This window comes from Bombina bombina, chromosome 6 (assembly GCF_027579735.1).
Source record: "Bombina bombina isolate aBomBom1 chromosome 6, aBomBom1.pri, whole genome shotgun sequence".
Lineage (NCBI taxonomy): Eukaryota > Metazoa > Chordata > Amphibia > Anura > Bombinatoridae > Bombina > Bombina bombina.
Window position 1 is genome coordinate 564,179,662 of NC_069504.1, and position 72,089 is coordinate 564,251,750.

The following is a 72,089-nucleotide window of genomic DNA, read 5'->3' on the forward strand; positions in this document are numbered from 1 at the left end:
TTAAGATGGAAAATGTATTGATAAAACCCTGGACATTAGAAATGATACCACACATGACCCACACAGAAGCGACCAAGTACCTAAATGACATTGACTTATTGAACCAACCGGCGCAAGCTTGGAGGCTGACTTGTAAAAACCTGGGAGGAAATAATAGAATACTAGCTTATTTACCATGGAAGGGAAACCCTGAATTCCCTGCGGGTTTTACATCTGAGGCCTTTATCCACTGGGGAGAACTAGGTTTACTCACGGTGGGACAGACACTGATACCAGGGGGGAACCTCATGCAAACATTCACAGACCTGAGACAGATCTATGGGTTACCTAGAACACACCACTATGCCTATTTACAGGCAAGACACTACTACACAACTTTACTCAGAGAGGAGAAGGAAGGTGATCAGTCACAGATTGTGCAAAGTGTGAAGTTAATAGAGCAGGGCAACACCTCTATATCACCACTATACAAGAGGTTGAATAGAGCTGCAAACACATCATGCCTAAGCAGAATTGTTGAGGTCTGGAGTTCCCTATTAGGTGAGGAAGTTACTGGTAAAGAGATAGAAGATAGCATACAAAAAGTTAAGCGAGCCACCCTCTCGTCAGAAGTGAGGGAGTCACACTTTAAACTCTTGCACGACAGTTACGTAACACCTAAAAAGTTCAAAAAATGGAGAACGGACAGAGAAAATAAATTCCCGAAATGTGGGAAGGAAGAGGCAGACATTAAACACATGTTGTGGAGCTGCCCCAAGATAGTTAAATTTTGGAAGATGACTACTTACTGGGCGAACTTAAGCATGCATACACACTTTAGGGAACTTACCCTTAGAAATATCACACTGCTAGACCTTGGGGGGATACCAAGAAATTCTAAACTATTCATGTCCAACATAGTCCTAGTAGCCAGGCGACTTATATTCCAAAACTGGCTCAAGCGCAACCCACCTACTGTGACCCAGTTAAAGCAGACACTACTCAATCAAATGCTCATTGAACAGTCAGACGGATTAGGGGACATGACTAAGAGAGTTAAGTCTTTTGTTACAAAATGGGAACCATTTATCTATATGCTCCCAATCACAACACATAAGATGGTCATAGCACCTTTTAAGGACACAGAATATGTACTCGAAGCTAATTTAAGAGGTGAGTGGGAGTTTGATTAAAAGAGATCCAGGAGGGGAGGGAGAGGAGGTGGAGCATTCCGAGTTGGCAAAGGTAGACTAAAAGTTGATATGGTTTGTTTTGTCTGTAAGTTAAAATGTGCCTTACGGGAGGACTACTTCAATATTCACAGGCCAAGGGAGTGTTCTTCAGTGGAATTATACTCCCTATATATGTATATGTATATGTTCATGTTTCCTTTTTGCCTTTTTTACAGTTGCCTTCATGAAGCATTAGTGATGTTGTAATCTGGTAATTCGTTGCTCGTGTTACCATAAGATGTTTTTGTCTTCCTGTATGTAGCACACAAAAATAAAGATATTTAAAAAAAAATTATAAAATTATAAAATAGCCATATGCTTAAAGGGACAGTCTAGTCCAAAATAAACTTTCATGATTCAGATACCGCATGTAATTTTTAACATCTTTCCAATTTACTTTAATCACCAATTTTGCTTTGTTCTTTTGGTATACTTAGTTGAAAGCTAAACATAGGAGGTTTATATGCTAATTTCTTAGACTTTGAAGGCCGCCTCTAATCTGACAGTTTTTCACCACTAAAGGGTGCTAGTTCATGTTTGTTATATAGATAACACTGTGCTCACGCACGTGGAGTTACCTAGGTGTTAGCGCTAATTGGCTAAAATTTGCAGAGGCTTAGATACAAAATAATCACAAAGGTAAAAAGTGTATTAATATAACTGTGTTTGTTATGCAAAACTAGGGAATGGGTAAAAAGGGATTATCTATCTTTTAAAACAATAACAATTCTGGTGTAGACTGTCCCATTAACACAGGGAAGTCCTGTTTTAATTAATCACAATAATTACTTTTATGAGAAATAGATCATGCTAAACTAATCTAATTAGATTATATGAGGACCTAAGTAAGAATATAGATGAAGGGGAATTAGGTGATGTGATATACTTAAACAAGCAGTCAAGTCCAATTTTGATTTGTTGTCTTGGTATTCTTAGTTGAAAGCTAAACCTAGGAGGTTCATATGCTAATTTCTTAGACCTTGAAGGCCACCTCTAATCTGAATTCATTTTGACAGTTTTTCACCACTAGAGGGTGTTAGTTCATGTGTTTCATATAGATAACATTGAGCTCACGCATGTGAAGTTACCTAGGAGTGAGCACTGATTGGCTAAAATGCAAGTCTGTCAAAAGAACTTAAATAAGGCGGCAGTTTGCAGAGGCATAGATACAAGGTAATTACAGAGGTAAAACGTTTATTATTATAACTGTGCTGGTTATGCAAAACTGGGGAATGAGTAATAAAGGGATTTATCTATCTTTTTAAACAACAAAAATTCTGGTGTTGACTGTCCTTTAAAATTGAATACAGTGCCACATGAAAGATTATTGTACGAAATTAAGGGCCTGGGAATAGTTTATATTGGGCCAGATTACGAGTGGAGTGCAACATAGGTGCACTGGTATTACAAGTTAGGTGCATTGCATTGCAGGGAAGCATTGAGCTCACAAGAACGCGTTTCCATAGGCTCCAATGGAGGCCTTGAGACACAGCAAAGAACCTCGCTCAGCGAAGGGGGTAAGTAGCGAAGCAATGGGCAGCAAATTTAAATATATATGAATATATAAATATATATTTATGTGTTTATATGTGTATATACACATATGCATATATATTTATAGCAGTGATGTGCAGTCACTAGAGGCAGGTGAGGCAGTGCTTCACCTCTCATATGGGCAAAAATATATTTTTTTTATTGGCTTTAAAAAAACAAAATTGTAATTTTTTTTCCCCAGCATTTTTTTTTCTCACAGCTATATGTTGTGCAATGGAGAGGCACAATCAGGTCTGCCCACCATTACACAACATGCTGCGCCATCTACTGGATGAAAGTGGTTAAGATCATTGCATGGCCCATAAGTGCTTTATTTGAGGCAGTCCTATTTGGGCTGAACCAATCCAGCGAGAGGCATTAGTAAGTGGAACATAGGGTTGGGGCTGGATGTTAAATCATATAAAACAAAACAAAAATGGAAAAAAACAACTTTCATATATTTTGTTGCTGTCCTGTGAACCTGCTAGCTTTGCTAAAGTGAAAAAGAGAGTTCTGTTCTTCCCCTCTAAGTGCAGTGGAATGTGCCGCTGTCACTTCCTGAATCCTTACAGAGCAGGAAAAGAGGCACAGAGAGCAGTGTTTCAGCCCACATCTTATTAAAGTAAGATTTTACTGAAAGGGATTCTGTTAGTGAAAGTGATAATTTAATGAATGTGGTTTAGTGTTTTTTTACTCTTTTACAGCAGGGTCGTTTTTGTATTTTGTTTACTCAAACTTTACACCCACTAACTTAGCAGCTTGCCTCTGTACTTCACACTAAATTATAGACTAATTTTCTGAACTCTCTGTAGCTCTGCTGTTTTATTACTTTAAAATGCAGTGGTCCCCCCCCCCCCTTGTGTGTGTGTGTGTGTGTCTCTCTCTATCTATCCATCTCTCTCCTTATGTGTTGTTCTCCCCCATGGTCTCTTTCTCTCTCTCTGTCTCTCTTCCTCCCCCTCTGACTCTCATCCCTTATGTAATGAAAGAATCTATAAGCATAATTTGCAGCATTAAAGTAAAAAGTATGTTTTAAACATATTTTAATGGGCATGGATTTCTAGATCTCATAATCAGAGCAAGCATTGTGTTATCTGGCAAGAGTTTCTGTTACAATTCTTTTAGACTAAAATCAGATGTTTACTAAGTTGACCAGTTTTCCAAGACACCATTTAAAGGGACATGAAACCCATATGAAACCCATATGCAAATTTAAATAACTTTCCAATTTACATCTAATATCTAATTTTCTTCATTCTTTTGATGTCCTTTGTTGAAAATTATATCTAAATATGCTCAGTAGCTGCTGATTGGTGGCTGCACATAGATACCTCATGTGATTGGCTCACCCATGTGCATTGCTATTTCTTCAACAAAGGATATCTAAAGAATGAAGGCGTATCCTAGCCACTGCCTCACCAGCCTCTGACGTCACTGCACGTCACTGATTTATAGAGAACACGCAGTTCCCCATGGACCACAATGTAAAGGCACAACCCAAACCTGCCAACTTTAACCCCTCATAGCTGCTTCATGCAGTTATTATTTTAAAAAATAAAACTGGTACTCTTTTTTCATTTTAACAGACTACGCTACACTGTATTTTGGGGCAATTGGGGGACATTTAGAAAATTAACCAGAGATCTGATATCAGAGCTCGCGGTAGCAATAACCAGCCACTTGTAATGGCTGGTTATTTATCCTGTGCCCGTAAACTAGCACATTTGCCCGCTTATAGGAGCACAATAAATTAGCGCTCCACTTGAAATCTATCCCAATCTTAGCTCATGGTTATATAACTGGTTAAAAGACGGGAAGCAACATATTCTAGTAAATGGATCATACTCAAATTAAACAAAGGTAACTAGTGGAGTCTCCAAGGATCAGTACTGGGTCCTATTCTTTTTAATATTTACAAAATTTTTAATAATGGGCTGGTAATTGACAAATTATATTAAATACTGGTAAATGTAAGGTACAAGGGAGGAAAGCTATATATATATCCCTGGTAAGAGTATGGAGTGCAGTTCTAGGGACCAATTTAAAAAAAGGGACATTGCAGAATTACAAAAAGCTCAGAGAAGGGCAACAATACTAATAAGTGGGATAGAGGATTTAGATTATGAGGAGAGGTTAGCGAAACTGGATCTGTTTTCTCTAGAAAAATGCAGTTGAGAGGTGATATGATCACTTTATATAAATATATTCAAGTCCTATATACGGAGTTGGCGGAAGCAAGGCAATTTTTTTCACAAGAGGTCACAATTTAAAACTAGAGGAAAGGAAGTTTAATCAGCAGCAATATAAACTTGTTTTACTGTAAGAGCAACAAAATTGTGGAACTCATTGCCTGAGGAGGTAGCAAATGCCAATACCTTAGATACATTTAAAAATGTCTTAGATACATTTCTGTCTAGAAACAGAATTCAGGGATTTGATGGCTTGTGATGAATGGGTAAGCTCTTCAGAGGTATTAATGTAAGTTCAATTGGAGCTTTTTTATTGCAAATCAGGTAGAATATTTATAGGTTTAACTCAATTGACTGTCTTCTTTCAACTTTATCTACTATCCTCTTATGAAAAAATTGTTGATACACTTTTTAAATTCAACAGCTAAGGGTAGTTGATAAGGCCATAAGGCCAGTGGACATATTTCCATCTACTACCTGATTAATAAATTATATTAAAAATATTCATAAGCACTTTTTCACTTACAAACGTAGAACAAAGAATAATTTAACAAACACACGTGCCCATTGTATGCATAATTTCCCTGTTCTAATCCTTTAGAGAGACATATTTCTTGTAACATAAGCTAATATCACACGTCTCTACACACTATTAAAAAAGGATAATTCAACATAAACGTTGTTTAGCTAAATAAATAAATATGTGTGGTAAATTGTAATTTTATAGTCTTTTATCAGTTGGTTGATATTTTTCTAAATCGAATTCAACAGATTAACAATTACAAGGTGATTTAAAAATGTTTTGAGGAGTTCTTTTAAAGTGAATGTAAAGTTTAATGAATAAGGGGGCGGGGCTAACTCTGGTGCTCAACGGACGCACATTATATCAGCTCCAGCTAGATTTATATTAAAAGTACCTTTTGCGTTCGTTCAAGCCCGAATATTACACCATTATTGAGACATTGGTTAGCTCAGGAGTTCTGAACACCTAAACGTCAAGAGGGGAACAACAGACATATGGCACTTCAATATATACGGAGCCTTTTAACTATTGGGAACTTTTGAGAGCGGCCATTTTCAGACCCACGCTATCACTGAGACCCGGGAACGACAAGTTTGCTGCTTTTGCCAGAGGTACCAGCTGCATAAGTTCAATATGGATGTAGCAGCATATATTATACAAGAGATTAGCAAACTTTTTGAAGATTGCTGTGTTAAGGTGGAGCGCACTCTCACAACGTCCTTCCACAGAGCTGAAATAATACCTACAGAGCAAGATACCCCTCAGTCTATCTACATAGTTACTGCAGCAGCGGTGGCGCTCTGGGGCCCCAGCGTTCACTGCATGCTCAACATGACATGGAGAAGGCCGTAGGGATAAGGGGTATAAAGATCCGAGTCATGTCATCTGGTACCCCATGCGCTGCAGACAAAGCGACAACAGAAATGCCCCAAACCGCTCATGCTGAAGACTTAAAATTTAGATCATCCACAACACTGACGCATTATCAGTCATTGGTACTGGAGTCTTTCAAGAGCTGCCATTTGTCTGTACCTTATAGATGGCTACGAGACCGATCTGGAGAATTACCTCACAATGACCAAATTTGGGTACCGAGTGACAAGGTCTCTGCAACATCGATTGGGACACAGTGCTCAGGAAAGATAAAAAAAAGTGTAGAGGTCCTATACGCCACTTGGAGTCGGTACATCAAACTACAGCTCTTACTAAACCAGATGGAACTATTAGGCGGTCAGCCCTGTCACAGAGATGGGGTCGGCTGATACTGATTGCAACTATGATTATTACATGGACTCAAGGGGTATAACCTTTCCTTTTACGAGACTTGTATATGATGATTTTTTGTATACCCTTGAAGCTCTGTTTTATATGCATGTGTGTATCTGGGGACTTACACTGTTTGTATTGTGGTGGTTTCAATGCATTCTAAAAGCCAATTAAGTTTAGAAATGACGTTGCTGCACCCAGAGTTTAATGTTTCCTTATCCTACCTCTCAAGTTTCCTATGCGGGTACTATAGATAGCCAAAGAAGTATTTTTTATTTTTAAGGTATTACCCAGTGATATTCAATATGGCTAACATGTTCAACACTTCCTTTCAAAGAAAAGACTCTCAGAGATACAGATATTCCTATATGCAAATGGTTTTTGCTTGCTATAGCAAGATTAAAATAGGCTAAGTGTATCACAATGTTGGCATAGGACTCTATGTTAGGCTCCTAACTTACTCTCTTTGTCTGACATAGCATTAAGTTACCTAATTTTTCTTATAGCCTTACATGTTGGTTATCTCATATAGTTCTATATCTAATATGACTATCATACATAGGTGGTTAAATATGGACCGAGTTCTTATGAGGTCATGGTGTTTACACCCAGATAGTTACAGATACATGCAAATTGAGCGGTTATTTAGACCTACAACACCCCTATTACAGATAAAACCTTGACTTATGAATCTCTGTTGACACTTAAGTGTAGCTTACAGGTTTCTGTTTACGTGAAGCTGATTGACACCGCTACTCTACACAACGCATAGCTTACTATCTTTTTAGAAAATGGTGGTTCGCTAGGGAAACTTCACATATCTGATATCTATATACCCACATTACCTCTTGTATATACTAAGACTACATGGGATGATAGTGGGTTTGCTTAAGATAGTACCTTTCTTCTAGATATATAGGGTAAACTAGTTCTTATTTAACTTGGGTTAAATTTACATGTTTCAGGGTACTCCATAGTTGGGAATTACTTTTTAAATATGCCACTCTCCATACCAGCACCAGGAAATAGTTTTTAAGCCCTGTTAGCCTCCAGCTATTTTGATTTAGCTGCGACTTTGGCAGTATATTAATATGATATTCAGAGGTGTTGTAAACCTTTAGCATACCCATAGTGTAAACCAATACCACATAATCCCTGAGACTAGTGATTGCCATTGTACTTATATGCTAGTATCTGAAAAACATATGGTTGTATACCAACTCCAGTATTAGCTTAAAGCAATATAAGGTGATAATTGAGCCCAAAATGTCAGCTTTGTGGTACCCAGTAGTCATGCTAGTTGGTAGTGTACCTTATTATTCTCACCACTCAGAACATATCAATTTCCTAACGTCATCTGTGCTCCCCCTCCTACTTCCATCGGCTTATTGGATAAGCATAAGAAAATACATCTTATGGAAATTCTATTTTATTGTTTCTCTATCCCCCTTAAATCCCTCCCTTGACAAAGGCATTATTTTGAGGGCCCATAGGTGACCCTAGCTTATTACAAGAGGGTAAAGGTTTGTGAGCGGATTTATTATGATTCAAAGGCGAAATATGATCATATTTGAAAAATGGATAAATAAGAGGTTTACTTTTTATATTATATGTTAATTACTTACAAGTGTTATTAGTTACTATGTCTCGTTGAAACTCTATACCAACTTCCCAATTAAGGTCAAACCTTTAATATATGTTGAACTTTAAATGTATCAGTGAGACCTCTATAATACCGCCAACACTGGATTTGTAAGTGGTATAACCTTTTTTTTTTCCTGTATATTGCATAACCTCAATAAAAACTAATATTAAAAAAAAAAAAAGTTTAATGAAACTTATTCATTAAACTTTTTTTTTTTATTATTAGTTTTTATTGAGGTTATGCAATATACAGGAAAAACAAGGTTATACCACTTACAAATCCAGTGTTGGCGGTATCTAAAAATGCTCGATCATTGATGAATCCGGCTTCATCCAATCGTTGAGTTGCCCCAAGAGCTGGACACCAATGGGGGCACGCAACGATTGGAGGAAGCCGGATTCGTCATCGCTGTGCTAACTACAGCAGGAGCTGTGGGCGGGGGGATCGCCGGTCTGCTTTCCATAAAGAAAAGGTAAGTATTTTTTAAAAAGAAGCTTCAATGTAAAGTTTAATGAATGAAAGGGCTCCTGTTTTTAAGAGTATTTTTTAGATAACTTCCAATATTGGCAGATTTATGATTGTGATCACTTGAAAAGCATGCTAACTATTTCTACTAATGTTTAAAAATCTATTTCTGGCAGAAATATCAACAAGATTGTGATCAATCCTTTAATTCTGTAATTGATTGTGAAGTGCAATATAGTATGATTATATTTTTGGGCTGTCCATTTCTGTTACAGTGAATTATTATTTCACTGTCTTCTATACTGTTTACATACAGTCAGACAAACTGCAATTGTTTTGGAATTAAGCAGTTTATAGAAATAGTGAAAAGTGTCCTTGTAGGATGTTTGGATAAACTGCTATTATCCCAGCTATGGCTGTTTGCCTACATCTGTGTGAGGTTTTTCAGCAGGACCTTAACACTTACAAACAGATGTTTGAAAAATGACTTTTAGAAACCTAATATGTGTAGGTCTCAACATTTTTTTGCTACAGATGTCAAATATATCAACATGTAAATAGGGAAGGTGATGCAACATTATTCTTTTTCTCAAAACCAGCTAGAAAATTAATTTAGAACTTGTGGCCTATGCACATTTCTACTAGTAGTTTGTAAATCTTTTGGGACCATCCATGTTTCTGCAAGGATAGCAGATGGATGCATAATCACCAGGCTGTATCTCCTACAATCAAATAGAGACCATTTTATTAAAACACACTCTGGACAAAATAAAATCTTCTAATAAGCTGAATGGTTATGTGATTATAAATAACATGCATAGGAAGTGACACACAGGGACACTGAAAAAATAACTCATGTTACTATTTTGGAAGACATTACAAGAACAGTGTCATGAGGCTTTATGTTACACCCCATTTGGTAAATAAATCTGATGGGTTTTTGTGGTGCAAATTGAAAAAAAACAAAACCATGTGAAAACTTTTTTTATGTATTGGAATGGCCTCAAAGGAGAAAACTACTTTTCTAATTGCTTGGAATAGACACACCTGTATTGAATCTCTGCTAAATTTGCTAATATATAAAAGGGTCATGTTACCAATTTGTTGTAGTATAAATATGTGTGTGTGTATATATATATACTGTATATACACACACACACTAAAATGTCCCTCGTAACAACATCCCATTGCAGAAGTACTTAAAGCATCAAATCCAGTCAATTGTCCTGAGACTATCAAGGGAGCGTACACCTGGACAGGCATAGTCACTTTCTTTTCCGCCAAGAAAGTTTACCAGTAAATTCCCAGGGAATTAACAAAGCATTTTATGTATCATATATTTATTTTTCCTAAATTATATTCCATATTTTATATTACTAGTTTCTATAAATGTCTTTTTGATGTAAGTTTGGATCTTTTTTTTTTCTTTTTCTAGAGACTTACTTATACTAGGCAATAGGGTCAAAAACAGAAATAATTTCTGAGAAATTGTTGTGCTGTTTTCCCTTATTTTGTCGTCTTCTAGGACAAAACATTTATTTAGTATACTTCTTACACACTGGCCTCTAGTTATCAAGGTCTGTCAGACCTGATCCGACAGTGCGGATCAGGTCCGACAGACCTCGCTGAATACGGCGAGCAATACGCTCGCCGTATTCAGCATTGCACCAGCAGCTCACAAGAGCTGCTGGTGCAACGCCGCCCCCTGTAGACTCGTGGCCAATAGAACGCCAGCAGGGGTGTCAATCAACCCAATCGTACTGGATCGGGTTGATTTCCGGCGATGTCTATCCGCCTGCTCAGAGCAGGCGGACAGGTTATGGAGCAGCGGTCTTTGTGACCGCTGCTTCATAACTGCTGTTATGAAGCTCCATTCGGAGCTTGATACGTATGCCCCACTGGCTTATAAGAGTATTCTGAAAATGTTCTATGATTTAAAAAAAAAATCCAGATATAAATTGAAGAAAAACTATGGCAGCTATAATCTGTTTCATTATATTTTCATGTTGTGTTCGTGGACAGTAAGATCTTTAAAAATTAACAACAGCTGTTACACCAGATAATATTGTTGGAAGCCAACTGTATAGTACTCCCTATTATCTTATATATTAAATAGGTGTAATATTATAATGTAGTTCTATCTGTATGGAATTTTTTAATGCTGCTATCATTTGGTATTTCTTTTTTTAATCTCGTTTCTTATATTTCACCATACGCATGAGCATAAAAAAAACTGTTAAGCATTATGTCCTATTAAGACCTTCACTTTGACAGATACTGGTTTAAGTTTAGTTTCAGGCTGCCCCCTGGAAGACAAAACTTTACTTCAATTACTACTTTTAGCATATATTTCAATCAGCTTTAAAAGTTTCCTAACCATCTTACAAATTTCATTCATAATTGTTGTGGGAGAAGCAGAAGTGGAGTATGTTGGTTGAAAAAATAAGTAAATAAGATTTTATATCTATCTATCTATCTCTCTCTCTCTCTCTCTCTCTATATATATATATATATATATATATATATATATACATACATATATACATGCATATCCCTTCCCCACACACAACTATAGGGCTGAATTACAAGTGGAGCATTAACTGTAGCACGGAAGCTATATTGGCTTTTTCAGCTTTTTTTTGAAAGTAAAGGCAAACACGTCGTCAGGTTAGTGTGACACTCGTGTAAGGATAGGGGAAGAAAAAAGTTGCATTAAACACAACATACTGTAAAAACATGTAAAAGTACGGTTACACTCATATAGACACTGTCTGATTAAAAATTATTTAAAAATGATAATAAAAAAGTTATAAGGCTCAAAGATATATGGTACTATGTGTTTGACAAAAAAAGGACTGTAGAGGGCTTTAAGATGTACTGTATATATATGCATACATACACATGTCTAAATACAGATGTATTTATGTGTGTATATATGTATCTACATACATATATACACATATAAACACATAAATACATACAGTTAGGTCCGGAAATAATTGGACACTGACACAATTTTCATAATTCTGGCTCTGTACGTCACCACAATGAATTTGAAATGAAATAACAGAAATGTAATTGAAGTGCAGTCTTTCATTATTAATTCAAGTGGTTTAATAAAAATATTGTATGAAAAGTTTAGGAATTGCAACCATTTTCATACACAGTTCCCTTATTTCAGGGGCTCAAATGTAATTGGACAAATTAACACAATCATAAATAAAATGTTCGTTTTTAATACTTTGTCGAGAATCCTTTGCAGGCAATGACTGCTTGAAGTCTGGAACATATGGACATCACCAAATGCTGGGTATCCTCCTTTGTGATGCAGGTGAAATGCATGCTCGATCGGGTCGAGATCAGGTGATTGACTCGGCCATTTCAGAATATTCCACTTCATTGTCTTAAAACACTCCTGGGTTGCTTTCGCAGTATGTTTTGGGTCATTGTTAATCTGTAAAGTGAAGTGCCATCCAATCAACTTCACTGAATTTGGCTGAATCTGAGTAGACAATATATCACTATACACTTCAGAATTAATCTGGCTAGTGACCCAATGCCATCGGAAGCGCATGCCATCACACTGCCTCCACTGTGTTTTACAGATGTGGTATGCTTCGGATCATGAGCCATTCCAAGCTTTCTCCATACTTTTTTCTTCCCATCATTCTGGTATAGGTTGATCTTATTTTCATCTGTCCAAAGAATGCTGTTCCAGAACTGGGCTGGATTTTTAAGATATTTTTTGGCAAAGTCTAATCTGGCCTTTCTATTCCTGAGGATTATGAATGGTTTGCACACTGTAGTGAACCCTCTTGTATTTGCTCTTGTGTAGTCTTCTCTTTATGGTAGACTTGGATAATGATATGCCTACCTCCTGGAGAGTGTTCTTTGCAGCCTAAGGATGCCTGTTTCACTTGCATTGAGAGCTCCTTTGAACGCATGTTGTGAGTTCAGAGCAACAGGTTCCAATTGTGAATGCCACACCTGGGATCAACTCCAGACCTTTTACCTTCTTAACTGATGATGAAATAATGAAGGAATAGCCCACACCTGTCCATGAAACAGCTTTTGAGTAAATTGTCCAATTACTTTTGATCCCTTGAAAAACAGAGGGCTACATATTAAAGAGCTGTAATTCCTAAACCCTTCTTCCAATTTGGATGTGAATACCCTCAAATTAAAGCCTTAGAGACTGCATAGCGTATATTCATTATTTAACTGTAGCTTGAATACAGTATACAGTATATATAGGTATAGATATATATTTTACCACAAAATCTTCAGCTATATATAGAATTATTTATTTAAGAATAAATATAACATATTCTTCTATGTGAAGAACATTGGAATGTAAAATATTCATAATTCATGCCGGGTTTAGCACTCTTGAAATAATGCAGTCGGTTTAGCACGTGAGTATGGGTGTTTTCAGTTTGCATGCTCCATTGAAGTCTATGGCAAAATATGTTAACATGGCCATGATATTTGAAGTTCAACGTTTTGCATGCGTTGGGTTTACAGGCTGATATATTTACTGATATTTAAAGGCAAGAATATTATTTACCCCTGTAGTGCTGAGTGGTTTGATGTGTGTTTGGGTGGTATGGAGGCATGGCAAGGCAGACTAAACAGTGGCAAGAAGGGGCTATTTTCTTTCTTCTTTCTTCTCCTTGACACAATAAGGGTCAGATTGAAAAGAGTTTCACCACCTTGTGCCCCGGTAGAATCACCATTAGGAAAATATTAATTTTAACAATATTTAGATAGGGCATATTTTTAAATACTGGGCTCTTTCAGGAGATATTAATGTAAATTGATGATGGTTATTAATACATGAAATGCAAGAAGATCCGACTACGTCAAAACAATCTTCATTTCATGTTAAAGCATTTGATCCAAAAATCAGAAAAGGACAATGTTTTGCTTTTTCTGCTTTTTGCTCCCTAAATACATTTTAATGAATAAGGTTGTACTTGTGTCTGATTTATTCATAGAAACATAGATTTTGACGGCAGATAAAAACCGTAGGCCCAGCAAGTCTCCCTGATATTTCCTAAAAGTATAAACTTACCTAGCTTGTAGGATAGCTTTGGAGGCTTGAGCAGGGGAGGAACGGCCCACCCGACACGGAACGGAGGTTAAGGGCATCCCCTAGGACCGAGCCCCGGGGGATCCATGCAACACATACATATGTGAGTAATCACGCTAGTGTGTATGAATTTTCTCAGAGGTGAATATTTACAGAGGTGATTTGATAAATTAATGTGAACGGCAAGTGTGGTACCACCCCCTAAACCCTAAATTGTGATCTGTTAGACACTTGACTTTACATTATAAGGCTAGACATTGCATGTATTTTAGCTTGTAGGATAGCCTCATGCTTATACCAGGCATTCTTAAAGTACCTCACAGTTTTTGCCATTACCACCAGTTGTGGAAGTTTATGCCATGAATCAATCACCCATTCTGTAAAGAAGTGCTTCTTCAAATTACTTCTCTATCTATTACCCTTCAGCTTGAGATCATGACTCCTTGTTCTTGAATTTTTCTTTTTATGAAAAATACTCATAGCCTCAGCTTTACTAAGCCATTTAATATACGTGAAAGTTGCTATCATATCACCTCTTTTCCTTCTCTTCTCTAAGCTTTACATATTTAGGTCATTGAGCCTCTCCTGGTATGTTTTTTTTTAGACCATGTGCCATTTTGGTATCCCTCCTTTGCACAGATTCTAGTTTATTTATGTCCTTCTGGAGGTATGGCCTCCATAACTGCAAACAATACTCAAGATGAGGCCTAACTAATGATCTACTATTTATGCTACAAATACTTCTACCAATACATTCAAGCATTCTACTGGCCTTACTCGTTGCATTCTACTGGCCTTACTCGTTGCAATACTACATTGTTTACTAAACTTTAAATAATGTGAAATAATAATTCCCAAGTACCGTTCATCATTTGTAACAGTCAGTAAATTGTCATTGAATCTGTAATTAACGTTTGAATTTTTCTTCCCTAAATGCATCATTTTACCTTTTTGCAGTGTTAAACTTTAGATCCCAATAATTTGGCCACGCCTCAAATTGTTATATATCACTTCTCATTTTGTCTACTCCCTGGTATACTCTATTACAAAAAATGTTATCATCTGTAAACAGACATACTTTCACCTTTGCTGATATTTATGATAAATATGTTAAACAAAACAGGCCCCAGAACTGACCCCTGAGGAACTCCACTAGTAACAGAATGAATGTTCTCCATTCACTAAGACACTCTATTTTTCATCCTTAAGCCAGCATTCTACCCAGTTCACAATTTTTGAGTTTAGACCAAGGAGATATAGTTTGTGAATTAGTGTGGGATGGTGTCAAATGCTTTCCTGAAATCTAGATATGCTATATCAACTGCTCCACCCTGATCTAATACTTGTGTTACATAATCAAAGAAGTCAATTAGATTAGCCTGACATTATCTCCCTAAAGTAAAAGTTTGGTCCTCTAAATTTTTTGTCTTTATGCAATTCATAATTCTTTCTTTTAAGAGACTTTCCATTAATTTTCCCTACTACGGAAGTTAAACTAACTGGCCTGTAGTTACCAGATTCTTCCCTAGTGCCCTTTTTAGGAAGAGGTACTACTATTCTCCAATCGTCTGGAACAAATCCTGTCAATAGTGACTGATTAAACAGATCAGTTGATGGGGCAGTTAGCACTGATTGAAGTTCAATTCAAAATTAAACTTTCAAGATTCAGATAAAGCATGCAATTTTAAACAACTTTCAAATTTACTTCCAATAACAAAATGTGCACAGTCTTTTTTTATTTACACTTTTTGAGTCACCCGCTCCTACTGAGCATGCGCAAGAATTCACAGAATATACGTATATGCATTTGTCATTGGCTGATGGCTGTCACATGATGGAAATAGAGATAACTTTGAAAATTTTCAGAAAAAAATCTACAACTCATTTGAAGTTCAGACTAAGTGCTATTGTATTGTCTTGTTATCATGCATTTGTTGATTATGCAAATCTGCTGTATTTACTGGTCCTTTAAAACCCTTGGATGAATATTATCAGGACCCACTAAATTTTTTTACATTTATTTTTGATAATGCCAATAAAACCTAATGCCCTTTTAAGGGCAATGCCCATACAAATGCCCCTTTAGGGGCAATGGGTAGTTTAGGATTTTTAGTGTTAGTTTTTTTTATTTTGGGGGGTTTGGTGGGTGGGGGTTTTTACTGTTATGGGGAACTTACGCCTAGATCACGAGTTTGGCGTTAGCCTTAAAAAGCAGCGTTGAGAGGTCCCAATGCTGCCTTTTAACGCCCGCTGGTATTATGAGTCTGGCAGGTACAGGTGTACCGCTCACTTTTCTTCCGCGACTCAAGGCTACCGCAAATCCCCTTACGTCAATTGCGTATCCTATCTTTTCCATGGGATTTTCCTGACGCCAGTATTACGAGTCTTGGAAGAAGTGAGCGGTAGACCCTCTCCTGTCCAGACTCCTACCGCATTTAAAAGTCAGTAGTTAAGAGTTTTATGGGCTAACGCCGGAACATAAAGCTCTTAACTAAAGTGCTAAAAAGTACACTAACACCCATTAACTACCTATTAACCCCTAAACCGAGGCCCCCCCCCACATTGCAAACACTAAAATAAAAATTTTTAACCCCTAATCTGCCGACCGGGCATCGCCTCCACCTACGTTATACCTATGACCCCTAATCTGCTGCCCCTAACATCGCCGACACCTACATTATATTTATTAACCCCTAATCTGCCGCCCCCAACGTCGCCACCACCTACCTACAATTATTAACATCTAATCTGCCGAACGGACATCGCCGCCACTTTAATAAATGTATTAACCCCTAAACCACCGCACTTCCGCCTCGCAAACACTAGTTACATTTTATTAACCCCTAATCTGCACCCCAACGTCGCCGCCAACTACCTACATTAATTAACCCCTAATCTTCCGACCCCAACGTCGTCGCTACTATAATACATTTATTAACCCCTAAACCTAAGTCTTTCAGAAAAAAATCTACAACTCATTTGAAGTTCAGACTAAGTGCTATTGTATTGTCTTGTTATCATGCATTTGTTGATTATGCAAATCTGCTGTATTTACTGGTCCTTTAAAACCCTTGGATGAATATTATCAGGACCCACTAAATTTTTTTACATTTATTTTTGATAATGCCAATAAAACCTAATGCCCTTTTAAGGGCAATGCCCATACAAATGCCCCTTTAGGGGCAATGGGTAGTTTAGGATTTTTAGTGTTAGTTTTTTTTATTTTGGGGGGTTTGGTGGGTGGGGGGTTTTACTGTTATGGGGAACTTACGCCTAGATCATGAGTTTGGCGTTAGCCTTAAAAAGCAGCGTTGAGAGGTCCCAATGCTGCCTTTTAACGCCCGCTGGTATTATGAGTCTGGCAGGTACAGGTGTACCGCTCACTTTTCTTCCGCGACTCAAGGCTACCGCAAATCCCCTTACGTCAATTGCGTATCCTATCTTTTCCATAGGATTTTCCTGACGCCAGTATTACGAGTCTTGGAAGAAGTGAGCGGTAGACCCTCTCCTGTCCAGACTCCTACCGCATTTAAAAGTCAGTAGTTAAGAGTTTTATGGGCTAACGCCGGAACATAAAGCTCTTAACTAAAGTGCTAAAAAGTACACTAACACCCATTAACTACCTATTAACCCCTAAACCGAGGCCCCCCCCCACATTGCAAACACTAAAATAAAAAAATTTAACCCCTAATCTGCCGACCGGGCATCGCCTCCACCTACGTTATACCTATGACCCCTAATCTGCTGCCCCTAACATCGCCGACACCTACATTATATTTATTAACCCCTAATCTGCCGCCCCCAACGTCGCCACCACCTACCTACAATTATTAACATCTAATCTGCCGAACGGACATTGCCGCCACTTTAATAAATGTATTAACCCCTAAACCACCGCACTTCCGCCTCGCAAACACTAGTTACATTTTATTAACCCCTAATCTGCACCCCAACGTCGCCGCCACCTACCTACATTAATTAACCCCTAATCTTCCGACCCCAACGTCGTCGCTACTATAATACATTTATTAACCCCTAAACCTAAGTCTAACCCTAACCCCCCCTAATTTAAACATATTTTAAATTATACAAAATTAATTTAACATAATTAAATAAATTAATCCTATTTAAAACTAAATACTTACCGATAAAATAAACCCTTAGCTAGCTACAATATAACTAATAGTTACATTGTAGCTAGCTTAGGATTTATATTTATTTAACAGGCAACTTTGTGTTTATTTTAACTAGGTAGAATAGTTATTAAATAGTTATTAACTACCTAGCTAAAATAAGTAAAAAATTACCTGTAAAATAAACCCTAACCTAAGTTACAATTACACCTAACACTACACTATCATTAAACTAATTACCTAAACTACCTACATTTAATTACAATTAAATTAAATAAACTAAATTACGAAAAAAAAAACCACTAAATTACAGAAAATAAAAAAAGAATTACAAGAATTTTAAGCTAATTACACCTAATCTAATCCCCCTAATAAAATAAAAAAGCCCCCCAAAATAATACAATTTTCCTACCCTATGCTAAATTACAAATAGCCCTTAAAAGGGCCTTTTGCGGGACATTGCCCCAAAGTAATCAGCTCTTTTACCTGTAAAAAAAAAAACAATATCCCCCCAACATTACAACCCACCACCCACACACCCCTACTCTAAAACCCACCCAATCCCCCCTTAAAAAACCTAACACTAACCCCATGAATATCACCCTACCTTGAGCCGTCTTCACCCAGCCGGGCACAAGTGGTCCTCCAGAGGGTCCGAAGTCTTCATCCGATCGGGGCAGAAGAGGTCCTCCAAATGGCAGAAGGCTTCATCCAGGCTGCATCTTCTATCTTTATCCTTCCGGAGCGGAGCGGGTCCATCTTCAATCCATCCGACGTGGAGCATCCTCTTCAAACGAAGTCCTAACGAAGAATGAAGGTTCCTTTAAATGACGTCATCCAAGATGGCATCCCTTGAATTCCAATTGGCTGATAGAATCCTATCAGCCAATCGGAATTAACGTAGGAAAAATCCTATTGGCTGATGTAATCAGCCAATCGGATTGAAGTTCAATCCGATTGGCTGATCCAATCAGCCAATAGGATTGACCTCGCATTCTATTGGCTGTTCCAATCAGCCAATAGAATGCGAGGTCAATCCTATTGGCTGATAGCATCAGCCAATAGGATTTTTCCTACATTAATTCCGATTGGTTGATAGGATTCTATCAGCCAATCGGAATTCAAGGAACACCATCTTGGATAACGTAATTTAAAGGAACCTTCATTCTTCGTTAGGACTTCGTTTGAAGAGGATGCTCCACGTCGGATGGATTGAAGATGGACCCGCTCCGGAAGGATGAAGATAGAAGATGCAGCCTGGATGAAGCCTTCTGCCATCTGGAGGACCTCTTCTGCCCCGATCGGATGAAGACTTCGGACCCTCTGGAGGACCACTTGTGCCCAGCTGGGTGAAGACGGCTCAAGGTAGGGTGATCTTCAGGGGTTAGTGTTAGGTTTTTTTAAGGGGGGATTGGGTGGGTTTTAGAGTAGGGGTGTGTGGGTGGTGGGTTGTAATGTTGGGGGGTATTGTATTTTTTTTTTACAGGTAAAAGAGCTGATTACTTTGGGGCAATGCCCCGCAAAAGGCCCTATTAAGGGCTTTTTGTAATTTAGTATAGGGTAGGGAAATTTTATTATTTTGGGGGGCTTTTTTATTATATTAGGGGGATTAGATTAGGTTTAATTAGTTTAAAATTCTTGTAATTCTTTTTTTATTTTCTGTAATTTAGTGTTTTTTTTTTTTCATAATTTAGTTTATTTAATTTAATTTAATTGTAATTAATTGTAGGTAGTTTAGGTAATTAGTTTAATGATAGTGTAGTGTTAGGTGTAATTGTAACTTAGGTTAGGGTTTATTTTACAGGTAATTTTTTACTTATTTTAGCTAGGTAGTTATTAAATAGTTAATAACTATTTAATAACTATTCTACCTAGTTAAAATAAATGCAAAGTTGCCTGTAAAATAAATATAAATCCTAAGCTAGCTACAATGTAACTATTAGTTATATTGTAGGTAGCTTATGGTTTATTTTATCGGTAAGTATTTAGTTTTAAATAGGATTAATTTATTTCATTATGTTAAATTAATTTCATTTAATTTAAATTATATTTAAGTTAGGGGGGTTAGGGTTAGACTTAGGTTTAGGGGTTAATAACTTTATTATAGTGGCGGCGACGTTGGCTGCGGCAGATTGGGGGTTAATAAATAAAATGTAGGGTTCAGCGATGTTAGGGGCAGTAGATTAGGGGTTCATAAGTATAATGTAGGTGGCGGCGGAGTCCGGAGCGTCAGATTAGGGGTTAATAGTATAATGCAGGTGGCGACGATGTCGGGGGTGGCAGATTAGGGGTTAATAAGTGTAAGATTAGGGGTGTTTAGACTCGGGGTTCATGTTAGGTGCAGACATAACTTTTATTTTCCCATAGGAAACAATGGGGCTGCGTTAGGAGCTGAACGCTGCTTTTTTTGCAGGTGTTAGGTTTTTTTCACCCAGCTCAGCCCCATTGTTTCCTATGGGGAAATCGTGCACCAGCACTTTTAGCCAGCTTACCGCTGACTTAAGCAACGCTGGTATCGAGGTGAGGTGTGGAGCTAAATTTTTCTCAACGCTCACTTTTCAGAGGCTAACGTCGGCTTAAAGAATACTCGTAATACCAGCGTTGGCTTAAGGGAGCGGTAAGAAAAAAAAGAGCGTTAGCACCGCACAGCCTTACCGACAAAACTCGTGATCTAGCCGTTTGTTTTTTTTAAAAATAGAAGAGCTTTTTAACTTAGGGCAATGTCCTACAAATGGCCCTTTTAAGGGCTATTGGTAGTTTAGTATTAGATTAGGGGGTGTTTTTATTTTGGGGGGCTTTTTTATTTTCATAGGGATTAGGTTTAATTTTTTTATTTTTGATATTATTGTTTATTTTATGTAATGTTAGACTTTTTATTTTCTGTAATTTTAGCTTTATTTAAACTTAATTTTTTTATTTTTAAAGTAATGTTAGGTTTTTTATTTTAATTGTAATTTAGAAAAATTTTAATTTATGTAATGGGGTTAATTTAGGGGGTGTTAGGTTAGGGGGCTTAGTGATTAGTTATTTACGTTGTGAGGTTTGGCGGTTTAGGGGTTAATATACTTATTAGGTTAATTGCGGTGTGTTATTGGCGGTTTATGGGTTAATAGTTTAAATAGATAGTTTACGATGTGGGGCATTGCGGATTAGGGGTTAATAGTTTAAATAGATTGCGTTGTGGGGGGATGGCGGTTTAGGGGTTACGGTTGAGAGGTAGATATCGTGCATGCGTTAGGTGTTTGATTTTTTTCTAACAGCGAGTGACGGGTAAAATATACGGCGCTGCACTTTATGCAGCACTATATATGCGATCGAGTGTAGTGTAAGTTCGGGTTACCATAGTAACCTATTAATGTTTTAGAAATCCGGCATCGGGTGGAAGCGTTGACACAACGCTAACTTACACCTACACAAAAAGAGAGACCGCTCGCAAAGCGGCAACCTTTTCAATGGAAACCTGGTTCTAAAATGGAGCCGTAAATTACTTTTAGCTGTCGGCCGCTTCGGTAGCTTACGGCTCCATTTTTAACGGCTCAATGAAAACGAGCCCTTAGTCTTTTTTTTTTTGTTCTAGTCTCCATATTTGCATTTGCTCTTCTGACTGTATGTGTCTGTAATTTGTATAATGTCTTTTTTGTCTTTACAGCATGTGCTACTTATTTAGAAAAATGTTTTACAGACATGTTTACTACAGTGTGCGGTTGCATCTAACATGGCACCCTTCAAAAAATCTGACAGTTCTTGAGCCCCCCCGTAATAAGACTTTGCCCTTTTAGTTGTTTAGGTAATCTCCCATGTATGACAAATCAGTCTTCCTAAAGTCTAAAACATTTGTTTTACTCTGGGTGGACAGTGCCTGCACATGAATACTAAACCAAATAGATTGATGATCCCTGGATGCAAAGTTCCCACCCACAGACACATCTGATACTGTATAACTGTTTGTAATTATTAAATCTAATAGCTTCCTTTCAAGTTGGTTCCTTAACTAATTGCTCAAGTTATTCCCCTTGCAAAGATTCAAGAATTCACCTGCTTCTAGCTGATCTAGCAGAGGGAATCTTCCAGCCTATATCTGGCAAATTAATGTCCCCATTACTATAACTTTACACTTAATGGTCATTTTGGTTATTTCTTCTAATTACAGATTGTCCAGTCTTTCATTCTGCAATGGAGGCCTATAGACAGCCCCTATTCTAAACATGTTTTTATATCCAGTTTCCGCAATCACCCAAATACTTTCCACATTATCATTAGCTTCTACAATTTCAGTAACCTTTATATTTTATTTTACTACAGAGCAACTCCTCCACATTTTTTTCCTACTCTGTTCTTTCTAAATAACTTGTATCCAGGTATGACTATATCCATGTTATGAGAATCATTGTACCAGGATTCTGTTATAGCTACTAAATCCAATCTATACGAAAGTCTGGCAAAACTAAATAGTGCCTGTATATATTACAAGAAGGGTGCACAATGATCAGTAAAATTACTAGGCAAGGTAAGCAAGATATTTTTTTATATAATATCCCAATATTAAAAGCATACCACAACAATGTGTTGAATATTTTGTCAGCTACAAGGTAACATCAGATTTAAAGGGACAGTGTACCCTAAATTTTACTCTCATTTAATGTGTTCCCAATGATCAATTTTACCAGCTGGAGTGTAATTAATTTGTTTACAAATTGCTCCTCTACCTTTATATCAGCATTTGAAATAGCTGATTTTCCCAGTGGTATCCCTACCTATACTGAAAGTTTCTATACTTTAAGTTGTGTAAATATAGCCAGCAGAAAAAAATACACTCCCAGTGGAGGTTAGGAGAGATAAGTAATGAAATGTAGAGGTTTTTTTTTAAATTTCCTCTCTACGTTTGTGGGCTTTGGCATACAGATAGAGACAATATAAAGAAGCATTAATGTGTTAAGAAAGTGATAAAATAAGATCTGATTTCCCCGCAAGCTCAGCCTATTTTAATAGTTTGTGGCTTCAAACAACAATATCAGCTATTTTATATACAAAAATAAACAAAAAAGTAACAAATTTCTTATACATTTTATACTTCTGCAGCTGGTATAACAAGACAGTGGAAACACATTAAGTGAAGACAATTGTACAGTACACTTTCCCGTTAAGACAAAACTGATGCCTCAGCAGTCTCACTAATGCCAGATGCATGCCCCCTTCAGGCTCCATTACAGTACTGAAGTCCAAAAGAACAAATCAGGAGTTCCACTGTGACCAATAAAATGAGGAAGTGTGGTGGCATACAAGATCAATCTCCCCCTCTGTAACAGCATAGGTCTGTAAGTCTTGTAAATCCTAGTTGCAGTCTGGATTCTGTTCTGTGAGCCATATATACAAGAATCCTTTAGGACTATGTTCCTGCTGTTGCAGTAGCTTGGGAGACCCTTGTTGTTGACTAGTTGGGCTTGATTTCTGCTGAAATTACAAGTGAGAAGCTGATTGGTGGTCCCAGTTCTTCTGAATTAGCTCTACTGCCTATTGGGAATGCTGTACTTGCCAGTGACAGCAGAACCCATTGGGTCTCCAAGCTGTTGTGTGAATATGGTCTCTTCCTTGGGATGCACTTGTGCCTCCTTCACTATTTTATAAATAGTGAGCAGAGAAATGCTGCTCACACTACTTTAATACTGCATAATAGTTCTGATTATATGTTTAGAGATTGCAGGCTATCCCCTCAACCAATGTATCTTCCCCTGTGCCTTCTAAGAAGCTGAAGAATTAATTTATGTGGCTGTTTCTCATAGTATCTAAAATTAGTCCTCTTACTTTCAAACTCCATCTACTTCACTCCCTCGCCAATGACGCTTACACTTTATTTTTACAGTGATATTTGGGTATATGTTATTTTTAAGGCTGAGGACCAGGTCTCATGTACTCTGCTTCTGAGTCTACTATTAGTTTAATCTACTGTGTGTTTAGCTTTACTTGCAGAGAGCAGGAACATAAAGCAATGTTCTCCTCCGTCACAATATCTGACTTGAGGAGTGCCAGGTTTAGATAATCCACATCAAGCTTGAGCTGAGTTGTTGCTCTCATTTTTGATGACCATGATAAGAGAGAAGCAAAGTCAGTTTACAAGATACATTTGAATTGATTATTTCGCTAAAATGATTCCAAATTATAATAAAATAATTTCTGATTTCCCTAGTCTTTAATTTTAACTTGATAGCTTGCAGGGGTATAAAGAATGCTACTTCGACCATATAGCATTATTGTAAAACTCTTTATTCTAGGCTTTTCAATAAACTCTACTCTAGTTGTTTATTTAGACATAGTTATATTGGGAGTGAACATGTTTTATAATAGATGAATCTGAAGTATCTTCAAACCACAAATTTTATGCCTAGACACCCTTAGTCATATTAAGCTCATATTGCATCCAATAATATTACCATAAATAAAATATGTTGCTTATTAAGATCTTGAAGGGGTGCAATAACAGTATCCCAACCCCAATTTATCACCATGAATTAGTTTGGCTCTCAGAAACATTAAAGGGCCATAATACCCAAATGTTTAAACACTTGAAAGTGATGCAGCATAGCTGTAAAAAGCTGATTAGAAAATATCACTTGAACATCTCTATGTAAAAAAGAAAGATATTTTACCTCAAAAGTTCCTCAGTAGCCACCTCCCATTGTAAAGGATTTCTAAGCAGCATTTTAGTGTGTTTGTCCTGGGACATCTGAAGGGACTAGCATCGTGCACTCTCATATTATTTCACCAATCAGGTAAAGGAAGCTTACTATGAAATCTCATGAGAGTTAAGTCAAATCTCATGAGATCACAGTAAGAGTTCATGACCTCAGCACTGCTGATGCTGATTGGCTGCTGTTCATTTCTTCATTTTTTATTTTTTTTTTACCTGCAGCTTGGAGCAGCTGAGTATAACTTTTTACACAGAACTTACTCTGCTGAGCTGAGGAAATTGTGAGGTAAAATATCTTCCTTTTTTACATAGAGATGCTCAGGTGATATTTTCCTGTCAGCTTTTTACAGTTATACTGCATCAGTTTCAAGTGATTTAGCATATGAGTATTATGTCCCTTTAAGTTCCCAGCTGGAGAAAGTGTGAAAACAAATAAGTATATGTCTCATGAATTTCAGCATTCCATTCAGCAATGAGAATCCTGGATAAAAATAAAACTCCCACCAGCACTGCACATATGCTGTCTGAGACTCAATCTGCCATAACCAGACCACAAGGGAACCCTTCTTCTGTTCCTTTTTTTGCTCCCATCCCAATGTAAAATGTTCTTTCTGAGGTAAAAAGCAGACACAATAATATGTTTGAACATATAGTTTGAAACAATAGTGGGCAAGATTATTCCTGAAGGAATGGAGATATTTGGGTATCTCTTGCTACACACATCATGCAAGAGCTTGGGGATCTGAATGCAATATTATGGTAGAAACAGATACCGGATACAAGTATAATCTCCTGACATATGGTTTAACCCTTTTATTCAAAGCTGTTACAGAATATTTCAAAATGAACACAATATGGCCTAAATCTGAGAGAGGTTAAACTACTTATAAATATTTTAATTAACCTGGATTAACACAAATACATTGGAGTTGGACCACTAAACCTTCTTTAACCCAATGAAGATCACTTTGCATTTGTTAAATATGAGCACTATGTAGAGAATTTGCAAATAGGTCTCTTGAGGCTCCCTCAACATTTATTTGAATGGCAGTCAGATAATTTTGTTGCCAGTATGTTCTAATGAAAGACAATTGTGCTAAGTACTAAGCAGGTGTTGGACACCTGATCAGCTTTATGGATTTAGGTGTAACTGGTTCACCAAAGATATGTAAAATGTATGCTTGCTATTTTGTGTATTGTATAAAATACATTCTGAATTGTTATATCTTTATTATGCTCATGCCGTGAAGAACTGAAAAACGTGTTCTTCATTTTGCTTGTGCTAAACTTACACAACTAACCTCATTATTATCTTGCTGTGGAAAAGCATATTCATAATTGGTATTTATTCCATCTAAAAGTGGGTATTACTATTTGTTTTTATTTTATTTTAATCAAACAATTTGTAAATATAAAACATACGGCTAGATTACGAGTTTTGCGTTATGAGTAAAAAAGCAGCGTTAAGGCTCATAACGCTGCTTTTTCACTACTGCTGCTATTACGAGTCTTGTAGGTACAGCTGTCCCGCACACTTTTTTGGCCGTACCGCAAATTAACTTACACAATTTTTCTAAAGTCTTTTTTCAATGGCGCCGATATTACAAGCTTTTTTTTGGAGGCCAAAAAGTGAGCGGTACAGCCTATCCCACAAGATTCGTAACGCATTCTAAAGTCAGTAGTTATGAGTTTTACACTATAAAGCTGTAGCATAAAACTCATGACTAAAGTGTTAAAAAGTACACTAACACCCATAAACTACCTATTAACCCCTAAACCGAGATTCTCCCGCATCGCAAACACTAAAATAAAATTATTAACCCCTAATCTGCCGCTCTGGACATCGCCGCCACTAGAATAAACATATTAAACCCTAAACCGCCGCACTCCCGCATCACAAACACTAGTTAAATATTATTAACCCCTAATCTGCTGTCCCTAACATCGCCGCCACCTACCTACATTTATTAACCCCTAATCTGCCGCCCCCAATGTCGCTGCCACTATACTAAAGTTATTAACCCCTAAACCTAAGTCTAACCCTAACACCCACTAACAAATATAATTAAAATAAATCTAAAGTAAACCTACTATTAATAACTAAATAATTCCTATTTAAAACTAAATACTTACCTGTAAAATAAACCCTAAGCTAGCTACACTATAACTAATAGTTACAATGTAGCTAGCTTAGGTTCTATTTTTATTTTACAGGCAAGTTTGTATTTATTTTAACTAGGTAGAATAGTTACTAAATAGTTATTAACTATTTACTAACAACCTAGCTAAAAAAAAATACAAATTTACCTGTAAAATAAAACCTAACCTGTCTTACACTAACACCTAACCTTACACTTCGATTAAATAAATTACCTAAATTAAATGCAATTAACTAAATTAAATACAATTAACTAAATTACAAAAAAACCTAAAACACTAAATTACACAAAATAAAAAACAAATTAAAAGATATTTAAACTAATTACACCAATCTAATAACCCTATCAAAATAAAAAGCCCCCCCCCCCCCAAATAAAAAACCCTAGCCTAAACTAAACTACCAATAGCCCTTAAAAGGGCCTTTTGTTGGGCATTCCCCCAAAGAAATCAGCTCTTTTACCTGTAAAAAAATACAAACAACCCCCAACAGTTAAACCCACCACCCACACAACCAACCCCCCAAATAAAACCCTAACTAAAAAAAACATAAGCTCCCCATTGCCCTGAAAAGGGCATTTGGATGGGCATTGCCCTTAAAAGGGCATTTAGCTCTATTGCTTCCCAAACCATAATCTAAAACTAAAACCACCCAATAAACCCTTAAAAAACCTAACACTAGCCCCCGAAGATCCACTTACAGTCAACGAAGCCAGGAGAAGTCCTCAACGAAGTCGGGAGAAGTCATCATTCAAGCCGGGAGAAGTGGTCCTCCAGATGGGCAGAAGTCTTCATCCAGATGGCATCTTCTATCTTCATCCATCCGGCGTGGAGGGGGTCCATCTTCAAGACATCCGGCGTGGAGAATCCTCTTCTTACGACGACTCCCGACGAATGAAGGTTCCTTTAAGTGACATCATCCAAGATGGTGTCCCTTAGATTCCGATTGGCTGATAGAATTCTATCAGCCAATCGGAATTAAGGTTTAAAAAATCAGCCAATAGGATTGAAGTTCAATCCTATTGGCTGATTGCATCAGCCAAAAGGATTTTTTCAACCTTAATTCCAATTGGCTGATAGAATTCTATCAGCCAATCTGAATCTAAGGGACACCATCTTGGATGACATCACTTAAAGGAACCTTCATTCGTTGGGAGTCGTCGTAAGAAGAGGATGCTCCGCGGTGGATGCCTTGAAGATGGACCCGCTCTGCGCCGGATGGATGAAGATAGAAGATGCCGTCTGGAGGAAGACTTCTGCCCATCTGGAGGACCACTTCTCCCTGCTTGGATGAAGATTTCTCCCGGCTTCGTTGAGGACTTCTTGCCGCTTCGTTGAGGACTTCTCCCGGCTTCGTTGACTTTAAGTGGATCTTCGGGGGCTAGTGTTAGGTTTTTTAAGGCTTTATTGGGTGGTTTTAGTTTTAGATTAGGGTTTGGGCAGCAATAGAGCTAAATGCCCTTTTCAGGGCAATGGGGAGCTTATATTTTTTTAGTTAGGGTTTTATTTGGGGGGTTGGTTGTGTGGGTGGTGGTTTTAACTGTTGGGGGTTGTTTGTATTTTTTTTACAGGTAAAAGAGCTGATTTCTTTGGGGGAATGCCCAACAAAAGGCCCTTTTAAGGGCTATTGGTAGTTTAGTTTAGGCTAGGGTTTTTTATTGGGGGGGCTTTTTTATTTTGATAGGGCTATTAGATTAGGTGTAATTAGTTTAAATATATTGTAATTTGTTTTTTATTTTGTGTAATTTAGTGTTTTTTTTTTTTGTAATTTAGTTAATTGTATTTAATTTAGTTAATTGTATTTAATTTAGGTAATTTATTTAATTGTAGTGTAAGGTTAGGTGTTAGTGTAAGACAAGTTAGGTTTTATTTTACAGGTAAATTTGTATTTATTTTAGCTAGGTAGTTAGTAAATAGTTAATAACTATTTAATAACTATTCTACCTAGTTAAAATAAATACAAACTTGCCTGTAAAATAAAAATAAAACCTAAGCTAGCTACAATGTAACTATTAGTTATATTGTAGCTATCTTAGGGTTTATTTTACAGGTAAGTATTTAGTTTTAAATAGGAATTATTTAGTTATTAATAGTAGATTTTCTTTAGATTTATTTGAATCATATTTAAGCTAGTGGGTGTTAGGGTTAGGGTTAGACTTAGGTTTAGGGGTTAATAACTTTAGTATAGTGGTGGGATGTTAGGGCGGAAGATTAGGGGTTAATAATATTTAATTAGTGTTTGTGATGCAGGAGTGCGGCGGTTTAGGGGTTAATATGTTTATTATAGTGGTGGCGGTGTCTGGAGCGGCAGATTAGGGGTTAATAAGTATAATGTAAGTGTCGGCAATGTTGGGGGCGGAAGATTAGGGGTTAATAAGTGTAAGATTAGGGGTGTTTAGACTCGGGGTTCATGTTAGGGTGTTAGGTGTAAACATAAATTTAGTTTCCCTATAGGAATCAATGGGGCTGTGTTATGGAGTTTGACGCTTTTTTTGCAGGTGTTAGGCTTTTTTCAGCCGACTCTCCCCATTGATGTCTATGGGGAAATCATGCACGAGCATGTAAAACCAGCTCACCGCTAACTTAAGCAGCGCTGGTATTGGAGTGCGTTATGGAGCACAAGTTTGCTCTACGCTCACTTCTTGTCTTTTAATGCCAGTTTTTGAAAACCTGTAATACCAGCGCTGTAGGTAAGTAAGCGGTGACAATAATGTGCAAGTTAGCACCACACCCCTCATAACACAAAAGTCGTAATCTAGCCGATTGACATGAGTCAAAAAGTCACCATTAAACACAGTAGAGTGTCATTAACAACAAATGCATAATAAAAGACAATGCAATTTCAAATGAGTAGTATTTTTTTTCCTAACAAATTTCACAGTTAGCTTTATTTTCCTCCCATTGCATCATGTGACAGTCATTAACCAATCACAATCACAGCTTGGTAGGAGCTGATGCCTCATAAAGTGTGCATATAAATAATTGTGCAAGCTTAGCTACTGAAAGTGAATTTGAAAGTTGTTTGCTCTATCTGAATCATGAAAGTTAAAGAACAGTCAAGTAAAAAAAAAAACTTTCATGATTTAAATAGGGCATATCATTTTAAACAACTTTCCAATGTACTTTTATTACCAATTTTGCTTTGTTCGCTTGGTATTCTTAGTTGAAAGCTAAATCTAGGAGGTTCATATGCCAATTTCTTAGACCTTGAAGGCCACTTAAAATCTGAAAGCATTTTGACAGTTTTCACCACTAGAGGGCGTTAGTTCATGTGTTTCATTTAGATAACATTGAGCTCAGGCACGTGAAGCTCCTAGGAGCAAGCACTGACTGGCTAAAATTGCAAGTCTGTCAAAAGAACTGAAATAAGGGGCAGTTTGCAGAGCCATAGATACAAGGTAATCACAGAGGTAAAAAGTATATTATTATAACTGTGTTGGTTATGCAAAATTGGGGAATGGGTAATAAAGGTATTATTCTGGTGTTTACTGTCCCTTTAAATTTTTACTTTAGTGTTCATTTAATCAAAGCTTATTAATAGAGGTGTAAAGGGGATTACAATTTTTTTTTTTGTTTATTTTCTTTATATATATCAAAAAAGTTAAATAAACCCATCAATACAACCTTGGTATTTATAGTACTTAGTATGCAACATGCACTTCCTGAAAGTTTCAATTAAAGGGGCATCAAACCCCAATAATTTTTTTCATGATTGAGCATGCAGTTTTAAACAACTTTCCAATTGACTTCTATTATCTAATTTGCTTCACTCTATTGATATCCTTTGTTGAAAAGCATACCAAGGTAGGCTCAGGTACAGCAATGAATTATTGGGAACTAGTTGCTGCTTCTTCTCATTGGCTCATCTGATATGCTCAGCTAGCTCCCAGTGCTGCTTTGCTTCTCCTTCAACAAAGGAAACCAAGATAATGAAACAAATTTGATAATAGAAGTAAATTGGAAAGTGGTTTAAAAGTGTATGTGCTATCTAAATCATGAAAAATGTTTTGGGTTCACAAATGTTTAGCAGTTGTTTTTTTTCAGATTGTATCACATTTACCAGTTCCATAGTAAAGAAACATAATTATTACTATTATTTTTTACATCTTTAACAATGTGTATTTTAATATAAAGGTAGAAGCTACACAGTTTGTTTATTTCTTTATTTTGTGTTAGAAACTATTTCCTGCACATGCTCAGTAGGAGCTGGTGACTCAAAAAGATTAATTACAAAAAGACTGCACATTTTGTTAATGGAAGTAAATTGGAAAGTTGTTTAAAATAGCTTGCTCTATCTGAATCATGAAAGTTTAATTTTGACTTGCGTGTCCCTTTAATATTAATGGTGTCCAGATGTTTGCATGTAATTCCATATCACTTAACACTATAATACTCCTTTTCCAGAGTATAATATGTTTCATTTGTCACTTTCTCAGTTGTTGCAATAATACTTTCTTCCAATGTTCATACACTGTTTTCTATGCTTTTAATATATGCTAAAAATGTAGCAGCTTTGAATTTAGTTTTTGTGCCGCCCTAGGCAAAATAAAATCTGCTGCCCCAACACCAGCAATGTTACTTCATATTGGCCTCAGATGTTTCTCACAATTAGAGACCAGGCAAACACAACCAAGAGCTATTGATTTATTATAAAACTAGTCCTAAAGCCCGTTCACACGGGCCATATTTTGCAGTACATCGGTCCCACCCCTTGCTCTCTCTCCCTCCCCCTCTCTTTTGCTCTCTCTCTCTCCCCCTCTCTTTTGCTTTCTCTCCCCCTCTCTTTTGCGCTCTCTCGCTCCACCTCTCTTGCTCTCTCTCCCCCTCTCTTTTGCTCTCTCTCTCCCCCTCTCTTTTGCTCTCTCTCTCCCCTTTTTTTGCTCCCTCTCCCACTCTCTTTTACTCTCTTTCCCCTCACTTTTGCTCTTTCCCCTCTCTTTTGCTCCCTCTCCCCCTTCTCTTTTGCTCTCTCTCTCCCTCTCTTTTGTGCTCTCTTTCTCCCCCTCTCTTTTGCACTCTCTCTCTCTCCCCTCTCTTTTGCACTCTCTCTCTACCCCTCTCTTTTGCTCTCTCTCTCCCCCCTCTCTTTTGCGCACTCTCTCTCTCACCTCTCTCTTGTGCTCACTCCCCCTCTCCTTTGAACTCTCTCACTCCACCTCTCTTTTGTGCTCTCTCACTCCACCTCTCCTTTGCTCTCTCTACCCACTCTCTTTTGCACTCTCTCTCTCCTCCTGTCTTCTGTGCTTTCTCCCAATCTCTTTTGCGCTCTCTCTCCCCCTCTCTTTTGCGCTCTCTCTCTCCCCTCTCTCTTTTGCACTCTCTCCCCTCTCTTTTGCACTCTCTCCCCTCTCTTTTGTGCTCTCTCTCTCCCTACTCTATTTTGTGCTCTCTCCCCCTCTCTTTTGCGGTCTCTCTCTCTCCCCTTCTCTTTTTGCACTCTCTCTCTCCCCCTCTCTTTTTGCGCTCTCTCTCTCCCCCTCTCTTTTGCGCTCTCTCCCCTCTCTCTTTTGCTCTGTCTCTCTCCCCACTCTTTTGCTCTCTCTCCATCCCTCTCTTTTGCTCTCTTGCCCCCCTTTCTCTCTCCCCTCTCTCCCCCTCTTTTGCTCTCTATCCCCCTCTCTATTGCTCTCCCCCCTCTCTCTCCCCTACTCTTCTTTTGCTCTCTCTCTTCCCCTCTCGTTTGCTCTCCCTCTCTCTCTTTTTTCTCTTTTGCTCTTTCCCCTCTCTTTTGCTCTTTCCCCTCTCTTTTGCTCTCTCTCCCACCTATCTCTCTCTCCCATCTGCCCCCCTCTTTTGCTCTCTCTCCTCCTGTCTATTGCTCTCACCCCTCTCTCTCCCCCTCTATTCTTTTGCTCTCTCTCTTCCCCTCTCTTTCTCTCTCTCTCTCTCTCTCTCTCTCTCTCTCTCTCTCTCTCTTTCCTCCTCTTATTTTCTCTCTCCCCCTCTCTTTTGCTCTCTCTCCCCCTCTCTCTTCCCTCTCTTTTGCTCTTTCCTCTCTCTTTTGCTATTTCCCATCTCTTTTGCTCTCTCCCCCTCTCTTTCTATCTCCTTCCCCTCTCTCGCTCACGCGCGCCCGGCCCCACCCCACCATGCCTGGCCATGCCCATTCATGGCGGTCACGCCCCGTCATGCCCACTTCCGCCCACTGTCACCGTGCTGCAGCAGATCAGGTAGACTCTAAGGACAGGTGTGTTTGCCCTTGTGCTGTCTCTACTGCGCATGTCAGCTTCGGACAAACACACTTGGCCTTTTATATTGTAGGATTAATAAACACAGCATTTGGGGAGTGTAAGGATGGAAAGGCATCATACATAAAACTACCCCAAGCCCAGTCTGAGGAAGGGGAGATTATCCTTGAAATGTCACTGGAATAAAGAAATACTGAAGTTTGTCTGAAACCCATCGCCCATCGAGTGCGGTCTGTATACTTTCTATTTATCACCCTTGCCGGCACCCTGGTTGTTGTCATTTCTGGTTAGTGAGAGTGCAGATCCTAACATTTCTGTATATACAGTATATATATATATATATATATATATATATATATATATATATATATATAATTAAAGAAAAAAGGAAACGATAGGAAACAATAAGAAAACAGTATGCCCTATGCTAGCACTATCCATACAAAATCTAATCTATACAAGAATAAAGCAATCAACACTGAGTGTGGAGGCTTCCGGTGTGATGGAAACACGTCCCTCTCCCATGAACATAAAGATGCTTCTAAATTAAGATAGAAAAATACATAATATTTATTAAACAATTCATATATATAAATAGTGCAATAATGAATTAAGTGCCTAAGCTAAAAAAGGTGATGTATGATACCTATCTACCAATGGCCATTGGGATTACATTAACATTAAAGTCCCATTACAATGTAAAAAGCTCATAATATGGTCCAATAGAGGGTTAATTGCTTCCAGTGTCCATAGGCCTATAAAAGGCTAATGAAAAAGGCTCATATAGCAATTCTGAATTCCCCAAACAGAGTCTCTTAGAAGTAGTCCAAGCTATAGATTTAAAACACATAGAAAGCGAGGGTTTAGTCAGCAGGCAATGCCCAATGTAATTAGTAGCAGCAATTAAGCAAATCAAGATATGCAAGCTGTACAGACGGAATATAGCAGCATATAAGCGGTAAGGCAGCAGGTAGACAGTCAGTCAGTATAAGCACAGACAAGTTATGAGTGAGTACATGACAGATAGACCCACAGATCGCACTGAGTATACCACATTCAGGGTACAACCTACTGAGGGCATTGCCCTCGCATAAGGGACCCTTCTAGTGGGACCTTGCATAAGGGACCCTTCTAGTGGGATACTAAACGGATTAGATCTCACCGGTCTTCAAATAATCTGCACCTATAGCCGCTTTGTTCCAATTCAGTAGTAGGTAGCTTTTACTGTGCCTCGCTGCTTGGAGTTGGTGTATGGCGTAACCCCAAAATCTCAGTGGTTAAGGTCCCTCGGTCGGCCTAGCCGAGGTCTTTAAAACAAACAAACGATACACGTGCAGCTTCTTCATGGTGTAACTTTCCTTCTGAGTTATCTTCCCTCCCGGGAATTTAAGCAGTACTCGGAAGTTCCGGGTAATGTACTTCCTGTCTAACCTGTAATCCTTATTAAGGTGTTAATGTTATCTAAGTACGTATCAATATTATACATGTAGTTAAATTGATAAAACAATATTTAATTATTATCACATATTTCTAAATATTATTCTTGATAAGCATCATATTAACAGCTTGTGTACTCAATAATAGTACTATTCATTTTTTCAGTTTGTGGAGAGGGAGCCTGTTTTATATCTTAACTGTTGTGTCGCCATGCAAACACATTATACCCTGGGGGCAAACACCTATCATGCAGTAATTTATTCTACACAGGTGTATAGTCCTGGATATTAGTGTATATATAAACAAAATATAGTGAGGTATAAAGGGTATATATTATTTACATCACAGACAGACAGAATCTATAGTAACACAGTCAACAGGGCTGTTACGTAACTGAATGTCTACCTATGCTTGTGGTAGTAATTTAGAATCTTTTCAGAAGCTAGTACTTGAAGATCTAAAGAACAGTAACAATACCAAATATATAAAACATAACCTAAGTAGAAAGGATAAAAAAAAAACTTGAAAATCTCCAAAAGAATAACAAAGTAATGATTAAGCCAACGGACAAGGGTGGAGGGATAGTTGTCATGGAAACAGAGAACAATATGAAAGAATCATACAGACTTCTATCTGACCATTGGACCTACAAGAAACTCGAGTTAAACCCCACTGATAATTACAAAAAGAAAATATATGACATTTTAAATAAAAGAAAGGAAATTGGGATTTTGAATGACAAAGAGTTTGACTATCTTGCTTGTAAATTCCCTAAGATCCCAATCTTATATTTCCTACCCAAAGTGCATAAAGATCTTAGTATATGTTAGAAACCTGAACTCCTACTTAAGAGATTTCACTCAAGTTCTAAATTGTCAGGGTTTTTTCCCTGTTTTGTTTGCCATGTGCTGCTGGCAGCCATTTTACTCACCTCTCTTGCTGACTCTGGTGCATACTGTGTGATGCTGCTCATTTCCAGCACTTCCTTTTATGGCCAGACTGGTGTACATCATCCATGTGAGATAGGATGCAGTCTCAGAATTGTGATGCCATCACTTATTATTTAAAGGGCCTCTGTACAGTATGCTTTGCCCTTGCATTGTCTCAGACCTGTTTGTGAGAGCTCCTGAGTATTACCTGGCTGTCTGACATCCCTCCTGGTTCCCGATCCCTGGCTTTTTCCTGTCTCTGTTGTTCTCCTTGTTTCTGATTCCGGCTCGTCTGACTACTCGCTTTGGCTCCTGCTCGGCTCGTCTGACTATTCGCTTTGGCTCCTGACTTGGCTCGCCTGACTACCAGCTCTGGTTTTGATTCCTGGCTTGTTATTTGACTTGTGGACTCAAGTGTTGACTCCTAGCATTCAGTAACCTAGAATGGCAAGAAAAATGTTTCCTTGTCATTTGTGGAGTAACCTCTTTATATACCATAAAAAAAGGGGGAGATTGTGGGAGGCGCTCAAAGAGCAGTCTGCTCCTAAATATGTCCTTATATATATATATATATATATATATATATATATATATTAAAATATATATTAAAAAACAAATAATTAGAAATCCCTTATTAAAATCTGTGTGCTGATAATTAAAAGTTCCTTTATAAAGTTACTCACAGAATATAAAGAAAACCTCCCTCAAATTCCAAACACATCAATAATTTTTTTAAACACTCTAAAATTAACACAATCAATTCCTATATTCCTAGGACACCGGTGTCTCAATTTACATATAATATTCCATATAAGAATTCCTAAATAGATTGCTTTTAATTAAAAATATATAAAACAATTTTTACAGTTAGTAACTTGGTTAATATAAGTTGCTCAGTTGATACAAATCACACAATTGATACAAGTTATCTCAAACAATTTCAATAAGCAAGCATATACTTTGTCTTTAAATGTTCCGTGTAAAAAACAGAGAATGAAGCTAAAAAAAAAAAAAAAAAGTTATTAAATTTGATGATTACACTAAGCACTTTTTATCGTGTATTCAATAATATGCACTTTGCCCAAAAGTTTTTTTACTTTCTGTGTCTTATATCAAGGCCAAATTTCCATATCCACAGATTTAACACTCTCAGTATCTGTGCAGTTCCTTTGTTAAAAGTACGTTTAACGGATATATTAATGAATTCCTTTTTGCAAAGATAAATATTACATGCAGAGTCCAAGCCTCTTAGTTGAAAAATAAGGTTTACAATACCTGTTGGCTCCTGATAATAGAGAGTTCCTCACTCAATTTTCAAATATCGCTTCTCAGCAGTTCACTTGGTCACAAGCTGTTGAGTGTTTGGCTACCAGGAGCCGTTACTCACCAATCAGCTTTAAGGCTGTGTAGTGCGCGCACTGTTTGAATCCGGTGCTTTAAGCTCCTACCGCAGTTTCTCCATACAGTTGTTTCTTTCCTTAGTGTGTGAAGTCGTATTTGCGGTTATGGGAGCAGCCAGGGAAACACTTTCAATTGTCTTTCGTCAGATAGAAACAAACAGACAAATTCTCCAATAGTTTGATCAACGCGTGTCGGCTCTCTGTGAGCCTTTGTCAAGATTCTTTTCTTCTATTAACCCCTATCCCGCCACTCTCGGACCCCGCCGCAACTGTAATAAAATGATTAACCCCTAAACCCCTGGCCTCCCACATCACTACCATTAACTAAACATATTAACCCCTAAACCACCAGCCCCCCACATTGCCCTAAACTAAATTAAGCTATTAACCCCTAAACCTAACAACCCGCGAACTTTACATTACAATTACCTCATCCCTATCTTATAATAAATTAAAACTTACCTTTATAATTAAAATAAACTATATTAAACTATTAATTAACCTACCCTAACTATTATACTAAAATTACATTAAACTATTAATTAACCTACCCTAGCTAATATAAAAAATTACATTAATCTATATTAAACTATTAATAAACCTACCCTATTATACTAAAATTACGTTAAACTACCAATTAAATTAACTATATTACATATAAAAAAACTAACCCTACTCAAATTATTTAAATATACTATTAAAAATTACTAAATTATGGGGGGGTGGAGCCAGCAGCAATTGCGGTCAGACGTGTTAAGAGAGTGCTCCGCTAACAAAGAGCCTAACTTAGCAATAATTACTAAAATCCAACTTTTTAAGTCACCGGAGGAACAGCTAAGTGAAGGGCAAACACCAGAGAGCCCTGGGTGAAGTTAACGCAAGGGTACAGACTGCCGGACTGACACTTTCACCGCTCAAAGTAAAGCAACGTCAGAGGGTTGGGGCTCCGCTCCGTTGGTTGCTTAGAGGGCCATTAACCCACAGAACAAAGCAAAGGCAGTCACTCCCGACATCATCTCAGCTTCAGCTAAACGGACGTCATAAAGATCGCCGGGTAACGGTAACAAACTCCCGATACTGCACATAAGACTAGTAACAGACAAACTAACAGGGGGAAGACTGACTCACGGGGCCCACAAGTGAGAGACATTAAATTAAGGCTTCCTTGATATCCATCTGTTATAGCTAGCCTCACAGGGTCTTAGCGACAAAGCAGCATTTCTAGGTTATTACAGGAGAAATAAGAAGGGAATTAAAATAACTACAAGCTGCATCAGGGAACAGGCGGGAAAAGGCGTCATTTTGCATTTTCATCTTCCCTCATAAACTACTGCACCGGTCTGTTGGGAGACAATTCCGGAACACACTTTATACACATTTAGGTTGTATAACCGTATTGCTGGATAAATTAGCAACAATACTAACTAAAACAGCTTCACTGCTAATGGCTTATTAACCAAAGATAAAGCTTGCAGACCTCCTTTCCTTTTTGGCCCTCTTTACAAGTGACATCTTAGCTGCCTGCCTCATTTTATAGGTGTTGATAGCTTACGAACGAGACGGTCCAGGTAGCCTGACCAGGGGGACACAGTTAGTTAACGAAGGAATAGGAACTGCAGGGATTCACAAGATTTTACAGAAACACCATATAATTTCCCTCCTTAAGACAGGAAGAGGAATGTAAAGCATCACGCCTAGTGGGGAAAGAAATGGCGTGATTAAGCATTGCTAACAACAACTGTGGCTATCCTTGTTAATCACTAGCGGGCATGGACAGATCTATCTAATGACACATCTCTAAGCTATCCCGGATTCTGAGTACTTTTTCAAGCCATACAGAGCTTATTAGCCTTCCTGGGCTTGCACAGCAGATATAAAGTAAACAATTCCTAAGGCACAGGAAAACTGCACCACAATGAAAAACAAAACGCAGACAGTTAAAGAATGCCTATCAAAATCTCAAGCAAAGCAAAAGGCCTTTAAAAAAAGGCAAAAGTCATGTATCTCAAAATACTAGCCCTACAAAAAATGCAAAAGTGGACTCTGATCTTCCTAATGTATCAATCTCTAATAAAGAACTCTTAACCCAGATAAAATCTCTATTTCAGGAGGAGTTAAAATCTGCTATTTCAGAACTAAGGCTGGACATTAGAGAAATTGACGGTCGCACGGCTGAATTAGAAGACAAATTGGACAATATAGTCGAAGAAATTCCCCAACTACGTCACTCTATACAAGAAAACTAAACAAGAAAACTAAATTTGAAGACCACATCGAAGATCTTGAAAACAGATTGCGCAGATCAAATATTCGCATCAGGAACCTTCCGGAATCATGTAAGAACCTAGATGAAACTATAACAGATCTATTCCATCAATTGGTCCCTGACGTTGAAGTAGAAATGCTACTTATGGATCGTGTCCACAGGGCACTAACAAAACCACAGCAATTTGCCTCCAGGGACGTACTCACTAAACTCCACTACTTTCACGTGAAGGAACTCATCATGAAAGCTGCTAGAAATAGCCAGACTATCACATATGATGGACATATTATTCAAATTTATACCGATTTAGCCACCCTTCACTCTCTGAAAAAGAAGAGAATTGAAACCCATAACAGCAGCCCTCAATGCAACTAACATCAGATACAGATGGAACTTCCCATTCAGGCTGGTCTTTTCCATCCAAAACACCACGTATAGCTGCAATACCAAAGAAGAAGGCTTTTCTCTATTGGCCAAACTCAAAATCCCAATCGAGGGATCCAATCTACCAATGCCCAGCAAGGCTACAAAGAAAAGCTTCCACAGAGAGTGGACACCCGTCCAAGAGTCGACAAAGACCAAGCGAAGAAAACCCATATTAAGTGACCCTAAAGAATCAGAATCCTCAATGGAAGAAGATGACCGGGATTGAAGGGTTGCAACAATAAGGGACAGAACTGGTAATTGCATATATTGAGGCAACCTGGCCTCCAGACACTTTATGAGTTAATAGCTAAAAATGTTGAGTTCCAAAGATTAAACTTTACACAGTTCATTGTTATATTTGGAACATATTAGTTAGATTCACTTTGGGACTTTAACCCACTAATTGTTATGTTGCCACTGCTCCACTACAGTTTATTTCTACAGACTAAGATATTGACGAGTATCTCAGAATCCTCCCCTATACCACTACCTACCCACTCTTCTCCCTTTTCCCCACCCCACCACTCCCTACCCCACATATCTTCATATTACCCTTTGCTAGGTTTATCCCCCCCCCTAGGTTAGATCTGTACATGCCTAGTTCATACATTGAATGCACGCCATTCATCATTTCCCTATTATGAATATCTAAATTAGAATTGCTGATATTCCTAGTTTTTTGTTATTGTTACATATGTTTATCAAAATTGTTTTTTATTATAGGTCAAGCTTCCTGTTGAAGCTTACATCTTGGTACGGTTACTGTTTATGTATCTGGATTTGTTTTCTAACTGTCCTCACCACATTTTTTTATCTTTCACTAAGATACAATAGAGGAGATGTCTTAAGGAATGACACTCTACAGCAGTTTCATGAGGGTCCTGGTTCTTCTAGCGGTAAGACAATACAACAGATAAAACGTTCAAGGGTATTTCACGATTCCTATTTATGGGATGAAGGAAACGAAGCGATAAACGTATTTTTTCTATCATCATGTCGATTAAAATATTATCACACAACGTCAGGGGACTTAACTCTGACATAAAACGCAGAAAGGCTATTAATGAATATAAATCCTTAAAAGCACACATAGTGATGTTACAAGAAACACACTTCACCAGGTCATATACACCCAAATACTGGGACAAAACATACCCTAGACAATATCACTCAATTAATCCCAACAAAAAGTGTGGAGTCACAATCCTCCTTCATGCCTCACTAAACTTTAAAGAAGAATCAGTTATAAGAGACAAAGAGGGGAGATTCATAATTCTTAAAGGCCTTATACAAGACACCCCGGTTTTACTGGTAAATGTTTATGCCCCCAACAAACACCATTCTGTATTTCTATCAAGACTTAGTAAACAACTTACACTATGGAAAAGGTACAAAACTATTATAGGGGGAGACTTTAACACCACTATGGATAATAGCATAGATAGGTCGCTCGCAATCACCTCACAACATAAAACAGTTAGAACCTCACATAAAGTTCTAAGAGACTTCACTCTCGGTCACAACCTGATAGATTGCTGGCGAACACTTAACAATACTGTGAGAGACTATACATATTACTCCCCTGTACATAAATCACATTCTAGAATCGATTACATTTTCATAAGTCAGATTATGGTACCCTTGCTGTTCAAAGCCTCAATTACAAATTGTGCTTGGTCAGACCATTCCATGGTAGAAATCATGATAACGGGTATGATCAACCCAAAGAGAACGAAATCATGGACACTTAATCCTAACTTACTACAAGACAGCTTGGTATTGAGCTCACTCCAACAGCAAATACAGGAATTTATCTCACTTACTACAGACACCACCTCAAACCCCATTTATGAATAGGGAGCATTGAAAGCATATGTCAGGGGTCTTCTGATCACAGAGTCCAACAAACAGCATAAATTTAAAAACACCCAGATCGAACAGTTAAAGGGACACTCAATCAAAATTAAACTTTCATTATTCAGATAGAGCATGCAATTTTAAACAACTTTCCAATTTACTTCCATTAACTAAATGTGCACGGTCTTTATATATTTCAACTTTTGAGTCACCAGCTCCTACTGAGCATGTGCAAGAATAAGCGTGTATGCATTTGTGAATGGCTGATTGCTGTCACATGGTACGTGTATGCATATGTGATTGGCTGATGGCTGTCACATGGTACAGGGGGAGTGGAAAAAGACATAACTTTTAAAATTGTCAGAAAAAAAAATCTACTACTCATTTGAAGTTTAGACTAAGTCCTATTGCATTGTCTTGTAATCTTGCATTTGTTGATTATGCAAATCTACTGTGTTGACTGGTCCTTTAAGATCAGAGATTAATCTCCTACGAACCAACATTTTAGATAAGACTACTAAAAGGCTACTAAAACAATCGAAGATTAAAAATGAAAAGCTAGATCACCTCTTAAATAAAGACGCTATCAGGACAATCAAAATGATTGATACCCAATATTATGTATATGGCAACAAGCCTGATAAGATGCTGGCCAACAGATTGAAAGAAATTACTAGAATCACTACAGTCCCTCAACTGCAATTGCCGGATAATAAAATGACTAATGACCCATTATCCATTGCAAACACGTTTGGCGAGTACTACCATAAATTATATAACCTCCCACTAGCCAAAGAACGTGTAGACAAAACAACAGAATTAGATACATTCTTAGAAAATAGCACCTTGCCCTCTATAACTGAACAGGATAGGGAATCTCTAAATAACCCAATTACTTATGAAGAAGTAAAATTAGGCATAAAAACTCTCAAAAGCTCAAAGGCACCAGGGCCAGATGGATACTCGGGCATTTTCTACAAATTGTTACAGCCTATTCTAATACCACAACTAGCAAAAGTATTCAACACTATTTTACAAAACAAGGTAATCCCCCCAGAGATGTTAGCAGCCAGAATCGCAGTAATCCCGAAACCAAGCAAAAATAAGCAGCATTGCCAAAACTACAGGCCTATATCGCTGATAAATCAGGACATGAAATTATTTACCAAAATATTAGCAAATCGACTAAACCCTATCCTCACTAATGTGATACACTTAGATCAGGTGGGTTTTGTATTCAGTAGAGAGGCGCCAGACAACACGCGCAAAGTGATAGATCTGATCAATATCGCTACGGTCAGGGGAACGCCTTCTCTGTTTCTGACTTTGGATGCAGAGAAGGCGTTCGATAGAGTTAACTGGCAATATATGTTTGCGGTACTTAGGAAAATAGGTATTAGGGGAGCTTTCCTTGATGCGATAGCTAATCTTTACTCATTCTCAATGGCATTTGTTAAACTATCTGGCTACCAATCTAAGACAATACATATTAAGAATGGTACTCGCCAAGGCTGCCCGCTTTCCCCCCTACTGTTCGCGCTTTGCATTGAGCCACTGGCAGTTAAAATAAGAGATGATGGAGAAATCCATCAGATACTTAGGGATAAACTTACCAACCAACATATACACCCTTTACCAAGCTAATAATATACCTATGTTTAAACATATTAGAGACCTAATTAGCAAATGGATTAAACTTTAAATCTCACTATATGGCAGAATCATCTCCACTAAAATGACCTTATTGCCTAAATTATTATATTTGTTTAGAGCCCTTCCTATTTCGGTCCCAATTTCAGAACTGCATAAACTTCAAAAAGACTTACTAAGATTCATCTGGCAAAGGAAAAAAGCCAGAATTAATAAAAAAGTTATGTGTACAAATAGAAGTGAAGGAGGAGTGGGGGTCCCTAATCTAATCCCATACTACTATGCCGCAAGGATGTCACAGACCCTACCTTGGTTCAGAGAGTGTAAAAGAAAGAGATGGACTCATATTGAGTCAAATATTATAGAGACAGACTACCTATCCAGATTGCTCTGGGCTCCATATCTCACAAAACCCAAGCAGAAAGGCAAATATATTGCGATTGAACACACTATTTACCTATGGAAATCACTAAACTCTAAATATACACTTTCTAGAGATAGCTCTATATTAACCCCATTGGTGACACTCGATTCATCCGTAGTTTCAGCGGTACAACAGAAATGGTCTAATAAAGGACTTTACCGAATAGCAGACATAATTACAGCAGATAACATATTGTCATTTGAGCAATACCAGAATCTAGATACTAACGACAAAAACATATGGTATCATTACTTACAACTGAGATCGAGGGCAAGTGAAATACTAGGCAAAGTAAAACCTCTCCCAAACACAGCTCTGGAAACACTATGCCTCACTACCACCCAGACTCCAGGTGCGATTTCAACTCTATACTCTATTTTTAATTCCTCAGGGAGTATAGAGAAGACACAAACCATCCATAGATGGGAACAAGATATAGGCAAAACCTGGTCAATTAAAACATGGAACACGAACCTTATGAATGGACTATCCTTCACACAGAACGCTTTACTTAAAGAAAGCTATATAAAAGTTGCTTTTAGATGGTATCTCCACCCCACAAGGACACATAGTTTGGGGGGCCCACTATCACATATTTGCTACAGAGGGTGCGGGGAAAGGGGTACATATATCCATATGTGGTGGGAGTGCGAACAAATTAAGAAGATATGGGAATACACCTCACAATTACTAAGTACAATCTTCCAAAAACAAATAACTCAAACCATAGAACAAACAGGCCCTACTTCACTTTCCGATCCCAGGAATTTCAAAGATCCACCTTAAACTAGTTATGATGGTGTGTACTATAGTTAAAATTAGCATAGCTCAATTTTTGAAATCTACCCCCCCAGATTTCTCTTTTATATATAATAAACTAGAGTATCATTACAATATGGCAAGTGCAGCAGCTGAAACCCTTAACGATACCGAGAGATTCCTAGCAAGATGGGAACCTTTTATAATGTACCACAAGTCAAGAAAAGGCAGAAAGAATAATACTATTGCTTTAGGTACTGAACCTTTGAACATGAGCCGGGACCCTCGCTGAAGATAACTGCAAAGGCGGTCACAATAACAGGCATATACACATTAGTTCTGTTGTTAACCTAGTTAGCGGTAAGTTTATATATACAGTTTGTTTTGGCTCACTGTGAATCGCTGTTGGATACCGCACCCGCTAGAAACTGCATATTGTATCATATGAAAATTGTAAGATGGAATGATTGACACATGTACTTTGTTTTATTTTATTTTTATTTTTATATTTTAAAACCTAATAAAAAACAATTTCAACAATAAAAATGGCTAAATTACAAAAAATAAACGTAAATTACAAAAATAAAAAACACTAAGTTACAAAAAATAAAAAAACACTAAGTTACAAAACAAACAAACCACAGTATCAAAAATAAAAACCAATGTCACCTAATCTAATAGCCCTATCAAAATAAAAAAGACCCCCCAAAATAAAAAAACCCAATGGCCCTTTAAAGGGCCTTTTGTGGGGCATCTTTTACCTGAAAAAAAGAAATAAAAACACCCCACCAACAGTAAAATCCACCACCCACACAACCAACCCCCCAAATAAAAACCTTATCTAAAAAACCTAAGCTACCCATTGCCCTGAAAAGGGCATTTATATTGGCATTGGTCTTAAAAGGGCATTTATCTATTTTACTGCCCAGACCCTACTCTAAAAATAAAACCCACTCAAAAAACCCTTAAATAAACCTAACACTAACCCCCGACGATCCCCTTACAGTTTTCGAAGACCGGACATCCATCCTCATCCAAGCGGCAGAAGTTATCATCGAAGCTGGCAGACGTCTTCATCCAAGCGGGCCGAAGTCCTCATCAAACCCGGCAGAAGTCTTCATCCAGACGGCATCTTCTATCTTCATCCATCCGACGTGGAGCAGATCCATCTTCAAGACATCTGGCCCGGAGCATCCTCTTCTTCCAATGGTCAATGTAGAATGAAGTTTCCCTTTAAGGTACATCATCCAAGATGGCGTCCCTTACATTCCGATTGGCTGATAGAATTCTATCAGCCAATAGGAATTAAAGGGGAAAAATCCTTTTGGCTGTTGCAATCAGCCAATAGAATTGAGCTTGCATTCTATTGGCTATTCCAATCAGCCAATAGAATGCAAGCTCAATCCTATTGGCTGATTGGATTAGCCAATAGGATGAAAGCTCAATCCTATTGGCTGATTGCAACAGCCAATATGATTTTTTCCCCTTTAATTCCTATTGGCTGATAGAATTCTATCAGCCAATAGGAATTCAAGGGGAAAAAATCCTATTGGCTGTTGCAATCAGCCAATAGGATAGATCTTGCATTCTATTGGCTATTCCAATCAGCCAATGGAATGCAAGCTCAATCCTATTGGCTGATTGGATCAGCCAATAGGATGCAAGCTCAATCCTATTGGCTGATTGCAACAGCTAATATGATTTTTTCCCCTTTAATTCCTATTGGCTGATAGAATTCTATCCACCAATCGGAATGTGAGGGACACCATCTTGGATGACATACCTTAAAGGGAAACTTCATTCTACGTTGACCATCGGAAGAAGTGGATGCTCCGCGCCGGATGTCTTGAAGATGGATCTGCTCCACTCTGGATGGATGAAGATAGAAGATTCCATCTGGATGAAGACTTCTGCCGGCTTCGATGAGGAATTCAGCCTGCTTGGATGAAGACTTCTGCCGGCTTTGATGAAGACTTCTGCCGCTTGGATGAGGATGGATGTCTGGTCTTCGAAAAACTGTAAGTGGATCGTCGGGGGTTAGTGTTAGGTTTATTTAAAGTTTTTTTGGGTGGGTTTTATTTTTAGAGTAGGGTCTGGGCAGTAAAATTGCTAAATGCCCTTTTAAAGGGCAATGCCCATACAAATGCCCTTTTCAGGGCAATGGGGAGCTTAGGTTTTATAGATAGGGTTTTTATTTCAGGGGGTTGGTTGTGTGGGTGTTGGGTTTTAATGTTGGTGTGGTGTTTGTATTTTTTTTTTCAGGTAAAAGAGCTGATTTCTTTGGGGCAATGCCCCGCAAAAGGCCCTTTTAAGGGCCATTGGTAGTTTATTGAAGGCTAGGGTTTTTTTTTATTTTGGGGGGCTTTTTTATTTTGATAGGGCTATTAGATTAAGTGTAATTGTTTTTTTATTTTTGATACTGTGGTTTGTTTGTTTTTGTAACTTAGTGTTTTTTATTTTTTGTAACTTAGCGTTTATTTTTTTGTAATTTAGTAATTTTTAATAGTATATTTAAATAATTTGAGTAGGGTTAGTTTTTTTATATGTAATATAGTTAATTTAATTGGTAGTTTAATGTAGATTTAGTATAATATGGTAGGTTAATTAAAAGTTTAATATAGTTTAATGTAATTTTAGTATAATAGGGTAAGTTAATTAATAGTTTAATATAGTTTAATGTAATTTTAGTATAATAGTTAGGGTAGGTTAATTAATAGTTTAATGTAATTTTAGTATAATAGTTAGGGTAGGTTAATTAATAGTTTAATATAGTTTTTTTAATTGTAAAGGGAAGTTTTAATTTATTATAAGATAGGGATGAGGTAATTTTAATGTAAAGTTAGCGGGTTGATAGGTTTATGGGTTAATAGCTTATTTTAGTTTATGGCGATGTGGGGGGCTGGTGGTTTAGGGGTTAATAGGTTTATTAAGTGGTAGTGATGTGGGAGGCCAGGGGTTTAGGGGTTAATACATTTATTTAGTGGCGGTGGGATCCGGGATTGGCGGGATGGGGTTAATACATTTATTTAGTGGCGGTGGGGTCTGGGAGCGGCGGGATAGGGGTTAAACATTTTAGTATAGTGGTGGTGTTTAGTGACAGGGTATAAATAAAGTTGGTAAAAAGCCGAATAGCAGCGAGATCGATGACTGCTAGTTAACAACAGTCCGCTGCTCATCCCCCCGTACTTGGTGCGTGGCTTTTTGCCGGCTTTTTTAATAAATATGGAGATCGTATTCAGGTCCACGGCCGCGATGTTAGGCGAGCGTATTGGTGCCGGCGAATGCAGCATAGTTGACGGCTTGATAAATAAGCCTCCATGTCTATAGAAAACAAGATTGAAACAAAAACACACTTTAAACCGGTGGATTCCAACAACTATATCCAAGCTGACTGTTGTCATCTCACACGCTGGAAAACCAATATGCCCCTAGGACAAACTTTGCGCATTAGACTTTGAGGAACAGGTAACAACATTACTAGATACATTCAAAGAAAGAGGTTATAAGTCTCCCTAAAAACAGCAGTAACTAGGGCAAGAAATACTGATAGAAAGTCACTTTTAACTTATAAGCATAAAATACCCGAACAAAATAACAAACTAAATGTTCCCTTTATAACTGACTTTAGTGCACCATGGCATCATAAGAAAAATTATAAAGAAGCATTGGCATCTTTTGAAAGCAGACCCCATAATTGGGGATATCCTGACACCTGACCCAAGATTTGTGTTTAGAAAAGCCAAGAACAATACTAGCACCAAGCGAATTTTCAAACAAACCCAAGCAGAGTCAAGTGAGAGATTTAACGGGGAAAAAAGGTCAGTTTTTCCCCCTGCTATACTTGCAAGGCTTGCCAACACAGTGTAAAGAAAAAGAACATTCAAATCCCAAATACTGAGGAAAAATTTGTAATAAAATCAAAGGGGTAATATATGCCCTTAAATGCAATTGCAATCTGATATATTTAGGGGAAACAAAAAGGAACCTTAGGGACCGCATAAGAGAGCATCTATTATGCATTGAACATGAAAATGACAATACACACCTATATAGACATTTTAAGGAAGTTCATGGAGGTAGAACTAAGGACATGCAATACTGGGGTTTATGCAGAGTAAAAGGGAATTGGAGAGGAGGAAACTTGGAAAACAAATTACTAGTGAAAGAGGCCGAACTAATCTACATATTTGATACCTTGTATCCCAAAGGTCTTAACTCTGAATTAGACCTGGCACCATTTACCTCACACTCAAGAATATAGTACTAAACTAATTTTGTTAGGATAAGTGTTTTCATGCAGTTGCTGATATGAGTTAAATATTCTAATCTTGCACAATGGGAGGGCTTAGGCCTATCAAATATATTTTTAATATATTGGGTATTATGTTAGACTGCAAATAAATAGCTCTTATGTACGGTTAAAATTATTTGTATGTACAATTGTATATAAATGTATAAGCTTCTTCCATCAAGAAAAGATAACCAAAAGACACTGCCGTAAAAAATACCACCTTAAAAATGCTACCTTTAAATAAACTCTGACAAATGAAGTCACAGCTGTTTGATATCAATTAATTGGTAGAGATCCCTCTAGCCAATGGAAACATTCCACAACCTTTAAATAAAGACTTCTAACTGCTATCACTCGTCTTGATAAAGCCCTGTAAGAGGGTGAAAATAGTCGATAAGAGAGGATAGCATTGTATGAAATAGAACTTTTTTTCTACATAACCACCTTTACCGGGGTATATTTCAGTTTTGAAACCACTTGTCTAATGACTATTACCCCTACGTGCAATTGTTGCACTAAGAGCAGGTTTCTTCTACTACCACATATCCCATGTGAGGAGCCTACGGCAATAAGGATAGTTTCTAACAAACACCTTCCAAGCCATATAGGAGTCATCATTCACAAGAAAAAGGAGGCTGGGCACTTTGGCCCAATTATCGTAAGGGGCCTGTCACCCCCAACCACTCACAGTGTAAGCCGGCACTCCAACACGTCACGCAAATGCAAGTCACACTGGGACACGTGATCTAGCGTTTTGAGCTAAGACGGCTAGTAGTTCCTTTGGGAAACGGAGGATACAGAACGGCTAAACGCTGTGGAAAATACTGATCCTATCCATCAAGAAAATCTCCTGTGTAGAGATAATCAGCGAGAAACTGTAAGTCTAATATCACACTTACCTTTGGAGCGACTTATACACTCACTTTGGATAGTCCTAGTGACTGTTTTTGTTTGCTAAGAAGTAGATAACGCAGTATTTGCAGCAGAATTGACTTGTGCTCTATGCTTTAACATTTTTTTTGCACTGCAGTTAATTTATGCCCTATTACACCACGGATGAACTTTTGTATTTTATCTGCTGTTATCTTCACAGAGTTCTTGGTTATCTGCATTAACGCATATCTTGTTTTTGGTATTACCATAATATTTAAGCACGCATATGTACGTGTGGATATTTTAGCATTTTTATGAATTAGCACATTTTATGAATTCATCTTTTTACAAGCATTGGGAGATGTCCCGCTTTTATATGTATTTTTCCATTGTGATTTTAATATTGTAATTATCATATAAACTATCCAATCCGAATGTTAATAAATCATTTATAGTATCTTTAGCCTTGGGCGCACTCACTATCTTTGAGTTAAGGGAAATCTATATACTTTACATACACTGTGGGAACTGTTCTACATACAGAGGGGCCATAATGCAGGTGGAGACCAGGTCACATCAGGTCCTCAGCAATGCCGCTACTGATTGCTTGGCCGGATGGGCCCCCTAAATGTGTGTACCTGGCCTGATTGCAGGGCTAGATTTCCCCTCTAGATGTGTAGGCCCTGTTTCAAATGAAACCTTTAAGACCCCTGCAGTTGTGCCCCGCTAATAATTGATCTTTAAAAGTAGAGTTTATTTTTCTAGGTCCAATTTATACCCAAATTACATGTGTTGGTGACATTAAACCTGCTTTCTACATGCTCTTTAGGAGCAAGTATATGTGTTTGCCTACTTAAAGGGACATGAAACCCCAACTTTCCAATTTATGCCTATTATTTAATTTCCTTCCTTCTCTTGTTATCCTTTGCTAAAAGATTTATCTAGGAAAGCTCAGGAGCAGCACAGAACCTAGGTTCTATCTGCTGATTGGTGGCAGCATATATATACCGATTGTTATTGGCTCCTCCATGTGTTTAGTTAGAAACCAGTAGTGCATTGCTGCTCCTTCAACAAATTATATCAATAGATTGAAACAAATTAGATAATAGAAGTGAATTAGAAATATATTTAAATTGTATTCTCTATCTGAATCATTAAATACATTTTTTTTGGATTTTGTGTCCTTTAAGAGACAGCTGAGCAGCTATCTAATGTTTGTTGGTTCTGTCTACTTCCTGTACAGCTTCTCTACCTAAATTTCTGGTCTCTGGCAGTCAAATCCTGTGTTCCTGGTCTGAGCATTGGCTGTCAGTTCTTGAATTACTGTTGCTCTTGTTCCATGTACTCAGCTAGACTATTTAAATAAAATAGGGTTATACTTTGCAACTTCACTCTGAAGTCTCTGTTCATAACCATTCAGTGAATAAGCTTGTGGCTTCAGCAACTTAGAATGCATAGGTTGTTCTCACCACTTTTTTCAATCTTAAATTTTTTTCACTTGCTCAGTTCACATAAGTAAATCTGCTGATTTTTATATTTCATAATTGTTTTAAAAATATTTCTCAAATTAAACTCTTAAAGTATACAACTTGTACTCTAATTAAATTCAGTCCCCAGCACATTCAATTTTTTTATTGCCAATAAGAGTTTGGTCATTAAAAAAAATGTTAAGTATAAAATTACTTAAAATGGCATGAACTGTTTAATATGTAGAGGTGATATTAAAGGTTAATTGTAAAAAAAGCATTAAAACATAGAAATTCATGTGAATACCAAATGAAATAGCTTTACTTTGGCTTTGGTAGTGTATCTTTTGCTTCAGCAAAGGTCTTAGAAAATCCTTGTCAAAACCTATTGAAAGCTGACAATACACCTGCTTCTCATAGATTTATTTATGTTTTACTTAAAGGGACATAATACTCATATGCTAAATCACTTGAACCTGATGCAGTATAACTGTAAATAGCTGACAGGAAAATATCACCTGAGCATCTCTATGTAAAAAAAGGAAGATATTTCACAATTTCCTCAGCTCAGCAAAGTAAGTTCTGTATAAAAAGTTATACTCAACTGCTGCCCAGCTGCAGGTTAAAAAAATAAAAAAATGAAGAAATAAACAGAAGCTAATCAGCATCAACAGTGCTGAGGTTGTGAACTCTTTTACTGTGAGCTCATGAGATTTCACTTAACTCTCATGAGATTTCATAGTAAACTTCCTTAAACTAAATAGGGAAATAAGATGAGTGTGCACGTAAGCTCACTCCCTTATCTGTCCCGGGACAAACATACTGATTTGCTGCTTAGAAGTCCTTTACAATGGGATGTGGCTCCTGAGGATTTTTTTACATTTAGGTATCATGGCCCTTTAACTTATTATACTGTTTAATAATTGAAGCAATTTTACCAATTCAGATGGTCACAAAAAGAAGGAAAATTGTGTTTTGGCACATGAGTTTTGATGGATTGGAATGGGGGACTTTTGCTTATGTATGCTGTTTTCAATGTTTTTATTCTACTGCTCAAGTACTCATGGTTTGAATTTGAATATCTATACTTATAATTTGTCTAATCTATCTGTCTGTCTAGTATATAGGTCTAATATATGTAATCTCTTTGTCTATCTAATCTATTATCTATCTGCAGAGGTTAAGTCCTAAAAAAAGTGCGGGAACTCACCAAGACATCAACCCCCCTGTCACAATTAATATTGTTTTATATATACACACACAAACTGTATTTGTATGTATGCCTTTAGGCCTGAGAATCCTCCTCTGTCACATTGTCACTTAAGGTGCAATAGTCCTATTTCTACTGAGGGGAGCTAAATAACCCCAGAGCAAGCAACTAGTAATGTAAGCACCATGTGTTCCACACAGGCTTGCATGTAGTGTATTATAGGAAATGTTACTGGCTATTACTAGAGGATCTCACTATCTCTCTAACCAGACTGTTCTCCAGCTCCTCCCACCAGCAGCAGCAGTGTTTACTGAAGTGTTTCTGCTCTCTGTCCAGAGGGAACTTAGTTCCTCCTGAAAAAATAGTGCAGGAACTCCTTTTACATGCGTTCCCGCTCGATTTGACCCATGTCTGTCTGATTTATCGGTATGTTTTTCCAATCTAGTCTGTCTATCTAATCTATCTTTCTATCTATACGATATATCTGTCTAATCTGCCTAATGCCTTTCTGTCTAATATATTTGTGTGTCTAATCTATCTAATCTGCTTGTCTAATCTATCCAAAATGTGATATTCAAATTCTTTCAAGATACCATAGTATGGGAATCATTCCCAGGGGTCTAAGACTAAACTAATTTCCGTTTATAACAGATGACAAAGTCTTTATTGCTGGATTGAATAACACCCTATCTGATTGTTACGTAAATCTTATTTTGTTGATAGTTGCATTCAAGTCTAAATTGTTAAAAGAAATTACCCTACAAATGTGTCTTACTCAGACAGAGCTCAATAAGAGACGAGAAGTTTCAGATTTTTTAAATTTTTACAAATTTTTAAGCTAAGTATAAATGACGCCAAAAACTCTTATTAGAGATAAAACACAAGAGATATCTCAGAGACCAGTCTGATTATGACCAAAATAGTGTCTATGTTTGGAACAGAAAAGAACAGTATCAACTTAGAAGCAATCAACTTTCCAATAGGGGCTATAGGGGAAGACAAGGAAGGGGCAGAAATAATTATCATTATGATGAGTAAGATTTTCAGAAAGTAAAGCAGAGTCTGTAGATGAACAGTCTGAGTCAGGTGGAGAAGAACTACCTTATAATACAAACACAGTATATTCAGCACCATCAAATATAGACATTAGCTCACATGACCAGGTAGTAAGACCCAAAATAAAATCTATTCTTACTCAGCCTCTACCCAGACAGGAACACAGGAATGAGATTAGAATGGATAGTAACAGTAAATATAAAACAACACAAGGAGCAATAGGTGTAAGTAGTAGCTCCAGTGACATAAATAATGTTTTTCAGTGTTGCCCAAAAGGACCAGAAGGTGGGGGGGCACAAGTACATACACAAACAAAAAAAACCCAGTTCTCCAGACAGGAGCCACAAACACAATCACAGGAACAGACCAGGTCCACTCACTACCCACAAAGGAGGGGACACTACACAAAGTACCAGTAGATAATGTAATTAATATCTCTGATTATAATCTAAGTGACATGGAAAGAAGAGCGTTAAATAAAGGACTTCGTTTTGTACCTTCCTCCAACTTTAGTTTGTTTCAAACCTTACTTGATGTAAACAAATTGATTAGGATTTTAAGCCTAAAAAAGTTTTATAAGACCAATGAATGAGGGTAAGGAAGGAGACAATACAAACAAAGTATTGGATGAATGTCCAAATGTAACATTCAATGAGGAAATGCTGAACCTGTCAGACTTCCCACTTTCAAAAACAAGTCAACCTTTTACCCAATACAAAATAAAGACCAAATATAAGAAACATTTCAGAAGAGGTTGGAGAAAGATCTTACCACCCTAGCTGGAAATGTTAAAATGAATGTTAACAAAATGTATCTGGAAAAGAAAGGATAGTGTTAAAACACCTACAGGAAAATGAGAACCTAACTATTAGGGCTGCAGACAAAGGGGGCTCTATTGTAGTGATGAGCAGGGACCAATTTTTAAATGAGGCTATTAGACAATTAAGTGACAAAGATCAATATATACATTTAAAGAGTGACCCCAAATTCAGAATTGAAAAGGAGTTAAGACACCTGTTAGATGAAGGGAAGGATCTAGGAATGTTTGATGAAAACACATATGAATATTTACAGGTAACTAATCCTATCAAGCCAGTCTTCAACCATCTCCCTAAAATGCATAAGCCAGGCCCCATCATACAAGGCCACCCTATAATAATTGGGATAGGCTTGTTAACAGAATGACTCTTTCAATGGCTGGATGCAATCCTCCAAACATTTGTGGAAGGACTATCAAGCCATTTGACAGACACTAAACACCTGTTAGGATTGTTAACTAAACAAAAGTGGACTAAAAATATGGCATGGCTGACAATAGATGTAAAGGCCTTATTTTCCTCCATACCCTATCAGGATGGCCTTAGAGTTGTAGAGTTTTTTCTTGCTAGATCAGATAAGTTTGATGAGAGTCAGGATGAATTTATACTCAGAGTAACAACATTTTTACTAATTCGCTCCCTCATACGCCAACCTCTTTATGGGTTGGTGGGAACAGTCCCACATCTATGGAGATGGTAACTCCTTCAGTTTAAATATCACCTTTTACAAAAGGTTTATTGACGATACGATCTGATACTGATCTGGCAAGGAAATTAAAATTTGGTGGCAGATTTTATGAAGGCGTTGAACACTAATGAAATAGACCTCTCTTTTACACATGAATTGGGCAAATGTCAAATTAATTATTTGGATATAACATTGACTGGAGTGCCCAACAAGGAGGGAGGCCATATAGAGACTCAAATTTATCGGACACCTACAGCAAAGAACACCATACTACATGCTAAAAGCAGCCATCCAAATAGAGTCTTTAAGGCTATTATAAAGGGACAATTTGTGAGGACACTAAGAAACAGCTCTGATAAAGCTCTCTTTGCAAGACAAGCAGATGAATTAACAGACAGAATGGAGTCAACAAATTACCCTAAAAAGATAGTTAAGGGAATCAGAGAAAGAGTCGAAATTCAAGAGAGAGAATCTTTGTTAACAAACAAGAGTAAGTCCCCACAGATAGAGAGAAAAAATCGTGAGAAGATGACTTTTTTAACCACATATAGTGAACAATATGGACAAATTTGTGAGATTATATTGAAACACTTCTCTCTACTTACAGCGGATGATGAACTAGCTGAGACAGTTAGAAATGGGTGCAGGTTTGCCTTCAAAAAGGTCTCATTATAGGAAATAGAGTGGGACCAATATGCTTAAAAAACAAACAAAACAACACTCAGAGTTCTTGGCTAGCAGTAAAAGGGGTTTACAAATGCCATAATTTCAATTGCATAGCTTGTGAACAAGTACATTTAGGTAATGGTTTCTCAAGAATGGCTACAAAAGAAACTTTTCAACACAAAAAATGTTACAATTGCAGAGCAACATATGTATATATTTAACATGTTCACTGTGTGACCTACAATACATAGGGATGACCTCAAGGGAGGTTAGATCTCGCATTCGTGAGCATGTCTGTAGCATAAAAGCAGGTACACTAGCAATGTCTCTAATTATGCACTTCAACCATTTTCATAACAAAAATCCGGGTAGTCTCAGGGAAACTATTGTTGAACACATCCTCCCTCCACAACAAGGAGGGAATAGAGACCAATTGCTAGCTAGATAGGAGGTCTACTGGATTCCCACAATAAAGACACGAAAACCATAAGGATTAAACAACGAGTATGATTTGATAAATTACTAGAACTAAAACATTCTATATCCACTCTGATTTATTTGACTCTGTCTAGTCTAAAACTGAAGTTTTAGTTTTAGTTTAGAGTTTAGAATACTCCCCAACACTACAAATAGCCCTGCTACTTACTTAATCTGTCCTTACCCTCCTCTATTAACACTACACTCATACCCCATATGTCATTCCTTGATTATGGTATTGTGTGTATTTATATATAACCTTTTATAATGTCAGGGAAACAAGGAAATGTTTTGGGATTATATGAGTAACTATGTCATAAATATTGAATGATGACATGGATAGTTTATCTAGTGGGTGAATACATTCTAGCAGTAAAGGAGCTACCCATAAGCAAGCTATAAACCTCTTGAGTAACAGACTAAGAATTGGGTAACTAGTACAAGTTGAATATATCCAGCTTTAAGCGTTTGAAAAAAATACCTATAGATATTTGCCCTGCAATAATGCGTGTTAAAACAACAATGTTCATAGAACGTGAGGAAAATAAAGCAATAGGGCATACTGGGTAGTATCTAAAATTAGAATTGTTTATGTAAATAGTTGAAAACTTCTATAAATAAGTAAATAATAATAATGTGTATTTAATCTGTACAGGACTGTAAAGAAACTTTCAATAATTGTCCTTGCTTTAACTATGAGTTTACACTCCCAATAGTTTAACATATGGGCACTCTGCAGTGGTTTCAATACTGGCCCCTTAAATTTGTACCTTATTAGGATTGGAGCATTGTCAATTTGTTTTAACCAATCATGTGGTGTTTTCACATTATTAAACACCCTGCTTGGCTGTCAACAATTAAGCTATGATTATGGCTTGTACAACCGAAACGCGTCAACCATTGTGACAACCAAGCTCTGGGGTTGAAGTTGTGCTGTGCTGTTCCTTGGATATCAATGATATCACTGTTTCAATATTTTTTGGAATAAAGACATTTTTTATACATAAGCAAGGATCCGAAAATGCTTTCTTCCTTTGCTCCTTACCTTTGTACTCAAATCCAGCATGAGAGACCCGGAATAATGTAGACGGAGACTGCTTACCCACTCGACCAATGAGAAAGGAGGTGTGTCTGCAAACGCAACTGATATGCACTCACACAGAGTTCAAGGACGCCGGGTGACTTGAAGGAGGGGAACAACTAACATATGAAATAACCGGTGAAACGTGGATGTGAAAAGTTTTCCCCCAGGGCCGAGCACCAACATCACTGTGAACTGTGAGTGTCAATTGCCACATAGCGGTGTTTCTTAAAGGAAATATGAGCATGTTGCAAGACTGTGTTTACCTTGTGACCCAGGAGGGAACTTTGGTATGAGTATAGGTCTATGAGACCAGCAGCACTGAATGTGTGAGTTGCAGAGGGATAACTATATTTTGTCTCTGTCTAATCTATCTGTCTGTCTAATCTATCTATCCAATATGTATGTCTAATCTATCCATCTAATCTGCTTGTCTAATCTATCTGTCTGTCTAATCTATCTATCTAATCTGCATGTCTAATCTATCTATCTGTCTGTCTAATCTATCTATCTAATATGTCTGTCTAATCTATACATCTAATCTGCCTGTCTAATCTATCTGTCTGTCTAATCTATCTATCTAATCTGCCTGTCTAATCTATCTGTCTGTCTAATCCATCTATCTAATCTGCTTGACTAATTTATCAGTCTAATCTATCCATCTGTCTAATCTATTATCAGTCTGATCTATCTGTATATCTGATCTACCTGTCTGTCTAATCTACATAATCTAATTGGGGGTCAAGCCCTACAATCACAATTAATATTGTTATTTATTTATTGATATATATATATATTTTTTTTTAAAAAGCAACCAGTAGGAGAACCAAATCCCCTGCTGATAATAGCTGCGCACACACACACAATAAATAAGTAAAATTAATTAAAAAAACCTTAAAATAAATATATCCAGGTGATAATTTATCTCTAATAATAATCAAGTTCAATATTACAGAGTCTTTTCCTCTTATTGAAATGATGGTCCACAAGAAGTGCTGGCAGCTTGAAAAAGAACCTCTCAGATTTTGAATCCAAGTCCAATTGTTAATATGACCTAAAAAATCAAGCGCACAAAAGCACTTCTCATAGTGCAATAAATTTTATTACAAACAATGTATTATATATATACACAATAAAATGAAATCCCATATAGATGGGTACTCACAAACAAACCCTCAATCAAATGAAGTAAGGTGCAGGCATGGATGTACGAATGTACAAATTGAAGATGCAAATCCCTCTGGCTTGTTGTTAGTCACTTGTCATTCCCCTTCAGGCTTGCACGATATTCAATTGCTGCTAAATCCTAAATAGCTTATAAAGATAGAATACCTAGGCTTGTTGGGATAACCACAATCCTGTCTATGGGGAGTATGCGGATAGATGAAGGGAATATGGATACAAATGTTATCTATTTATTTGTAAAAAATGATTATGAATGTTTAACAAGTATATAATATTGTTTGAAGGGATTATGCATTCACTATTCTTTTACCCTTCCATTGGCAGTATGGTGTATGTACATATATATATATATATATTACTCAAAATTGGAATCTTCACTTGCCTGAATAGCGCAATTGTTTGTAAGAAAAGTATCGGATGAATATCACTAGATAAGAGCAGTGACGTAGGGGTGGGCGTGCTCTGACTCATGTGAAAAAAGTCAGCAGTAAGGTGGGCTGTCAAAAGCCTCTGACGAAGCGGATCCTCCATGAAATGCGTTAGGCCACGCCCACCTTACGTAACGCAAACGTCGACAAGTGTTGTCTGGCGGTTTATGTAAACAGCTGCTAACACGGCATTAGGTGAATATACTGATTAGGCAAATACTGGGGATACTCTATACAACTAACGAGTGTTTGGTTATCCCAACAAGCCTAGGTATTCTATCTTTATAAGCTATTTATGATTTAGCAGCAATTGTATTTCGTGCAAGCCTGAAGGGGAATGAAAAGTGACTAACAACAAGCCTGAGGGATTTGCATCTTCAATTTGTACATTCGTACATCCATGCCTGCACCTTACCTCATTTGATTGAGAGTTTGTTTGTGAGTACCCATCTATATGGGATTTCATTTTATTGTGTAAATATATATAATACATTGTTTGTAATAAAATGTATTGCACTTTAAGAAGTGCTTTTGTGCGCTTGATTTTTTAGATCATATATATATATACAGGGAGTGCAGAATTATTAGGCAAGTTGTATTTTTGAGGATTAATTTTATTATTGAACAACAACCATGTTCTCAATGAACCCAAAAAACTAATTAATATCAAAGCTGAATATTTTTGGAAGTAGTTTTTAGTTTGTTTTTAGTTATAGCTATTTTAGGGGGATATCTGTGTGTGCAGGTGACTATTACTGTGCATAATTATTAGGCAACTTAACAAAAAACAAATATATACCCATTTCAATTATTTATTTTTACCAGTGAAACCAATATAACATCTCAACATTCACAAATATACATTTCTGACATTCAAAAACAAAACAAAAACAAATCAGTGACCAATATAGCCACCTTTCTTTGCAAGGACACTCAAAAGCCTGCCATCCATGGATTCTGTCAGTGTTTTGATCTGTTCATCATCAACATTGCGTGCAGCAGCAACTACAGCCTCCCAGACACTGTTCAGAGAGGTGTACTGTTTTCCCTCCTTGTAAATCTCACATTTGATGATGGACCACAGGTTCTCAATGGGGTTCAGATCAGGTGAACAAGGAGGCCATGTCATTAGATTTTCTTCTTTTATACCCTTTCTTGCCAGCCACGCTGTGGAGTACTTGGACGCGTGTGATGGAGCATTGTCCTGCATGAAAATCATGTTTTTCTTGAAGGATGCAGACTTCTTCCTGTACCACTGCTTGAAGAAGGTGTCTTCCAGAAACTGGCAGTAGGACTGGGAGTTGAGCTTGACTCCATCCTCAACCCGAAAAGGCCCCACAAGCTCATCTTTGATGATACCAGCCCAAACCAGTACTCCACCTCCACCTTGCTGGCGTCTGAGTCGGACTGGAGCTCTCTGCCCTTTACCAATCCAGCCACGGGCCCATCCATCTGGCCCATCAAGACTCACTCTCATTTCATCAGTCCATAAAACCTTAGAAAAATCAGTCTTGAGATATTTCTTGGCCCAGTCTTGACGTTTCAGCTTGTGTGTCTTGTTCAGCGGTGGTCGTCTTTCAGCCTTTCTTACCATGGCCATGTCTCTGAGTATTGCACACCTTGTGCTTTTGGGCACTCCAGTGATGTTGCAGCTCTGAAATATGCCCAAACTGGTGGCAAGTGGCTTCTTGGCTTCTGCACGCTTGACTTTTCTCAGTTCATGGGCAGTTATTTTGCGCCTTGGTTTTTCCACATGCTTCTTGCGACTCTGTGGACTATTTTGAATGAAACGCTTGATTGTTCGATGATCACGCTTCAGAAGCTTTGCAATTTTAAGAGTGCTGCATCCCTCTGCAAGATATCTCACTATTTTTGACTTTTCTGAGCCTGTCAAGTCCTTCTTTTGACCCATTTTGCCAAAGGAAAGGAAGTTGCCTAATAATTATGCACAGCTGATATAGGGTGTTGATGTCATTAGACCACACCCCTTCTCATTACAGAGATGCACATCACCTAATATGCTTAATTGGTAGTAGGCTTTCGAGCCTATACAGCTTGGAGTAAGACAACATGCATAAAGAGGACGATGTGGTCAAAATACTCATTTGCCTAATAATTCTGCACTCCCTGTATATATACAGTATATATATATATATATATATATATATATATACATACACATATATATATATATATATACACACACTTACACTGTATTTATATGTATATAATCTATACACTTTGGTTAATAAAAGCAAATTAAATCCAATGAAGCGTTGAATGTTTGCCTTTGAGTCTGAGAATTCTCCTTTGTCACAGAGTCTCACCCACTTAAGGTGCAATAGTCCTATTTCTGCTGAGGGGAGCTAAATAACCCCAGAGCAAATCACGCAGAAATATAAGCAACATGTGTTACACACAGCAGGACCGCTGACAAGCTTGCATTTAGTGTATTCTAGGAAGTTTTACTGCCCATTACCAGAGGATCTCATTATCCCTTTAACCAGACTGTGTTCCAGCTTCTTCCACCAGCAGCAGCAGCAGTGTTTACTGAATCGTTTCTGTTCTCTGTCCAGGGGGAACTCCACTGGACTTGACCCTAATCTATCTGTCTCTCTGGCTGTCTGTCTAAAGATGTCAAGTTATTTCAGTACAATAATTGTTAAAAAATAAAATGAAATCTAAATACTAATTGAAAATGAGAGGAAACAATTTGTGAAATCATTAAATGTATTCAGAAAATAAGCAGGAAACGTATCCCTTTATGTATGGGGGGGGGGGGGCAACAGGGTGGATAACACAGACCCCTAATTATGTATCCACTGTGAAAACCTGAGACCACAGGGCTGTATCCATAAGCTGGGAATGTGCACACATCCCACCATGATACTGCAGTCTGCTTGTTATGATGAAAGCACCAAACCTGATATAACTTGTACTATAAGCAGTTTAGTAAACAAATATAATTTGCGAAAATGCTTCTGCTGTACAGTTTCAATTTGACCATTATGTCTCTTTAACTGAATGACATTTCAATGTCTATTTAAACTAAGTACATTATTAGATAAATGTATAAGAATATATGGGCATTTATGAAATAATTCTCTTCCGCTATTTTATAAATGTATTAGATAACTTCTGTTTTGGACCTATATTCAATCAACTTTTTTACATGATTAACACAATGAATAAAACATCTATACTAAACGTGTCTATACCAAAAACATATCTTGACCAAGCTCCTATATTGCTTAAAGGGATATGAAATCCAAATCTTTTATTTTGTGGCAGAGCACACCATTTTACAAAAGTTTCCAATTTACTTCTGTTATCGCATTTGCTTCATTCCCATGATATTCTGTGCTGAAGAGATACTTAGGTAGGCACCTGGTTCACTACATGGCAGGAAATAGTGCTGCCATTTAGTGCTCCAGAAATGAGACCGATCTTTAAACATAAGATACCAAGAGAACAAAGTAAAAATGATAATAGACGTAAATGAGAAAGTTATTTAAAATCAAGTGGTCTATCTGAATCATGAAAGAAAAATGTTGGGTTTCATATCCCTTTAACTAGTATCGGTGCAGGCAGATGTAAGAATATGCTTCTATGCAGCTCAGCACTGATTGCTGTTTTAATGAAATAGAAAATAATATGATGACAATTCCTTTAAATGAGCAAACAACAAACACTTTATGAATAAGGTAACTTTTACATCCCAGAAGGTTTTTTTTATTTCTTTAAATACTGGAGCCGCACTGCAAGGTCTCTGCCCTAATATTGACCTAAAATTATGTAAAGACACCACATGATTAGTTACCCACATAATATATCATTGTTATGATGATAAATGTGCTTTCCCATTTTTATGAAGACATTGAACTGAATTAGTGCTTTCATAAATCACCCTGGCATTGACTCTACAAATGAAGGTAATGCCACTGGTAAATGACTATCTCCTTCTGCTATTTTGTACACACTGCTTAGTCTTTTTTATAGGCAGCTACTCAAAAACAGCTCCTCAGTGTTCATAATTAAAGCCACTAGGAAGTAGATATTATAGTTGTTTATTTGAAGCCTACAGCTGTTGGTTTGCAGGGGTTCATTTGTCTCAGAGGGGTTTCAACACTATCCTCCCTTGAGGTCGCAATGTCATATAATCGGGACCATATTATTATTTTTTGTCTCAATGCTTGCGAGTGATGTAAGAGGAAAAAGGAAACAAGCAAACTCCCAACCGTTTCACCAGAGGTTAAATTACTCTTGGCTTTATCCCAAGTGGACATGCAGAACTTTTGTTAGGCGTTCACTCTATTTCAGTAGGAAATTGTAATATTCTTTCCTTCTTTTTGTAAAACCATCAAACTGATTAAATGGAGGTAACAAAAGTAAAAAATAATTTCCATCATATTGTTATAGGAAATGAATGGCAATGCATGTGTTGACTAGTCGTGGTTTGCAATAATAATATCTATAGAGCTATCTGTCTGTCTAGTTTGATGTAATAAAGCACTTCAGTTACAAATAGGAAATAAATATTTTCAGCACTCTTGACATTATTAAAATGTAAAATGTTACATTCCTCTATATGGCAATTCGAGGATTGTACAGGGTAGTATATAGTTAACTTTTTGACACGACAGACAATATGCTTCAATAGGTTACTGGTTCTTCAGCCCCTCTTTCAGACATAACCACAGTGTTATGGATTTATATTGAACATTATATTATCCATCCATACTAGCAGTGTGGACCAATTTTCGTACTACTTTTGTCTGACTTTGACATCACTAGATTTGTGAATTTGTTTTGGATAAAATACGAATTCATATAAATTTATGCAGATTCATGCATTCCTCAGTAACCCAAATATCTGAATGAAACGGCAAACAAATAAGATGAAGAATGAAAAATACATAAATGATTATTGTAATTAGTTTTGTTTGCTTAATTTGGCCTCATGAAAAATGGGGAGGGATGGGAAAGGAGCTGGGCTAGATTACAAGTGGAGCGCTTGTGCATTAAAGGGAAATTAAACCCACATTTTTTCTTTCATGATTCAGATAGAGCATGCAACTTTAAGCAACTTTCTAATTAACTCCTATTATCAAATTTTCTTCGTTCTCTTGGCATCATTATTTGAAAAAGCAGGAATGTAAGCTTAGGAGCCGGCCCGTTTTTGGTTCAGCACCTGGGTAGTGCTTGCTGATTGGTGGCTAAAAGTTGCTTAAAAATGCACGACCACCTGAATCAGGAAACTGCGCTAATCATTCATGTGTCCAACGTCACTTGGCCAATCCTTCCAGAATATTACTATAAAAATAAACCTTCCATTTCTATTCATTAAAGGGACAGTCTACACCAAAAATGTTCTTATTTAAAAAGATAGATAATCCCTTTATTACCCATTCCCTGTTTTTGCATAACCAACACAGTTATATTAATATGCTTTTTACCTCTGTGATTACCTTGTATCTAAGCCTTTGCAGACAGCCTCCTTATCTAAGTGCCTTTGACAGACATGCAGTGTAGTCAATCAGTGAAGACTCTTAAATAACTTCAAGGGAATGAGCACAATGTTATCTATATGACACATGTGAACTAGCACAGTCTAACTGTGAAAAACTTTCAAAATGCTCTGAGCTAGGAAGCGGTTTTCAACTGTTTAGAAATCAGTCTGAGCCTAGCTAGGTTTAGCTTTTCAAAAATACCACCAAGGGAACAAAGCAAATTTGATGATAAAAGTAAATTGGAAAGTTGTTTAAAATTGCATGCCCTATCTGAATCATGAAAGTTTAGTTTTGACTTTACTGTCCCTTTAAGGTGGCGGTGGCAGTGGTCCTTATCTTGAGAGCTTGAACACGGAGGTCCTCTTGATGCGGTCACCAGTGGCACACTAAATTTTGAATGTAAGGTACCCCTTTTATATAGGGGTACCCTTGCATTCCTATTGGTTGATTTGCATTTTAAAATTCCAATTAACCAATAGAATGAAAGCTTTTATTCTATTGGCTAATTTGAACATGAAAATCAGCCAATCGGGTTAGCCTGTGAGTAGGGTGTTTTTTTGCTCCATTGACTTCTATGGGGCAGTAGGTTATGGCATGAGCGATTTTGCAAGTATGTCTTTTTGCACGTCAGTTTATCGCTGGAGCAATAATTTTTTACTTTCAACCCGTAATACCATCATAACCCGACTCACTCAAAAGGTGCTCCACTTGTAATCTGACCCTCAGCCATTCAGCTCCCAAGACCTACACTAGGTACAAATGTGCATTCAACCGAAAACAAATGCACATCTCTAATGATTAATGCTAGTCAGGCATTATAATGGCATAAACGCTTGTAAAATCAAGTTTAACCTAGGGGAAGCTCAGCTATTTTTAATCACTTTGACTTGAGCTATTGCAAAGTGCAGTTGTGTGCCTCTGGGAGCTATTTAGTTATTGCCTCAAATAAAATCAGCGACAGCCATTGTATTTGTTGTAGTTGATCTAGTAACGCAGCTAGTAATAGAGAGATAGGAAAGACAGTGTGTGTTTTTTTTTAAAATATCGTTTTTCTTCTGCAGTCTTCTGCATTCTGTTTGTGCAGAATCAGATCAGATTCAGATGCACTTTTTTCTTGCAGTGCAAGTTTCTGACAGTACACTAACCTTTTAACGCCGTTCTGACGTTCTATTCTGTCCTATCCGCACCGGTCTTTTGTACCGTTAGGACGGAATAGAACGCCCTAGCCATTTGGTAGTCCTGGATGTGATTGTGGTCTGTAAGGCGTGTCTAGCATCATAGGGACGCCCCCCTAATCCGATTCCATTATTGAAATCTCGTGATCGTGCACGTTGTTCTGATGTAGACAAATTAACCCTATAATTGAAGGGTTAACTGCAATTTTTTTGTTATTCTCTGTCAAGCACATATGTTTATGTTTTTTTCTGGTGTTAATTCTGTTCAAATTAGATCAAAAATCAATAATATTTTTTTTTGCAATGGGGGCATTACTGGTGGGGTTCCAGTCTGAGCTCTGCATTTGCAATATAGGATATTCTCTACCATAGCATACATTTAAATTGTTACAAAATATAATATTCATTATAGTGGCTTATTGCACACATTGCAAACTGCATACAGTATTTCACAAAAGTGAGTACACCACTCACATTTTTGTAAATATTTTATTATATCTTTTCATGTGACAAGAAATTACACTTTGCTACAATGTAAAGTAGTGAGTGTACAGCCTGTATAACAGTGTAAATTTGCTGTCCCCTCAAAAAAACTCAACACACAGCCATTAATGTCTAAACCATTGGCAACAAAAGTGAGTACACCCCTAAGTGGAAATGTCCAAATTGGGCCCAATTAGCCATTTTCCCTCCCCGGTGTCATGTAACTCATTACTGTTACAAGGCCTCAGGTATGAATGGGGAGCTGCAGCATGGTGGACAAGACAATACAGTGGTTTCACAGTACAGGTTCCACTCAGAACAGGCCTCGCCATGGTCGACCAAAGAAGTTGCGTGCACACGCTCAGCTTCATATCCAGAGGTTGTCTTTGGGAAATAGACGTATGAGTGCTGCCAGCATTGCTGCAGAGGTTGAAGGGGTGGGGGGGTCAGCCTGTCAGTGCTCAGACCATATGCCGCACACTGCATCAAATTGGTCTGCATGGCTGTCGTCCCAGGAGGAAGCCTCTTTTAAAGATGATGCACAAGAAAGCCTGCAAACAGTTTGCTGAAGACAAGCAGACTAAGGACATGGATTACTGGAACAATGTCCTGTGGTCCGATGAGACCCGATCCTCCAAGAAGACCACTGCCTTGCTAAAGAAGCTGAGGGTAAAGGTGATGGACTGGCCAAGCATGTCTCCAGACCTAAACCCTTGTCATGTTCCGGTGTACATGCGCTCAGGACACAGACCCCTGACCCGGGGAAGAGTATCCTGGACGTGGATAGATGATAATCTGTGATTTATAGTTGCTAGAAGTTATTGTAGAATAAATGGAGAGTGCAACATTTGTATACAATATATTCTGGCTTCACTGTGATTTATAGTTAGTTAATAGGAGTAGCTGTAGGATTCAATGAGAGAAAAATATAGCAATGTGGAATGTTCAGGCTTCAGAGTAAACTGGTAGAAGATTGACACTTAGATGCAAACTAAGGTTTGTTGCAGGTTCACAGTACATAATATTTTATAGAGCTGTATGTCAGAATTAAGCAGAGCAGCACAGGTGATAGACAAGTTGCAAGTTTTAGGCATTGATTACTGTTTGTGCATATATATGCAAACTAAGGTTTGTTGCAGGTTCACAGTACATAATGTTTTATAGAGCTGTATGTCAGTAATAAGCAGAGCAGCACAGGTGATAGTCAAGTTGCAAGTTTAAGGCATCAATTACTGTTTGTGCATATATTGGAGAATCACATGAAAGCTTTTAACTGAACACATAGATGCAGAGTTCTGAATATGTTAACATATTTGTAGAAGGATATTTCAGCTATGACAACTTGTTGCAGAAAATAGTTATAAAGTTCTGAGTAAGATGCTGTTGTAATAATTAGAGAGTGATGATAACCAAAAGTATGCTTGATTTTTAATAAAGTTCCGAGTTTGTTAAGTAGCAGTGTCCAGGTAACAAAATGGAATTATTTGGATACTTGCGATTTGATGATTTTAATCAGAGGAAATAGGGAAAATTGAAGCTTGAAAATGTTGGTAGAATTCATGCAGGATAAGCCACAGACCTCAGTTGTTTTCAGGAACACAACTTCAAAGTTAATGCAAAGCAAAATTAGATCTGAGAAGGATTAAAAAGAGGCTGAGGGAATCAGGTGCATGAATGATTAATCAGGCAGGCAAGCTGAATGCAAATACTGCCCAAAACCAGCATGAGTGTCAGAATCAGGGAAGGCAGTCTTAAAGGGATAGTGACATTAGGCTGAGATATGTTACAACCCTATTTGAGCATCTGTGGGGCATCCTCAAATGGAAGGTGGAGGAGCGCAAGGTCTCTAACAGCTCGGTGATGTTGTCATGGAGGAGGGGAAGAGGACTCCAGTGGCAACCTGTGAAGCTCTGGTGAACTCCATGCCCAAGAGGGTTAAGGCAGTGCTGGAAAATAATGGTCGCCACACAAAATATTGACAATTTGGACATTTCCACTTAGAGGTGTACTCACTTTTGTTGCCAACGATTTAGAAATTAATGGCTGTGTGTTGAGTTATTTTGAGGGGACAGCAAATTTACACTGTTATACAGGCTGTACACTCACTTCTTTACATTGTAGCCAAGTGTCATTTCTTCAGTGTTGTCACATGAAAAGATATAATAAAATATTTACAAAAATGTGAGGGGTGTACTCACTTTTGTGAGATACTGTATATATGATTGAAGTATTTTTGGTATTGCAGTGGGGACAATTTGTCTAGCATAGCAAAATTATTAATGATATGGCATTTGGTCAATTCATTGAGATCAAGAGCCCATTTGGCAAAGATAAGTGGACCATAATTGGTTAACTAGTAGCAGTCCTAAAGCCTTCTAGGGATGTCACTGAGAACTTGAGCCAGAGCACTGCTATTCTGGATCAAGTCATAGCCTTGTTCCATCACCTCTTGAGTAAGATGGATGCCTTCCTTAAAAATTATGAAGTGGTTCCTGGTGATGTACTAAGTAGTGATGTAGGAGCACTTCTCAGGAGGATCAGGGAGAAGCTGAAAAGTTTGTTACGGGAGTATCTGGAGAAATCCCCTGAACTGATTTTGCCCACCTTGTGTGATCCCAGAATTTGGGAGAAAATGTCTCTCCGAAATAATAGCCTGGCAACTTGAAGGGATAAAAGATTCACAGGGTGTATGCAATCCAAATATAGGGGGCAGATATTTTTGCATCACCTACAAGCAGCTTAAAGGGACATTATACACTAGATTTGTATTTGCATATATTTGTTGTAGATGATCTATTTGTATAGCATAACAGGGTTTTTTTTTTTAAAGTATAGTTTTACTTATTTGTAAATAACACTGCACTGATTTTCAGACTCCTAACCAAGCCCCAAAATTTTAGGAGTGTACTGATGTATACCTACTTCAGCTTGCTTCTGTTTGTGTAAAGAGTCTTTTCATATGCAGAGGAAGGGGGAGGGGGGAGTCTTCTCTTTTTGCTATACTATCACCTTCAGTGGGTGTTCCAGCTACCAAAGATAAACTGGGAGCTTCTAAGTAAGTTTTTAAATGGTTTTATACTGGATATTTATATCAGTATATGTGCATATTATTCTTTATAGTAGTGTCTATTACATGCAGTTATATGAAAATTGGTGTATACTGTTCCTTTAAGCTGCAGCAGCACAGCACAGCCAAGAGGAGCAGCTGTGTTTTTGGTAGAGGCATTATACTGTTTGGTGGGACCCACTGAAGCCCCTTTAAGAAATGACAGAAGTGCCTTTGAAATGATTCAGGCTTATCTTGCCAAACGTCCTTTGGCCCCCACAACAGACCCTCTGAGCTACTGGGATGACAATAGGATTGTGTAGCCTACCCTGTCTAAAGTATCTCTGTAGCTCCTCTCTTATCCCCCAACTATTGTGCAAAGTGAGCAAGTGTTCTCAGTAGCTGGTGATATAGTGAAATGCACACAAAGGGGTTGATTTATCAAACTAGTCTCTGCTATTGCTCCTCCTAGTCTCTACTATTGCTATTCCTAGACTCTGCTACTGCTCCTCCTAGAATCTCCTACTGCTCCTCCTAGACTCTGCTATTGCTCCTCCTAGACTCTGCTATTGCTCCTCCAAGACTCTGCTATTGCTCCTCCTAGATTTTGCTATTGCTCCTCCTAGACTCTGCTATTGCTCCTCCTAGACTTTGCTATTGCTCCTCCTAAACTCTGCTACTGCTCCTCCTAGACTCTGCTATTGCTCCTCCTAGACTCTGGTATTGCTCCTCAAAGAATCTGCTATTGATCCTCCTATACTCTGATACTGCTCCTCCTAGGCTCTGCTATTGCTCTTCCTAGACTCCCCTGCTGCAGTTTAAAAAGCCTCCTCCAATATTGATGTTGCCCACTGCTGCCCCTTCTAGACTTACCTTACAATATGCTGCTGCTGCAAGGTATTTAAAATATTTCTCTTACTTTAATTTGCAACCATACCGCTAGATTTAGGGTTCTGCGGCCAAAGGGGTGCGTTAGCTACGCATGTTTTTTTCCCCCGCACCTTTTAAATACCGCTGGTATTTAGAGTTCACAGAAGGGCTGCGTTAGGCTCCAAAAAGGGAGCGTAGAGCATAATTTACTGCAACTCTAAATAACAGCGGTGCTTACGGACGCGGCCAGCTTCAAAAACGTGCTCGTGCACGATTCCCCCATAGCAAACAATGGGGCCATTTGAGCTGGAAAAAAATCTAACACCTGCAAAAAAGCAGCGTTCAGCTCCTAACGCAGCCCCATTGTTTCCTATGGGGAAACACTTCCTAAGTCTGCACCTAACACCCTAACATGCACGAGTCTAAACACCCCTAACCTTACACTTATTAACCCATAATCTGCCACCCCCGCTATCGCTGACCCCTGCATATTATTATTAACCCCTAATCTGCCACTCCGTACACGCCGCAACCTATATTATCCCTATGTACCCCTAATCTTCTGCCCCTAACACCGGAGACCCCTATATTATATTTATTAACCCCTAATCTGCCGCCCCCAACGTCACCGCCACCTACCTACAATTATTAACCCCTAATCTGCCGACCGGACCTCACCGCTACTATAATAAAGTTATTAACCCCTAATCCGCCTCACTCGCGCCTCAATAACCCTATAATAAATAGTATTAACCCCTAATCTGCCCTCCCTAACATCACCGACACCTAACTTCAAGTATTAACCCCTAATCTGCCGACCCAACCTCACCGCTACTCTAATAAATGTATTAACCCCTAAAGCTAAATCTAACCCTAACACTAACACCCCCCTAAGTTAAATATAATTTTTATCTAACGAAATAAATTATTTCTTATTAAATAAATTATTCCTATTTAAAGCTAAATACTTACCTGTAAAATAAACCCTAATATAGCTACAATATAAATTATAATTATATTGTAGCTATTTTAGGATTAATATTTATTTTACAGGTAACTTTGTATTTATTTTAACCAGGTACAATAGCTATTAAATAGTTAATAACTATTTAATAGCTACCAAGTTAAAATAATTACAAAATTACCTGTAAAATAAATCCTAACCTAAGTTACAATTAAACCTAACACTACACTATCAATACATTAATTAAATAAAATACCTACAATTATCTACAATTAAACCTAACACTACACTATCAATAAATTACTTACATACAAATACCTACAAATAAATACAATTAAATAAACTAACTAAAGTACAAAAAATAAAAAAAGAACTAAGTTACAAAAAATAAAAAAATAATTTACAAACATTATAAAAATATTACAACAATTTTAAGCTAATTACACCTACTCTAAGCCCCCTAATAAAATAACAAAGCCCCCCAAAATAAAAAAATGCCCTACCCTATTCTAAAATAAAAATAGAAAAGCTCTTTTACCTTACCAGCCCTTGGCCTTTTGCGGGGCATGCCCTAAAGAATTCTGCTCGTTTGCCTGTAAAAAAAAACATACAATGCCCCCCCCAATATTGCAACCCACCACCAACATACCCCTAATCTAACCCAAACCCCCCTTAAATAAACCTAACACTAAGCCCCTGAAGATCTCCCTACCTTATCTTCACCACGCCGGGTATCACCGATCCGTCCAGAAGAGGCTCCGAAATCTTCATTCAAGCCCAAGCGGGGGATGAAGAGGTCCATCATCGGGCTGAAGTCTTGATCCAAGCGGGGGCTGAAGAGATCCATCATCGGGCTGAAGTCTTGATCCAAGCGGGGGCTGAAGAGATCCATCATCCGGCTGAAGTCTTCTATCAAGCGGCATCTTCAATCTTCTTTCTTCCGGATCCATCTTCATCCCGCCGACGCGGAACATTCATCCTGGCCGACGACTTCCCGACGAATGACGGTTTCTTTAAGGGACGTCATCCAAGATGGCGTCCCTCTAATTCCGATTGGCTGATAGGATTCTATCAGCCAATCGGAATTAAGGTGGAAAAATTCTGATTGGCTGATGGAATCAGCCAATCAGATTCAAGTTCAATCCGATTGGCTGATCCAATCAGCCAATCAGATTGAGCTCGCATTCTATTGGCTGTTCCGATCATTGACTGACTCTAAATATCAGCGGTAGCCCAAAACCAGCGTTAGAAGCCCCTAACGCTGGTTTTGACGGCTAACGCAAACTCTAAATCTAGGCGATAGACTTTGGTTTCCCTGGAAGTTGCTGCTTTGCAGATGATGGGAATAGCACTGCTGGATCACTTGGTATAGAACTACAACACGATATATAATTGTAATTGAACCTCCAACCTCTGACTAATTATTGAAAAAAATCTTAGCAAATTCATTTTGCAATGGTTTGTATTGCTTCCTATAATAGTTCTGCTTCTCCTTAGACTGAGGGTCTGATATATGATATTCATTGGGGAACCAAAAAAAAATGCTGTGTGCTGTTGTACATAGAAG